Source organism: Triticum aestivum, chromosome 3B, assembly GCF_018294505.1.
Source record: "Triticum aestivum cultivar Chinese Spring chromosome 3B, IWGSC CS RefSeq v2.1, whole genome shotgun sequence".
NCBI lineage: Eukaryota > Viridiplantae > Streptophyta > Magnoliopsida > Poales > Poaceae > Triticum > Triticum aestivum.
In genome coordinates, this window is record NC_057801.1 from 501,881,788 (window position 1) to 501,953,342 (window position 71,555).

Here is a 71,555-nt window from a genome sequence, read left to right on the forward strand (position 1 = left end):
CTTGGGATTTATATATGCTGGTCACTATGAGGAACTTGAAAGACGAAAGAACTAAGATTTATCCGTCAACTACGAGGGGAGGTAAGGAACTGCCATCTAGCTCTGCACTAGATTCTCCTTCTGTTTTGAGTAAGCTTGCGACACCTAAACCTGCTTCTGCTATTAATTCTGATATGTCGCATGTTATTGATGATGCCACTTCTACTATGCATGATACTTATGATGAAAATACTTCTGTGCTTGAAACTACTGTGCCATTAGGTGAATTTCTTGATGAACAACTTGCTAGGGTTTGAGAGAATGAAATTATTGAAAATGAAATTATTGAAGATAGTGATGATGAAGGTTCTCCCCCTAAATATGAATTGCATGTTTTTCTTGATAGAGATTTTCTTGCTTGCAATGATAGATCTAATCTTAAGAAGTTATTAGCTAAACTAAAACAGAAAACTCTAAATGCTAGAATGAAATATGACTCTGCTTTTGCTACTTCACCTATCTTTGTTACTGATAAGGATTATGAATTCTCTGTTGATCCTGAGATAATTACTTTGGTTGAATCTGATCCTTTTTATGGCTATGAATCTGAAACTGTTGTGGCACATCTTACTAAATTGAATGATATAGCCACCCTGTTCACTAATAATGAGAAATCTCGCTACTATTATATCCTTAAGATATTTCCGTTCTCATTAAAGGGTGATGCTAAAACTTGGTTTAATTCTCTTGATCCTGGTTGTGTGTGTAGTCCCCAGGATATGATTTATTACTTCTCTGCTAAATATTTCCCTACTCATAAGAAACAAGCTGCCTTGAGGGAAATATATAACTTTGTGCAAATTGAAGAAGAGAGTCTCCCACAAGCTTGGGGGAGGCTTCTCCCGTTACTTAATGCTTTGCCTGATCATCCTCTTAAGAAAAATGAAATACTTGATATCTTTTATAATGGACTAACTGATGCTTCCAAGGACCACTTGGATAGTTGTGATGGTTGTGTTTTCAGGGAAAGAAGAGTCGATCAAGCTGAATTGCTATTGAATAATATGTTGACTAATGAAAATAATTGGACTCTTCCTGAGCCAACTCTTGAGCCAACTCCTGAGCCAACTCCTAAACCAACTCCGAAGAAGAGGGGCGTTCCATTTCTCAGTCCTGAAGATATGCAAGAGGCAAAGAAATCTATGAAAGAAAAAGGTATTAAAGCTGAAGATGTTAAGAATTTACCTTTTGTTGAATAAATACATGGTCTTGATATACCACCTATTGAAGAAACACATGGCCTTGATAACCCGACACATGTAGTAAAGGTAAATTCTCTCTATAGATATGATAAGGTTGAAATCCCGTCTACTAAGTTTGCTAGCCAATGTTTGGATGAATTTGATGATTTTATGGCTAGACAAGAAAATTTCAATGCTTATGTTGGTAGAGAATTAAAGAGTAATGCTTACATGATTGGGCGCTTGAGTGATTATATGGCTAGAGTTAAAGGTGAACTTAAGATCATTAGTAAATATGCTTCTATGGTTACCACTCAAGCAGAACAAGTACTTAAAGCTCAAAGTGATTTGCTCGATGAATTAAATAATAAACATGATTTTTTTGTTAGAGTGGCTACTAGAACGGGTAAAATGACTCAGGAACCTTTGTATCCTGAAGGCCACCCTAAGAGAATTGAGCAAGATTCTCAGAGAAATAATGTAGATGCACCTACTCCTTCTAAAAAGAAGAAAAAGAAAAACGATAGGACTTTGCATGCTTCTAGTGAACCTATTTTAGACACACCTGAGAATCCCAATGATATTTCTATTTCTGATGCTGAAACACAATCTGGTGATGAACATGAACCTAGTGATAATGTTAATGATAATGTTCATGTTGATGCTCAACCTAGCAATAATATTGATGTAGAGATTGAACCTGCCGTTGATCTTGATAACCCACAACCAAAGAATCAAAGTTATGATAAGAGAGACTTTGTTGCTAGGAAGAATGGTAAAGAAAGAGAACCATGGGTTCAGAAACCCATGCCTTTTCCTCCTAAGCCATCCAGGAAAAAGGATGATGAGGATTTTGAGCGCTTTGCTGAAATGATTATACCTATCTTCTTACGTATGCGCTTAACTGATATGCTTAAAGTAAATCCTTATGCTAAGTACATGAAAGATATTATTACAAATAAAAGAGAGATACCGGAAGCTGAAATTTCCACCATGCTTGCTAATTACACCTTTAAAGGTGGAATACCTAAGAAACTTGGAGATCCAGGAGTACCAACTATACCATGCTCCATTAAAAGAAACTATGTTAAAACTGCTTTATGTGATCTTGGAGCCGGTGTTAGTGTTATGCTTCTCTCTTTATATAGTAGACTTGAATTGAATAAGTTGACACCTACTGAAATGTCTTTGCAAATGGCTAATAAATCAACTGCTATACCTGTCGGTATTTGTGAGGATGTGCCTGTTGTGGTTGCAAACGTCACTATTTTAACGAACTTTGTTATTCTTGATATTCCCGAGGACGATAGTATGTCGATTATCCTTGGTGGACCCTTTTTGAATACTGTAGGGGCTGTTACTGATTGCAACAAAGGCAATGTCACTTTTCATGTTAATGGTAATGAGCATATGGTACACTTTCCGAGGAAACAACCTCAAGTTCACAGTATCAATTCTATTGGAAAAATTCCAACTATAATTATTGGAGGTTTTGAATTTCCTCTTCCTACTATCAAGAAGAAATATGATATTCTTGTTATTGGGGATGTGCATATCCCCATTGAGGTAACCTAGTGTTATTCGAAATTTCTCCAGTTTCATGTTATTCAGAATGAGTTTGTTAACAAGACTTGATCAACCTTGTTAGTGGATTCCTTTTGATGAGCATGAGATGGATGAAATTAGAAGGCACAACCTTCTGTACCCTCCTTTTACTTTCTGTTATTTAGATTAAATGAAGCAAAAATAGTATTTTATGTTTGTTTTCTGAATTATCCATGCAATAAAAAATACTCCGAAAATAAATTTCTCCAAATGCCCTGCAAATTTAATATGATTTTTTCTGGAATATTTGAGAATATCTGGCACTAAGAACACAGCAGGGGGAGCTGGCACCTGGCCACGAGGGTCCAGGGTGCGCCCAAACCTACAGAACGCACCCCCTGCCTCGTGGGCCCATGGTGGCCCCCTCCACTTATTCCTGCACCCACACACTTCATCTTCCTCCCAAAAAATCACCATCCAGCTCAAGCACGAGTTCTAGCTCACTTTGCTGCCATTTTCGATCTCCTTGCTCAAAGCTCCATTCACAAAACTGCTTTGGGGGATTGTTTCTTGGTATGTGACTCCTCCAATGGTCCAATTAGTTTTTGTTCTAGTGCTTTATTCATTGCAAATTTTTGCTGCCTAGGTGGCCCTGTTATTGAGCTTGCATGTCAAATTTATATGGTCCCAAGTAATTTTAATGCATGATATAGGCTTTAGGCACTTATGGGAGTAGTTGCTATCAATCTTGTTGAGTTTGATTCACTTTTATTTTGAGTTACTAAATATTTCAGAAATTTTTCAGAGGGAGAAATATGTCCAGGAAAATGTACCAAGCTGGTTCTTCAAGGAAGAAAGGACCCAGGCTCGCAATACGTGAGCAAGACGATGAACCACCGAGGGAAGCTGACGTGCGGCCTTGTGAATGGCCGTCAGAGGAGTTTATGGTCAATGCGAGCATCAGGGATGAATTTGATGCATATGTGCGTAATGCTGATCTTGAGGACTTCATGCAAGATAAATGTCCTCAGTACTACTATTTGACTAAATCCTTTGTGAGAAGGTTTAAATTTACATCTTCGCATAATTCTCCAACTGTCCTGTTTGATATTTATGATAAATCATATACCATGGACCTAGAAGATTTCACTACTGCTTGTAAACTCCCTCAATGGGGCAGTGTTAATGAACCTCATAAATCTGAATATAAAGATTTTCTTGCTAGTATCACTATGGGAGAATCTAGAGAAATAGCACAAGCTACCATAGGGAGCATTCACTTTCCTGCTATACATTATTTTGCTCTCTTCATTGGTAGAGGCATTAACGGTAAAGATGAAGCATGTCATATGCGTGTTCCTGATCTTTGTGTTCTCAAGAGTGATGTATTAGGTGATAAACAATACAACTTGGCAATTGTTGCACGTAGATTGCATAATAATGGTTTAGTTGGAGACTTGTTTGGAGGGATTTATGCGACCTGTGTGGCTAATTATCTTGGCATACTTGCACATGAAAATGATAGGGAGATTCCTCCCGCTTATTTAGATTATAATGCCATGGTTAATCATCATTTTCTTGATAGGAATGAACAATTCCTCCAGTATCAACTAATCTTTGACAAACGTCGCAATGTCCATATTACTCTCCCTGCTCCTGCCCTTTTTGATTATCAGTCAAAAGGAAGATATGTTATCACTAGAGAGGAGGCAAACGAGTACGAGAGGAGGACGGAGGCAGCTCGCTGCCATGCTGCAGCTCAGGAGGCAATGGCTGCTGCATCTCAGTATGACCCTAGTTACAACTTCGGATATCAGCCAGGCTACCCATGGCCATAGACCAACTTAGGCCAAAAGCCTAAGCTTGGGGGAGTACATATTTCCCATCGACATTACATTCATGTTCACACACTCATTCTAGTTGTCGGTGCTCATACTTTTTCATTGTACTATCCATGCTAATTTAATTTCTTTTTCTAGCTTTCTTCTTGTGTGTTTGTTAAACCTTAAGAAAAAAATTAGTTAGTTTACTTTTCATGCTTGTAGTAGTAATTAAAAGAAAACCCAAAAAGATTTCTTGTTCTTCTTTTGCTTGTTGGGAGCTTTCCCGTGTAAATAGTTTTATTTCTTGTCTTTCCTTTGGGGTCGAGAGGAGAAGACCATAATGAAAATGTCTAAGTGGCTCTCATATGCATGATAGTTGATTTAACTAAGAGCCCATATTATCTTGTCTTCTCCCTTGAATAGAATGCTTGCAGATTCCAGCTTAGTCCAATGCACATGCACTATTATTATTATCCACACCATTCGGTCGTGCAAGTGAAAGGCAATGATGATGATGTATGATGGACTGATTGAGATGAGAGAAGCTGGTCTGAACTCGACCTTTCTTGTTTTTGTAAATATGATTAGTTCATCATTCCTGATTCAGCCTATTATGAATAAACATGTTTGCAATGACAATTATAGATTATAGTTGCTTATGACATGCTTAATTAGCTAGGAGCTTATAATGGTTTACCTGGCGTGCCAACATGTTATTAAAATTGTTGTTATGTGGTATCATAGGGTGGTATCCTCCTTTGAATGATTCGATGACTTGACTTGGCACATGTTCACGCATGTAGTTGAAACAAAATCAACATAGCCTTCAGGATATTTATGTTCATGGTGGATTATATCCTACTCATGCTCGCACTCAATGTTGATTAATTTTAATGCATGTTCATGACTGTTGTCGCTCTCTCAGTTGGTCACTTCCCAGTCTCTTGCTAGCCTTCACCTGTACTAAGCGGGAATACTGCTTGTGCATCCAAACTCATAAACCCCAAAGTTATTCCATATGAGTCCACCATACCTTCCTATATGCGGTATTTACCTGCCGTTCCAAGTAAATTTGTATGTGCCAAACTCCAAACCTTCAAATGAGATTCTGTTTTGTATGCTCGAGTAGCTCATGTATCAACTAGGGTTGTCTGTATCTTCCATGCTAGGTGGGTTATTCACAAGAGGAGTGGACTCTGCTCCTCATTCACGAGAAAATGGCTGGTCACCGGGATGCCCAGTCCCATGCTCAAATCAAATCAAAATAATTAAACAAAACTCCCCCAGGATTGTTGCTAGTTGGAGGCACCCGTTGTTTCGGGCAAGCCATGGATTGATGCTTGTTGGTGGTGGGGGAGTATAAACTTTACCATTCTGTTTGGGAACCGCCTATAATGTGTGTAGCATGGAAGATATCGAGATCTCATAGTTGTTATGTTGACAGTGAAAGTATACCGCTCAAAATGTTATTCATCTCTATTTCAAAATCGAGCTCTGGCACCTCTACAAATCCCTGCTTCCCTCTGCGAAGGGCCTATCTATTTACTTTTATGTTGAGTCATCACCCTCTTATTAAAAAGCACCCGCTGGAGAGCACCACTGTCATTTGCATGCATTACTATTAGTTTATATTGGGTATGACTATGACTGGATCTCTTTTACCATGAATTACAATGTTTAGTCAGTCCTTGATCTTTAAAGGTGCTCTGCATTTATGTTTTGCGGTCTCAGAAAGGGCTAGCGAGATACCATCTTGTTATATCATATTATGATTGTTTTGAGAAAGTGTTGTCATCCAAGTTTTATTATTATTGCTCGTTAGTTGATTATGCCATTGATATGAGTAAACATGAGACCTAAGTGTTATTGTGAATCTGGTTAGTTCATAATCTTTGCTGAAAACTTGAATGATGGCTTTACATATTTGCAACAACAAGAGCAAACAGAGTTTGTAAAAGGTTTTCTTTATCACTTTCAGTTTGTCAACTGAATTGCTTGAGGACAAGCAAAGGTTTAAGCTTGGGGGAGTTGATACGTCTCCATCGTATCTACTTTTCCAAACACTTTTGCCCTTGTTTTGGACTCTAACTTGCATGATTTGAATGGAACTAACCCGGACTGACGTTGTTTTCAGCAGAACTGCCATGGTGTTATTTTGTGCAAAAATAAAAGTTCTCGGAATGACCTGAAAATCCACGGAGCAACTTTTCAGAATAAATAAAAAATACTGGTGAAAGAATCAGTGTCAGGGGGCCCACACCCTGTCCATGAGGGTGGGGGGCGTGCCCCCTCCCCTAGGGCGCGCCCCTTCCTCGTGGCCCCCCTGGACGTCCATCGACCTCAACTCCAACTCCATATATTTGCTTTCGCGAAGAAAAAAATCAGAGAGAAAGTTTCATCATGTTTTACGATACGGAGCCGCCATCAAGCCCTAATCTCTCTCGGGAGGGCTGATCTGGAGTCCGTTTGGGGCTCCGGAGAGTGGGATTCGTCGCCGTCGTCATCATCAACCATCCTCCATCACCAATTTAATGATGTTCACCGCCGTGCGTGAGTAATTCCATCGTAGGCTTGCTGGATGGTGATGGGTTGGACGAGATTTACCATGTACTAAAGTTAGTTTTGTTAGGGTTTGATCCCTAGTATCCATTATGTTCTAATATTGATGTTGCTATGACTTTGCTATGCTTAATGCTTGTCAGTAGGGCCCGAGTGCCATGATTTCAGATCTGAACCTATTATGTTTTCATGAATATATGTGAGTTCTTGATCCTATCTTGCAAGTCTACAGTCACCTATTATGTGTTATGATCCGACAACCCCGAAGTGACAATAATTGGGATACTTCTCGGTGATGACCATAGTTTGAGGAGTTCATGTATTCACTATGTGTTAATGCTTTGGTCCAGTACTCTATTAAAAGGAGGCATTAATATCCCTTAGTTTTCACTAGGACCCCGCTGCCACTGGAGGGTAGGACAAAAGATGTCATGCAAGTTCTTTCCCATAAGCATGTATGACTATATTCGAAATACATGCCTACATTACATTGATGAATTGGAGCTAGTTCTGTGTCACCCTATGTTATAACTATTACATGAGGAATCGCATCCGACACAATTATCCATCACTGATCCAATGCCTACGAGCTTTTCACATATTGTGCTTTGCTTATTTACTTTACTGTTGCTGCTGTTACAATTACCTCAAAATTGCTACTTTTACTTTTGCCACTATTACCGTTACTTCCATACTACTTTGCTACTAAATACTTTGCTGTAGATACTAAGTTATCCAGGGTGGTTGAATTGACAACTCAACTGCTAATACTTGAGAATATTATTTGGCTCCCCTTGTGTCGAATCAATAAATTTGGGTCGAATATTCTACCCTCGAAAACTGTTGCGATCCCCTATACTTGTGGGTTATCATGCCTATATACATGATCATGCCTAGATATTATCATAACTATGCACTTTTCTATCAATTGCTCGACAATAATTTGTTCACCCACCGTAATACTTATGCTATCTTGAGAGAAGCCACTAGTGAAACCTATGGCCCCCACGTCTATTTTCCATCATATATGTTTTCGATCTATTTTATTTCGCAATCTTTACTTTCCAATTTATATCATAAAAATACCAAAAATATTTATCTTATTATCTCTATTAGATCTCACTTCTGCAAGTGTCCGTGAAGGGATTGACAACCCCTTTATCGCGTTGGTTGCAAGGTTCTTATTTGTTTGTGCGGGTACGAGGGATTTACGTGTAGCCTCCTACTGGACTGATACCTTGGTTCTCAAAAACTAAGGGAAATACTTACGCTACTTTGTTTCATCACCCTTTCCTATTCAAGGAAAAACCAATGCATGCTCAAGAGGTAGCAAGAAGGATTTCTGGCACCGTTGTCGGGGAGTCTACGCACAAGTCAAGACATACCAAGTACCCATCACAAACTCTTATCCCTCGCATTACATTATTTGCCATTTGCCTCTCGTTTTCCTCTCCCCCACTTCACCCTTGCTGTTTTATTCGCCCTCTTTTTTTCGTTCGCCTCTTTTTCACTTGCCTCTTGTGTGCTTGTGTGTTGGATTGTTTGTCACAATGGCTCAAGATAATACTAAATTGTGTGATTTTTCCAATACCAACAACAATGATTTTCTTAGCACTCCGATTGCTCCTCTTACTGATGTTGAATCTTGTGAAATTAATGCTGCTTTGCAGAATCTTGTCATGAAAGATCAATTCTCTGGTCTTCCTAGTGAAGATGCCACTACTCATCTAAACAACTTTGTTGATTTGTGTGATATGCAAAAGAAGAAAGACGTGGATAATGATATAGTTAAATTGAAGCTATTTTCGTTTTCACTTAGAGATCGTGCTAAAACTTGGTTTTCATCTTTGCCTCAAAATAGTATTGATTCATGGAATAAGTGCAATGATGCTTTATCTCTAAGTATTTTCCTCCCGCTAAGATCATCTCTCTTAGAAACGATATTATGAATTTTAAGCAACTTGATCATGAGAATGTTGCACAATCTTGGGAGAGGATGAAATTAATGATTCGCAATTGCCCTACACATGGATTAAATTTATGGATGATCATACAAATTTTTTATGCCGGATCGAATTTTGCTTCTAGAAATCTTTTAGATTCGGCCGCGGGAGGCACTTTTATGGAAATCACTTTAGGAGAAGCTACTAAACTCCTAGATAATATTATGGTTAATTATTCTCAATGGCACACCGAAAGATCTACTAGTAAAAAGTTTCATGTGACAGAAGAGACTAATGTTTTCAGTGGAAAGATGGATGAACTTATGAAATTATTTGCTAATAAGAGTGCTCCTATTGATCCTAATGATATGCCTTTGTCTACTTTGATTGAGAATAATAATGAATCTCTGGATTTGAATTTTGTTGGTAGGAATAATTTTGGTAACAACATGTATGGAGGAAACTTTAATCCTAGGCCGTTCCCTAGAAATTCCTCTAATAATTATGGTAATTCCTACAACAACTATTATGGAAATTTTAATAATATGCCCTCTGATTTTGAGATTAGTGTTAAAGAGTTTATGATTTCTCAAAAGAATTTCAATGCTTTGCTTGAAGAAAAATTGCCTAAGATTGATGAATTGGCTAGGAACGTGGATAGAATTTCTCTTGATGTTGATTCTTTGAAACTTAGATCTATTCCACCTAAGCATGATATCAATGAGTCTCTCAAATCTATGAGAGATTCCATTGATGAGTACAAGAAAAGAACCGCTAGGATGCGTGCTAAGAAAGATTGCTTTGTAAAAGCGTGTTCTTCTAGTTTTCATGATAATAGGGATGAAGATCTAAAAGTGATTGATGTGTCTCATATTTAATCTTTGTTTTGCAATATGAATCTTGATAATGATGGGACTGGAGATGAGTCAACTTTAGTTAAGAGGCATCCCAATGATTCGGAGTTTTTTGATCTTGATGCAAAAATGGTAAAAGTGGGATTGAAGAGGTCAAAACTTTACATAGCAATGAACTCACTATTTTGGATTTCAAGGAACTTAATTATGATAATTGTTCTTTAACATATTGTATTTCCTTGTTGCAATCCGTGTTAAATTCTCCTCATGCTTATAGTCAAAATAAAGTTTTAACTAAACATATCGTTGATGCTTTAATGCAATCTTATGAAGAAAAACTTGAATTAGAACTTTCTATCCCTAGAAAACTTTATGATGAGTGGGAACCTACTATTAAAATTAAAACTAAAGATCATGAATGCTATGCTTTGTGTGATTTGGATGCTAGTGTTTCCACGATTCCAAAAACTTTGTGTGATGTGTTAGGTTTCCGTGAATTTGATGATTGCTCTTTAAACATGCACCTTGAGGATTCCACCATTAAGAAACCTATGGGAGGGATTAATGATGTTCTTATTGTTACAAATAGGAATTATGTGCCCGTAGATTTTATTGTTCTTGATATAGATTGCAATCTTTCATGTCCTGTTATTCTTGGTAGACCTTTCCTTAGAACGATTGGTGCAATTATTGATATGAAAGAAGGAAATATTAGATTCCAATTTTCATTAAGGAAAGGCATGGAACACTTTCCTAGGAAGAAAATCAAATTACCTTATGAATCTATTATGAGAGCAACCTATAAACTGAATACCGAAGATGGCAATACTTAGATCTATTCTCGCTTTTATGCCTAGCTAGGGGCGTTAAACGATAGCGCTTGTTGGGAGGCAACCCAATTTTATTTTTGTTCTTAGATTTTTGTTCCTGTTTAGTAATAAATAATTCATCTAGCCTCTGGTTAGATGTGGTTTTATGTTTTAACTAGTGTTTGTGCCAAGTAGAACCTTTGGGAAGACTTGGGTGAAGTCTTTATGATCTGGCTGTAAAAAACAGAAACTTTAGCGCTCACGATATTAGCTGCCATTTTTTACTGGAGAGTGTTTTTAGGTTGATTCTTTTTTCCGATGATTAATAGAGAAATTCCTCACGTCCAACAATTTATTTCAGAATTTGTGGAGTTCCATAAGTATTCAAAAGTTACAGATTACTACAGACTATTCTGTTTTTGACAGATTCTGTTTTTCATGTGTTGTTTGCTTATTTTGATGAATCTATGGCTAGTATCGGGGGGTATGAACCATATATAAATTGGAATAAAGTAGGTTTAACACCAATATAAATAAAGAATGAGTTCATTACAGTACCTTAAAGTGGTGGTTTGTTTTATTTTGCTAACGGAGCTCATGAGATTTTCTATTGAGTTTTGTGTTGTGAAGTTTTCAAGTTTTGGGTAAAGATTTGATGGATTATGGAATAAGGAGTGGCAAGATCCTAAGCTTGGGGATGCCCAAGGCACCCCAATGTAAAATTCAAGGACAACCAAAAGCCTAAGCTTGGGGATGCCCCGGAAGGCATCCCCTCTTTCGTCTTCATCCATCGGTAACTTTACTTGATGCTATATTTTTATTCACCATATGGTATGTGTTTTGCTTGGAGCATCTTGTATGATTTGAGTCTCTGATTTTTAGTTTACCACAATCATCCTTGCTGTACACACCTTTTGGGAGAGACACACATGAATTGGAATTTATTAGAATACTCTATGTGCTTCACTTATATCTTTTGAGCTAGATAATTTTGCTCTAGTGCTTCGCTTATATCTTTTTAGAGCATGGCGGTGGTTTTATTTTGTAGAAATTATTGATATCTCATGCTTCACTTATATTATTTTGAGAGTCTTTTATAACAGCATGTTAATTTGCTTGGGTTATAAAATTAGTCCTAATAGGATGGGCATCCAAGATGGATATAATAAAAACTTTCATATAGAGTGCAATAAATACTATGATAAATTTGATACTTGATAATTTTTTTGAGATATAAAGGTGGTAATGTTAGAGTCATGCTAGTTGGGTCATTATGAAATTGAGAAATACTTGTGTTAAAGTTGGCAAGTCCCGTAGCATGCACGTATGGTGAACGTTGTGTGACAAATTTGAAGCATGGGGTGTTCTTTTGATTATCTTCCTTGTGAGTGGAGGTCGGGATCGCGTGATGGTTAACTCCTACCAACCCTTCCCCTAGGAGCATGCGTAGTAGTACTTTGCTTCGAGGGCTAATAAACTTTTGCAATAAGTATATGAGTTCTTTATGACTAATGTGAGTCCATGGATTATACACACTCTTAACCTTCCGCAATTTGCTAGCCTCTACGGTACCGTGCATTGCCCTTTCTCACCTTGAGAGTTGGTGCAAACTTCGCCGGTGCATTCAAACCCCGTGAAACGATACGCTCTACCACACATAAACCTCCTTATATCTTCCTCAAAACAGCCACCATACCTACCTATTATGGCATTTCCATAGCCATTCCGATATATATTGCCATGCAACTTTCCACCGTTCCGTTATTATGACACGCTCCATCATTGTCATATTGCTTTTGCATGATCATGTAGTTGACATCGTATTTGTGGCAAAGCCACCTTTATAATTCTTTCATACATGTCGCTCTTGATTCATTGCATATCCCGGTACACCGCCGGAGGCATTCACATAGAAGCCCAAATAAAAAAAAGAATAAAAAATGATGAGAGAAAAAGAGAGTAGGGACAATGTTACTATCCTTTTTCCACACTTGTGCTTTAAAGTAGCACCATGATCTTCATGATAGAGAGCCTCCTATGTTGTCACTTTCATATACTAGTGGGAATTTTTCATTATAGAACTTGGCTTGTATATTCCAATGATGGGCTTCCTCAAAATGCCCTGGGTCTTCGTGAGCAAGCAAGTTGGATGCACACCCACTTAGTTTCTTTTGATGAGCTTTCATACATTTATAGCTCTAGTGCATCCGTTGCATGGCAATCCCTACTCCTTGCATTGACATCAATTGATGGGCATCTCCATAGCCTATTGATTAGCCGCGTCAATGTGAGACTTTCTCCTTTTTTGGTTTCTCACATAATCCCTATCATCATACTCTACTCCACCCATAGTGCTATGTCCACGGCTTACGCTCATGTATTGCGTGAGGGTTGAAAAGGTTGAAGCGCGTTAAAAAGTATGAACCAATTGCTTGGATGAAAACTGGGGTTGTGCATGATGGGAGCATTTTGTGTGACAAAAATGAAGCATGGCCAAACTATATGATTTTGTAGGGATAAGCTTTCTTTGGCTATGTTATTTTGATAAGACATAAATTGCTTGGTTAGCATGCTTGAAGTATTACTATTTTTATGTCAATATTAAACTTTTATCTTGAATCTTTTGGATCTGAACGTTCATGCCACAATAAAGAAAATTACATTGAGAATTATGTTAGGTAGCATCCCGCATCAAAAATTATGTTTTTATCATTTACCTACTCGAGGACGAGCAGGAATTAAGCTTGAGGATGCTTGATACGTCTCCAACGTATCTATAATTTTTTATTGTTCCATGATATTATATTATCTGTTTTGGATGTTTAATGGGCTTTACTATACACTTTTATATTATTTTTGGGACTAACCTATTAGCTGGAGGCCCAGTCCAAATTGCTGTTTTTTTGCCTATTTCGGTGTTTCACAGAAAAGGAATATCAAACGGAGTCCAAACGGAATGAAACCTTCGGGAGAGTTATTTTTGGAACAAACGCAATCCAAAAGACTTGGAGTGGACGTCAAGAAAGAAACGAGGCGGCCACGAGGCAGGAGGGTGCACCCAGGGGGGTAGGTGCGCCCCCATGCTCATGGGCCCCTCGTGACTCCCCTGACCGACTTCCTTCACCTATATATACTCATATACCCTGAAAACATCCAGGAGCACCACGAAACCCTATTTCCACTGCCACAAGCTTCTGTACACGTGAGGTCCCATCTTGGGGCGTTTTCCGGCACTCCGCCGGAGGGGGAATCGATCACGGAGGGCTTCTACATCAACACCATAGCCTCTCCGATGAAGTGTGAGTAGTTTACCACAGACCTTCAGGTCCATAGTTATTAGCTAGATGGCTTCTTCTCTCTCTTTGGATCTCAATACAAAGTTCTCCTTGATCTTCTTGGAGATCTATTTGATGTAATTATTTTTGCGGTGTGTTTGTCGAGATCCGATGAATTGTGGGTTTATGATCAAGATTATCTATGAACAATGTTTGAATCTCCTCTGAATTCTTTTATGTATGATTGGTTATCTTTGCAAGTCTCTTCGAATTATCAGTTTGGTTTGGCCTACTAGACTGATCTTTCTTGCAATGGGAGAAGTGCTTAGCTTTGGGTTCAATCTTGCGGTGTCCTTTACCAGTGACAGCAGGGGCAACAAGGCACATATTGTATTGTTGCCATCGAGGATAAAAAGATGGGGTTTATATCATATTGCTTGAGTTTATCCCTCTACATCATGTCATCTTGCCTAATGCATTACTATGTTCTTATGAACTTAATACTCTAGATGCATGCTGGATAGCGGTCGATGTGTGGAGTAATAGTAGTAGATGCAGAATCGTTTCGATCTACTTGTCACGGACGTGATGCCTATATACATGATCATGCCTAGATATTCTAATAACTATCCACTTTTCTATCAATTGCTCGACAGTAATTTGTTCACCCACTGTAATACTTATGCTATCTTGAGAGAAGCCACTAGTGAAAACTATGGCCCCCAGGTCTATTTTCCATCATATAAGTTTCTGATCTATTTTATTTCGCAATCTTTACTTTCCAAACTATATCATAAAAATACCAAAAATATTTATCTTATTATCTCTATCAGATCTCACTTTTGCAAGTGGCCATGAAGGGATTGACAACCCCTTTATCATGTTGGTTGCAAGGTTCTTATTTGTTTGTGCGGGTACGAGGGATTTGCGTGTAGCCTCCTACTGGATTGATACCTTGGTTCTCAAAAACTGAGGGAAATACTTACGCTACTTTGCTGCATCACCCTTTCCTCTTCAAGGGAAAACTAACGCATGCTCAAGAGGTAGCAAAGATCTTTTGTCATGGTAGGATCTTGACTTGGAGCTTCTCCCTTTTCTTCTACTCTTGTAGAATTTGTTGAAGTTCTTCACCATTAAGCTCAATTCTTCATTGAAGACTTGTTTTTCACTTGATGTGGCAGGAGCATCACATGAGGCTTTATAAGCACCACTAGACTTGTTGTGAAGCTCTTCTTTATCCTTGAGTGACATCTCATGAGCAACAATTCTTCCAATGACTTCCGTTGGCTTGAGATCTTTGTAATTGGGCATCATTTGGATCAATGTGCACACGGTATCATATTTTCCATCCAAGGCTCTTAGGATCTTCTTGATGATGAATCTGTCAGTCATCTCTTCACTTCCTAAGCCGGCAATCTCATTTGTGATGAGAGCAAGCCTGGAGTACATTTCAGCGACACCTTCACCATCCTTCATTTTGAACTTGTCAAGCTGACTTTGAAGCACATCCGACTTGGATTCCTTGACGGACTCGGTACCTTTGTGCATATCAATCAAAGTATCCCAAATTTCCTTTGCATTCTCAAGACGGCTGATTTTGTTCAATTCTTCGGGGCACAATCCATTGAAGAGGATATCGCAAGCTTGAGCGTTGTATTGCAGCATTTTCAACTCTTCCACAGTTGCTTCATGATTTGGTTCTCTCCCATCGAAGAATTCACCTTGCAAACCAATACACACAATAGCCCAAATGGAGGGGTTATGTCCAAGAATATGCATTTTCATCTTATGCTTCCAACTAGCAAAATTAGTACCGTCAAAGTAAGGACCTCTATGGTGGTAATTTCCCTCGCTAGACGCCATACTCTCCTAGGTTGTGAAACCAAGGCTATGATCACCAAAGCTATGGAAATCAAGGAAAATGGAGACCAAAGCTCTGATACCACTTGTAGGATCGAAAGTATGTCTAGAGGGGGGGTGATTAGACTACTTGACCAAATAAAAATCTAGCCTTTTCCCAATTTTAAGTCTTGGCAGATTTTAGCAACTTAACACAAATCAAGCAATCAACCTACACATGCAATTCTAAGAGTATAGCAGCGGAATGTTAATCATTGCATATGAAGGTAAAAGGGAGGAGTTTGGAGGGAGAAAACGCAATGTAGACACAGAGATTTTTGGCGTGGTTCTGATAGGTGGTGCTATCGTACATCCACGTTGATGGAGACTTCAACCCACGAAGGGTAATGGTTGCACGAGTCCACGGAGGGCTCCACCCACGAAGGGTCCACAAAGAAGCAACCTTGTCTATCCCACCATGGCCATCGCCCACGAAGGACTTGTCTCACTTTGGTAGATATTTACAAAGTAGGCGATCTCCTTGCCCTTACAAACTCCTTGGTTCAACTCCATAATCTTGACGGAGGCTCCCAAGTGACACCTAACAGATCTAGGAGACACCATTCTCCAAAAGATAATACATGGTGTGTTGATGATGAACTCCGTGCTCTTGTGCTTCAAATGATAGTCTCCCCAACACTCAACTCTCTCTCACAGATTTGGCTATCGTGGAAAGATGATTTGAGTGGAAAGCAACTTGGGGAAGGCTAGAGATCAAGATTCTTGTGGTTGGATTGGAATGTCTTGGTCTCAACACATGAGCAGGTGGTTCTCTTTCAGAAAATGAGTAGTGGAAGTGTAGGAACAGTCTGATGGCTCTCTCACAAATGGAGAACAGGGTGGAGGGGTATATATAGTCTCCACACGAAATCTAGTCGTTACACACATTTTACCAAACTCGGTTAGACCGAATAGAGAAACTCAGTGAGACTGATTCAGTTCAAAATGTGAACGTTAGGATTTTCGGTGGGACCGACAAGATCAACTCGGTGGGACCGATGTGCTAGGTCTAGGGCAAAACCTCATCTCGGTGACACCGGTTTCAGCAATTAATCAAACAGAGAGTTGGTCAAGCAAACTCGATGGGACCGATCGCTCATTTCGGTGAGACCAAAATATTACGAAAAGGAAACAGAGAGTTTGCAATGCGAACTCGGTGGGACCAAACGCTCATCTCGATCGAAATGTTACGAAAAGGAAACACATGGTTTCCAATGCAAACTCGGTGGGACCGATCGCTCATCTTGGTAAGACCGAAACGTTATGAAGGGAAACAGAGAGTTTGCAATCCCATCTCGGTGAGAGCGAGAGCCGTATCGGTGTGACTGAATTGATTAGGGTTTCTGACTATGGTTATGTCAAGTGAACTCGGTGGCACCGGATAGATCAAATCGGTGGGGCCGAGTTTGACTTCAGGTTTTGGACAAATGTGGAAATGAGAGAGTGGTTGAGGGTTTTGGACCAATATCAATAATAATTTTGAGCAAGCAAGCCATTAAGCAACACCTCATCCCCTTTTAATAGTATTGGCTTTCCTATGGAGTCAATGTGATCTTGGATCACTAAAATGAAAATGAAGAGTCTTGAGCCTTTGCTAGTCTTTGTCCTTAGCATTTTAAGGGGTCCACATCTCTAGTCCATGCCATGCCGAACGTTGAACTTTCTGAAACATTTAACTTGAATGGCTATTAGTTCAATGAGCTATATATTGTTATGAATTACCAAAACCACCCAGGGATTAGTTGCACTTTCAGCATGATAAGAGGATACCTACACGAGCGCTCCTCCTCCTCGCTCGCCTTGTCATGATGCGCCGCGCCGGGTTTCAGGAATGAGCCAATCCGAGGACAAAGCTATGCATGTTGTCTATATTTTTGCTACTCGGGGAAAATTAATAAGTCATTAATTAATAATTAACAGATGCGTTAATTACTTAACCGTTTCCGATTCTTTTGGATCACGACTTGGATATGGGGTTTACTCCCATGACCTACTCGGCCTGCATTATATATTAGACATCTACCCTAGCCGCCGCCACATCGTATGGTTTCACACTGTTCCAGATCATTGCGCCGCCACGCAAGTCTTATCCATCCCTCCTTCCGGCGTGCACCGCGAGAAGGGACAACGGGCCTCTGGAACCCCACCTCTCATGATCCTGTACAGGAGGGGGGCAACAAGGTTTTGGGGGATCGCACTCGAGCGACTGCTGCAGTGATGACTTTGCCAACAACGACTTCTTCCCCGACCTCGGCAACCTCTTCCTTAATGACATGGACAACAATGTCAACGCCAATGGTTCTACTCCTATTGCACCATATGTGATTTTGTCCTTCTTGTTCGAGATCATGGTAGAATTCATGTTCCTAGTCTGTACCCTAGATTTGATATGCCCATCTACTATGCTAGTCCTCATGATTAGTTCAATCTCGGTTATTGCCGTCATGATCTACTTCCTGTTTATTTGGATTAAATCTTGTAGTAATTTTCTCATATATTCAACATGTTTTAAACATATTTTAAAATGTCAAAAAATTCCAAACAAAAACTTGGTGCGTACAACTCGATATTATACAAGCTCACAAAGTCATTTCGCAAAAAACCGACAACTTATGTGTCACGTGTGAAAAATACAAAATCCGGTGTTAAAAATGCTTTTCACAAGACATACTTTTGTCTTTTTTACAAAAGCCACAAAAATGTTAGTTTTCTCTGAAACTTGACATGCACACATATAATATCGAGATGCATGCACCAAATTTTTGTTTAGAATTTTTCACACTGAATTTTTTTGCATGTAGGAGCATGTGCTCCCGGGAGCACCAATGGATTTTTGGGCCGGAGGCATAGTTTACTGCGAGGCAGTCAGCGGCATGAGAGAGCAGGACATGCGGAGATCACAATGGACAGATCAATGCAATGTAGTCTCACGCAAGAAAAGGACTGGGTTTTTTGGTTTGTGAGTGTCATGTGGAACATTTAGACTAACTCGGGAGTTATGAAAGGGGCGGAAGAGGAATCAACTTGTTAGAATAATCTGAGTCGCCTAGATCATCTATCGATGAATAAGCAATCACAGGAGGCACGACATTAAGATTTATTAACGACGTTCACCGAACTCGGCTATATCACGGGAACTGACTATAGGCACTTCTCCCTATGACACCTCTACAATACCTCATCGACCACTCAGGCGCCGGCACATGCTGCCCGCTCCCCTTGTGTGCTTGTGCTATTATGTTGGCATATGTTATATCATGTGTCCACCCCCACATTATATAAAAGACCTAGGATACAAGTGTTCTATTAGAACACTACTCCATACCTTGTTACACATAACATGACTTAGAGTTCAACTATAATGTACCTTGTACAATATATTCGACACAATTCCAACATGACCACTAGCATCGATGACCAGGGATGGGTTCGTAGTGCAGAAGAAAAATTTAATCACACAAGTGAGATTGCATGTGTGGGCCAAATGTGGCGAGGTAGCATGTGAGGGGATGTTACTCTATGTAAAATTGTTGGGCTTACCTGAAGAGGAAGGGTGAAGTAGCTAGTATAGTAGCAGATAGTATTTCTCCCAGTTAAGAACCAAGGTTTACCAAACCAGAAGGAGACGGCACACAAACAACGTGAACATGCACACATAGACACAAAGCAAATGCTTGCACCCCACGAAGGCAAGGGGGTTGTCAATCTCCTTATTCTCGTCAATTGCAAGGATAACCCACTACACGTAATGCAGTTCGCTCGTAGGCAACATGAAGTTATGCTCTACATGCCAAGCAGTTCGGATTAGACACTACCGCAGGATGGTCCAAACATGACAGTCGAATCAGAGACCCTTCAACGAAACTGTGTGCGATGCATCAATCACAAATGGTGATGTAATAAAACCGTCAAAAAAGATGCAAAACGTTTGTGATGGCGTCGACATCAAACACGGATCATATTAGATGTGCATGTGCGATGAGTGGCAAACGTTTGAAATTCATTCCCATTTCTTGCATGGGACCAAAGCATGCACCCAAGGACAAAGATTTGATTTTTCAACCAATTTATATGCACTGGAGCATGTGCATGTAGTTCAAATTTGAATTATGCACATAAAATGCCTAGAAAACCCAGTTAATGTATAAAACTGTCCAAACGAACCCCGAAAAATTCCAAAATTTAACACAACACTCTTGTTGTTCTATGTTGACACTAGAAAAAAACTGAAACAGATAAGAGGCAGCGGATATCATTTCGTCCCCAAAGGTGGGACGTTCCCTACCGAAACCATGAGGCTTGTTGTGAGAAGCTCTGGTTTATGAGAAGCTTATACCCAAACCTGCACCAAATGGGACAAAAAATTTACCATGGCATGTTGATGCCGCTCCATGATAGCATGCCAAGTTTCATGAATTTCAGATGAGTTTTGGATTTACTAGAATTAAAAAACCAAGAATCTCAATGTTTGCGACCGAGTGACGGTGGCAGGGTGTTTGACATTCATTCCTATTTCTTGCATGGGACCTACGCATGCAACCAAGGACACAAATTTGAATTTTCAACCAATTTATATGCATTAGAGCATGTGCATGTAGTTCAAATTTGAATTATGCACATAAATGCATCGAAAACTCAATTAATGCATAAAAATGTCCAAACGAACCCCGAAAAATCCCAAAAATTGACACATCACTCCTGTTGTTCTCTATTTACACTAGATTTTTTTTGAAAACAATAAGAGGCAGTGGATATCATTTCGTCCCCAAAGGTGGGACGTTCCCTACCGAAACCATCAGGCTTGTTGTGAGAAGCTTATACCCAAACCTGCCTCAAAAGGGACAAAAACTTTACCGGGGCATGTTGATGCTGCTCCATGATAGCATGCCAAGTTTCATGAATTTCAGACAAGTTTTGGATTTACTAGAATTTAAAAACCCGGAATCTCAATGTTTGTGGTCGAGTGATGGTGGCAGATTGTTTGACATTCATTCCCATTTCTTGCATTGGACCTAAGCATGCAACCAAGGACACAAATTTGAATTTTCAACCAATTTATATGCATGAGAGCATGTGCATGTAGTTCAAATTTTAATTATGCACATAAATGCATTGAAAACTCAATTAATGCATAAAAATGTCCAAACGAACCCCGAAAAATCCCAAAAATTGACACAACACTCCTGTTGTACTATGTTGACACTAGAAAATTTTTGAAAGCATTAAGAGGCAGCGGATATCATTTCATCCCCAAAGGTGGGACGTTCCCTACCGAAACCATTAGGCTTGTTGTGAGAAGCTCTGGTTTGTGAGAAGCATATCCCCAAACCTGCCCCAAATGGGACAAAAAAATTACCATGGCATGTTGATGTTGCTCGATGATAGAATGCCAAGTTTCATGAATTTCAGATGAGTTTTGGATTTACTAGAATTTAAAAACCAGGTATCTCAATGTTTGCGGTCGAGTGATGGTGGCAAGGTGTTTGACATTCATTCCCATTTCTTGCATGGGACCTAAGCATGCAACTAAGGACACCAATTTGAATTTTCAAATAATTTATATGCATTAGGGCATGTGCATGTGGTTCAAATTTGAATTATGCACATGAATTCATAGAAAACTCAGTTAATGCATAAAAATGTCCAAGCGAACCCCGAAAAATCCCAAAAATTGACACAACACTCGTGTTGTTCTATGTTGACACGAGAAACATTTTGAAAGTAAGAAGAGGCAACATATATTGTTTCGTCCCCTAAGGTGGCACGTACCCTACCAAAACCATCAGGCTAATTGTGAGAGAAGCTCTGGTTTGCGAGAAGCTTATACCCACACCTGCCCCAAATGGGGCAATATTTTTACCATGGAATGTCGCTGCCGTTCCAAGATATCATTTCAAGTTTCATGAATTTCAGACGAGTTTTCGATTTACTAGAATTTTAAAAGCATGTATCTCAATGTTAGCGGCCGAGCGACAGTGTCAAGGTGTTTGACATTCATTCTCATTTCTTGCATGTGATCTAAGTTGGCAACCAAGGACAAACATTTGATTTTGCAACCCGTTTTTATTTAGTGGAGCATGTGCTTTAATTTTGAATTGTGCACCTGAAATGGCTAGAAAACCATTTTAATGTATAAAATTTCCAAACGAACGCTGAATAATTCTATTTTTTTATGACACACATATAATTGCATGTTCACTGCAGCTAAAAGGTCTAGCAATTAAAACACCGTCCATTGCCGCTGTGACCCCATTATGTAATTCAAATCAAGATGAAAAATCAAGTAGATCTCACATAGTTTATTATCACCAACTGTGTGAGATGCAGTACAAAATATCCTGGAGCACTGTCAGTGTATAGTACGCCTATGGCTTACACGAGAAGGTGCGTCGGCTACAGTCCACAGCCGGTGTGTCAAGCACACTAGCTTGCTCCCCAAATATCATTTCACTGTTCAACCGTCGCCGGTGTAAGATGGGGACGTGGACCTGCATCATGAGGGCAACTTCGGCGGCCCACTCCAGTGAGAGCGCGGCCGCAGCCGCCATGCACGTGCTAACAAGGTGCATGAGCACAGCTGCAATCTGCGACCGGACGGCCAAGGCAGCCCAAACGGCTGCTGTTGCTTCTCAGGTGGCGGCAGCAATATCTGCCTCAGGGATAGCAACTGGCGAGAGCGGCACAGCAGTTGTCCGTTCCACAGCACCGACCTTAGCCCTGATGGAGGCCACCCACAACCATGTCGAGGCTGCCCACGCCCAGCTCATGGCGGTCACCGCACAAATCAAATGAAGCTTCTCTGACAATGGTCGGCAACCCACGGCCGAAGAGTTGGCAATCATCGAGAGCGTTCGAGCAGCCGTCCATTCCTCCGCCGCATACCTTGCAACGACGGAGCCCGTCCAAGCCCAGATCACGAATGCCCATGCCCAGCTCATGGCGGCCTTTTCCAAAGATATGGCGGACGTTGATGGCAAGATGCTTGTCGAGTATGGTGCGATGGATGCCATGGAGCCCCTTCCCCAGGAGACCGCCGGGCGTGAGCTGGATATAGAGGAGGCAGCGAAGATCGACAAGCACCAGTCGTGGTAGTACTCTTTGTTTTATTTAATTAAGGGTGTTGGTATTTAATTTGTTAGAGTAATGTTTAGGCCAGCTAGCTTTGTTTAATTGCTGAACTTTCTCGATTAAGAAGCGTGGGTGTGTTGTAGTCTCCTTTGTGTACCCAAATTATGCAATGACGTGGATGACCACTGTAACCAGGGAAATTGGAACCAAACTTTTTGACGTTCAAACTCATCACACACGGGTTAAGCTATCTGAATCGTTTGTGATATTCACATATCATACACAGTTTCGAATAAGGGACCGTGTCTGATGACACTTTGCGCGCCAGTTTTTTTGTTAAACCGATTCAAGATTTTCGGCTTCCACGAAAATATCTACCTCCCCGCCCTCCCCCTTAATAAAAGCCACATTTCCCCTATTTCCGCCTTCCTTTCCAAATTGAAACCTTCACTCCTTGCTTGCAGCGCCGCCCCCTCGCCGGCGACCCTCCTTCACGCTGCTCGGCCTCGTTTATCCAGGTAGGTAATCCACACCAGAACCCCATCCTCCTCCTCCTTCCACATCCCACATGCCCCGACCGCCGGCACGACACCTTCCACCCAAATCACCGACCCCTCCACCAAATGAGCGCCGCCCTAAGCCATGGTGCACACAATATAGCCAGGAGCTCAAGGAGCATTTGGCAGCGGAGAAGCAAATCACGGTCGCACGCGTAGATGAGGTCGCTATGGCTACCATTCGTGTCGACCCCCAGATCTTGGAGGATCACCTTGCCATTTGCTAGCTACGCCGGTTAAGCATGCTCGGTTTACCCGTTGCGTGTGCTGCTCCGGCCTTTCCTTAACAAATTCTAGCGAATTGTGCTATCTAATTTTACCATGCAATATGTTGCTCCTGTGTATATGTTCTATATGTCGTGCAGTGTGGTGCTCACTAATTAACGGTTTGGTTAATTAGTTGTCGTCTTCAGTTAACTGTTTGGTTTAATTCTGCAAATGTGATGTTCAATTCTTTAGGCTGCAATTTTGTATTATCTTCCATGTGAGAAATAAATCAAAATTATCTTTACAAAATGCATGAGAAACGAATATAATTGCTATATTTCCAAGTTGTCAAGCATGCTTGGTTTGGTTATACATTGTGCAAGGTGGTGCTTAGTTAACGTTTGGTTCATTTGTGTTGTGGTGTTTAGTTAACTATTTGGTTCAATTCTGCAATGCAATGTTCAATAGTTGTGGGTGCATTCTGTTATTGTATACCATGTGAGAAGTAAATCGAATTTGGTTGTACTAAATACATGAGAAACAAATACAATTGCTATATTTCCAAGTTGTTAAGCATGCTTGGTTTGGTTAATTGTCTGATTTTTTATTGTTCCTATTACAAAAATCAATATCTACTATCATTACTACACTTCTATCACCATCTCTTCGCCGAGCTAGTGCACTTATACAATTTACCATTGTATTTGGTGTGTTGGGAACACAAGAGACTCTTTGTTATTTGGTTGCAGGGTTGTTTGAGAGAGACCATCTTCATCCTACACCTCCCACGAATTGATAAACCTTAGGTCATCCACTTGAGGGAAAATTGCTACTGTCCTACAAAACTCTGTGCTTGGAGGACCAACACGAGTCTACAAGAATAAAGTTGCATAGTAGACATCACCGCTTCATCCCACAATACCGCAAAACCCAAATATGACAAAGGAGGTAAACAATCTAAACATCAACGCCCACAAGCAATTTGTGTTCTACTCATGCATAACATCTACGCATAGACCTAGCTCATGATGCCACTGATGGGGAATGTTGCATAGAAAACATTTTTTCCTATGAAACACCCAAGATCCATTCTATGGGGATGCTAGCAATGAGAAGGGAAGTGTCTACATACCCTTGTAGACAGAAAGCATTAACGATCTAGAGATCATCCTTGGCGTAGTCGTACTCCTTCGCGATCCAGTCCGAGCACCGAACGAATGACACCTCCGAGATGTGCACATGTACGGCTCGAGGATGTCTACATCTTCTTGATCCAGCAAGGAAGGGTGGAGAAGTAGATGGGATCTAGGCCAGCACTACGGCATGGTGGTGGTCGTGGCAGCGGAACTGCACCAGGGCTTCATCGAGCGTCTGCGCGAGGAGATGGGAGGAGTTGGGAGAGACGATGGCAAAAGGTGGAAGGGTATCTCTCTCCATGTGCCCCCCTCTGTTTATATAGGCTAGGGGCAGCGAGGGATGACCAAAAGCCTCCTAGGGCCATCCACAAGGGAGAAATCCCTTTTAATTTAGAGATAACATTGTATCTCTATATTTGACACTTCAAATTTAGAGATAAGACCTTATCTCTAGATTTAAACAACATGGGCCTTGGGGGCTGGTGCGGCAAGCCCATGTGGGCTGTAGCCCCACCCCTTGGTCCATGTGGGCCCTTCCCAGGTCGTTGGGCCCCATGGTGGAACCCTCTGAATCTTCTAGAACCTTCTCGATACTCTACCAAAGATTCTTGAACTTTTCTGGAACTCTGAATATGGCTTCCCATATATAAATCTTTACCTCTGGACCATTATGGAGTTCCTAATGATTTCCCTGATCCCATCTGTGCTTCAGAACTACTTTGTACTTCACCATATGAATATCCCAATACTACCATAGCATTACCGAACGTTAAGCGTGTGACCCTACGGGTTTGAGAATCATGCAGACATGACCGAGACACCTCTTCGACCAATAATCAATAGCGGGACCTAGATGCGCATATTGATTCCCACATATTCAACGAAGATCTTTATCGGTTGAATAACAATGTTAAGGATTCAGTTAATCCCGTGTACAATTCCCTTTGTCCGGCGATATGTTACTTGCTCGAGATTCGATCATCGGTATCGCCATACCTAGTTCAATCTCATTACTGGTAGGTCTCTTTACTCATTCCGTAATACAATATCCCCATGACCAAACTCATTACTCACATGCTCGCAAGCCATTCATGATGTTGTACTACCGAGAGGGCCCAGAGATATCTGTCTGTCACACAGAGCGGTAAATCCCAGTCTCCATCCATGCAACCCAACAAACACTTTATGAGATACATGTAGAGCACCTTTATGATCACCCAGTTACTGAGTGATGTTTAATAACCCACGAAGTATTCTTCCAGCATTTGGGAGTGGCATGATCTCATGGTCTAAGGAACAAATACTTGACATGAAGAAAGCTATAGAAAATAAACTAAGTGATACAATCTGATGCTAAGCTTATGGTTGAGTATGTCCATCACATTATTCTCCTAATGATGTGATTAATTAACAAATCATGTCTATGGTTAGGAAACCTTAACCATCTTTGATCATCGAGCTAGTCTAGTAGAGGCTCATTGGGACACGGTGTTGTTTATGCATCCATACATGTATATGAATTTCTGGTCAATGCAATTATAGCACGGAAAATAAACATTTATCATGAATAAGGAAATATAATAATAACATCTTTATTATTGCGTCTAGGGCATATTTCCAACACAGACATGGGCTCACTGGACGGAAACCATGACCGAATGAGCAATGGTGACTGCATCTCCGTGAATGTGTAGTCTGTGTTGAGGTTGACACTTTACAGTGGAAGGCTGCCAGAGGCAAAGAAGGTGGCAGAGTGTTGTGCCTTAGGCTGGTCGACACAATTGAAATCACAAGTGCTCCCTTGGTGATCTTGGTAATTAATGTCAATATATCTTTTGTTGGACTAATAGTTCTATCTAGTATATTGTAGAGAAGTTAAACAGTGGCATGGCAAGGACAAGAGGATTTGGACTCCCTTTAAAATGCTAAGGACATGGATTGGCAAAAGCTCAATACTCTACATTTTTGGTTAAGTGATCCAAGATCACAATGAGTCCATAGGAAAGACAATACTATTAAAAGGGGATGAGGTTTTGATAATGATCCGTTGCTCAAGTACATAGTGATATTGCTCCAAAACCCTTAGCCACTTTCTCTATGCAAATATGTCCAAAACCCTACATTCCAACTCCGTCCCATCGAAACATACCTATCCGGACCAACCGAGTTCATCTGGACACTTCCACAGCCAAACCCTTACAAATCGGGTCCACCGATATGGATCTCAGTCTCCTAGATGGCCTTGCCAACTCTCTATTGCCTGTTGCAATTATTTTGGTCTTACCGAGTTTTGCAATCAGTGGCACCGAGATGGCTTGCCAATCTTCTATTGCTCATTGCAATTATTTTGGTCTTACTGAGGTGATGCAATCGGTGCCACCGAAGCGAGGTTCTGCCCTACCACTACACATCAATCCATCCAGATGTTTCCAGTCGGTCCCACCGAGACCTCCAGCGTTCACATCTTTTGCACAGTCGGTTCCACCGAGAATTCTGATCGGTGCCACCAACTTGGGTCAAATGTGTGTAACGGTTGGATTTCATGTGGAGGCTATATATATACCCCTCCACCCCCTCTTACTTAGTAAGAGAGCCATCAGAACGTGCCTACACTTTCACTACTCATTTTTTGAGAGAGAGCTACCTACTCATGTCTTGAGATCAAGAGATTCCATTCCTACCATTTGAATCTTGATTTCTAGACTTCCCCAAGTTGTTTTCCACTCAAATCCTTCTTCCTTCAGAGCCAAATATGTGAGAGAGAGTTGAGTGTTGGGGAGACTATCATTTGAAGAACAAGAAAAGAGTTCATCATCGTCACACCATCTATTACCTTTTGGAGAGTGATGTCTCCTAGATTGGTTAGGTGTCGCTTGGGAGCCTCCGACATGATGTGGAGTTGAACCAAGAAGTTTGTAAGGGCAATGAGATCGCTGCTACTTGTGAGTTGTGTTGGGTTTTCCCCAAAGAGGAGGGGATGATGCAATACAGTAGAGATAAGCATTTCCCTCAGTTATGAAACCAAGGTTATCAATTCGGTAGGAGAATCACGCAACACCTCATTAACAACACTTGCACACAAAATAACAAATCCTTGCACCCAACGCTGATACGTCTCCAACGTATCTATAATTTTTTATTGTACCATGCTGTTATATTATCAATCTTGGATGTTTTATATACATTTACTAGCAACTTTATATCATTTTTTGGGACTAACCTATTAACTTAGTGCCTAGTGCCAGTTGATGTTATTTGCTTGTTTTTTACTTTGCACAATATCAATACCAAACAAAGTCCAAATGCCACGAAACTTTTTGGATATTTTTTATAGCAAGAAGAGACTCTGGAAGCTCCTAGAGGCCATGAGAGGAGTCCCACGGGGCCCACTAGGCACTAGGGTGCGCTAGCGGCCTCCGGTGCGCCCTGGTGGGTAGTGGAGCCCATGGGCACCGCCTTGACCTACCTCTGCCTCTATAAATACTCTAAAATCCCAAAAACCCTAGGGGAGTCGACGAACCACTTTTTTTGCCGATGCAAGTTCCAGAACCATGAGATCCAATCTAGAGGCCTTTCTCGGCACTCTACCGAAGGGGGCAACGAGCACGGAGGGGTTCTTCATCATCCTTGCTGCCCCTCTGATGATGCGTGAGTAGTTTACCATAGACCTATGGGTCTGTAGTTAGTATCTAGATGGCTTCTTGTCACTTTTTGATCTTCAATATAATGTTCTCCTCGATGTTATTGGAGATATATTTGATGTAACTCTTTTTTGCGGTGTGTTTGTTGGGATCCGATGAATTATGAGTTTATGATCAGATCTATCCATGAATATTATTTGAGTTTTCTCTGAATTCTTTTATGCATTATTGTTATAGCCTCATTTTTCTTCTCTGATTTATTGGTTTGGTTTGGCCAACTAGATCGATTTATCTTGCCATGGGAAGAGGTGCTTTGTGATGGGTACGATCTTGTGGTGCTCAATCTAGTGACAGAAAGATACATGACACGCATGTATCGTTGCTATTAAGGGTAACAAGATGGGTTTTATTCATACGTGAGTTTATCTTGTCTACACCATGTCATCTTTCTTAATGCATTACTCTATTTTTCCATGAACTTAATACACTAGATACATGCTGGATAGCGGTCAATGTGTGGAGTAATAGTGGTAGATGCAGAATTGTTTCAGTCTACTAATCTTGGATGTGATGCCTATATGCATGATCATTTCCTTGGATATCGTCATAATTATTTCCTTTTCTATCAATTGCCCAACAGTAATTTGTTTACCCACCGTATGCTATTTCCTCGAGAGAAGCCTCTACTGAAAACTATGGCCCCCAGGTCTATTTTCTATCATATATTAAAACCAAAAATACCTTACTGCAATTTTCTTTTATTTATTTTATTTTGTGTTTTACTTAGATCTATTTATAAAATCCTATAAAATTTAATCTATCTCAATACCGTTGAGGGATTGACAACCCCTCTACGCGTTGGGTTGTAAGTATTTGTTGTTTGTGTGTAGGTGTTGTTTACAAAGTTTTGCTTGGTCCTCCTACTGGTTTCATAACTGAGGGAAATACTTATCTCTACTGTACTGCATCATCCCCTCCTCTTCGGGGAAATCCCAACGCAGCTCACAAGTAGCAAACACGAACAAGGGGCTGTCAATCCCTCGACGGTTATTTGCAAGATTAAATTGTGTAGTGATTGATAGATAGAAGCTTGCTGCGGCGGGAAAATTATTTCGTGGACTCTGGTTTCCTGATTTTGGAGAATTTATAGAGGCAGAGTTAGGTCAAGGGAGCTACTTGGGCCCTAAAAGCCACCAGGGTGCCCCACCCCCTAGGGCGCGCCCTAGTTCCTCGTGGACCACCGCTCCATCTTCTGCTCCTCCCCCGAAGCATCCAGGGTCTCTTATGTACAGATAAAAATCTCCAAAAAGTTTTGTGGCATTTGAACTTCGTTTAGTACTGATATTCTTAAAAACCAAAAACAAGCAAAAAACAACAACTGGCACTGGGCACTAAGTTAATAGGTTAGTCCCAAAAAATGATATACAATTGCTTGTAAATGTATATAAAACATCCAAGATTTATAATATAATAGTATGGAACAATCAAAAATTATAGATAAGTTTGAGACATATCAATCGCCTACTTCGTGAAGATCTATCCGAGTGAGGCAAGTCCTTCGTGGACGATGGACATGGTGGGATAGACAATGTTGCTTCTTTGTGGACCCTTCGTGGATGGAGCCCTCCATGGGCTCGTGCAGCTGTTACCCTTTGAAGTCTCCATCAACGTGGGCGTACGATAGCACCACCTATCGGAACCACGCCAAAAATCTCCGCATCTCCATTGCGTTTGTACTTTCCAATTCCCATCTCTTTACATTCTTGCACTTGCATGCTTTACTCTTTCCGTTGCCCATACTCTTAATATGCTTGTGTAAAATGTATTGTGTGCCTATTAACATGTGATAAACTCAACCTTAACTTGAAGAATTTTAAAAACTATCACCTTTACTTGTTAAGGGTCTAATCACCCCTCTTCTCAATCTTTCGGTAATAGTACAACGGAATGAACTGGGGGAAGGGGGAGGGTTGTTTTTGCTCGAGCGATACCGACATGATGGCCCGTTATGAAGGAGGAGTTGTGTCCTGAGCGGCCACGACCGCCAACTTCTTGGTGGCCCTCTCCCTCATGCGCCACCCTTGTCGTTCTGCCGACCGAGCATTGCAGGCGGGCTTGCCCGGGTTTGGCAGGACGATGCACATCGTGAAGGGTTCTCGCGGATCCATCACGGTGGTGGCGGAACGGGCGGGACAAAGGCGATCAGGGCAAAGAGGGCGGGCTTTGGCGCGGAAGGAGTGGTAGGATTGTGAATGCCCATGATTCGAGCGGGGTTGTGGATGGGGCATGGGTGTCGGAGTTCATCACGGCTCCCCTCGATTTGGTGCCGTATATAAAAAAAGTTCATCGAATATGAAAAAAGTTCATCCCATTTGAAAAAGTTCATCGAATTTGAAAAAGTTCATCGAATATGAAAAGAATTCAGCAAATTTGGAAAAGGTTAATCGAATATGAAAAAATTTATCAAATATGAAAAGAAAAAGTTCATCGTGTTTGAAAAAAGTTCATCGAATTTAGAAAAAGTTCATCAAATTTGAAAAAATGTTCATTCCAATTTGGAAAATAGTTCATCAAAATTGAAAAGGAGTTCAGTGAATTGGAAAAAAGTTCGTCAATTTTAAAAATAACCATCGATTTGAGTTCACGCATTAAAGAAACGGGAAAATAAACACAAAAAGGGAAAAATGCTAAAAAGGACAGAAGGCATTCCTTATACATAGAAATAAGGAACGAAAGTACAGAAGCACCAACGAGCAAGTGGCCTAGTGGTTAGAGCAGAATCCATGGAGCGATGAGATCGCGAGTTTTCAATCCTTCGGAAAAGGGGAGATGGGCCGGCCCGTTTGTCGCGAATGAAGGGGGGGGGGGGGATTGGAAATCGGGCGCTAAAGACACCAAATAGGATCTGGCTATCTCCGGACGTTTTGATGATACGGTCTCAAGACGTTTGCAAGCTCTTTTGGTGATGTGCTACGGGGATGCCCAAGAGTATTTACTCAGGATTCTGTCTTTTTCTTGCTGAGCAGGGTAGGGTAAAGCATATTTGGCCAGAATTTGGCGTTCACACGCGGCGACACACCCAAGGCCACCAACCGGCAAGCCAATTAACCCAATCAATTGTGATCCACTATTTATTTATTCGCCTTGGATACCAATACCACATTGTTTTCTATATATCCCTTTTCGACCCCCTCCCTGTCGTCTGCCTTCCGTTCTAGACCCCTCCTTCTCCCCTCCCCAAACCAGACCAAGCAAGAGCAACCATGGCTCCGATTGGCGTGGGCAGCACCCTCCCCGACGGCCAGCTCGCGTGGTTCGACGAGAACGACCAGATGCAGCAGGTCTCCATCCACTCGTTGGCCGCCGGCAAGAAGGTCATCCTCTTCGGCGTCCCCGGTGCCTTCACCCCCACCTGCAGGTATCTTCCTTCACCAGTACAATCAGTCAACAGATCGAGAAAAACGAAGTGAGCGTTTGTTTGACCTCTTGTAATCGATGGATAGAGACGCTGAATTGTTAGCGGATGGATCCAAGATTGACTTTTCCTTCTCGCTTATAGCTTCTGCGAAACCAGGCCCTGTAAATCTAGATTTGCTTAGGAGCCAGGATCCCCTGTTCCTCCGGAATTGATTTACTTTGTACCGTAATAGCTGCAAGATTTGGCTTAACTGCCAGCTTTTCCTTGTCAAATTTCACATGTAGATGAGAATTTGTGAACCTGGACGCATCTAGCTAAGCTTCCATAGATTGATCTTTCTGTGAGCGAGTGCTCTAAACCGGCTGATTTGACGGGATTTTTGGTAGAGCTTGGTCTAGTACTCTAGTAGATTGATTTTGTTTCACTGTTTCAATTTATAGTTTAAGTAAGTTTGAGATATCTGAGTGGTTACTTCACTAATCACTACCCTGTGGCCAAATCGTTTTTTTTTCTTGTATTAGGTCGTTATCTGCTCCTGCCGCAAGAATATTTTGCTTATTTTTTTCTTTCAGAAAACGGGATTCTGTTGCTCCTTTTATCCTGTTTTGTTGACTTTACTTTTTCATATTGTAGAAAGAAAAACGTAAATGAATGAGATCCGGACGTCCGGACGTCAGATTTTTTACCATGTCAAATTGAATGTTTTTTATGGCAATTTTAGTTGACGCGAGGATGGCAAGTTTAGTTGGCAAGCACAGCAATTTCTGGCAAAAAACAAACTACAGGCGGATTTGCCATGCTTACCAACTAAACTTGCCATGGTCAAATCCTGAACATTCGGGACTTATTAGCGTCCAAGAAAAAACACTCATACTGTGTCTTCTCTCTTCTATGAATACAGCAATCAGCATGTACCAGGCTTCATTACTCAGGCCGAGGAGCTCAAAGCCAAGGGTGTAGATGAGATCCTGCTTGTCAGCGGTATGCTTTCTGCATTTTTTGTGTGTTCATTATCATGTTCTGAAAGCAGATATTGCTGTAATTTTTGCCGACAAATACCTTTTTACCTGAACATGGATGGCCACATGAAAGTATATATTAGATGTTTTGAGTTCTTAGTGTTCTCCGTATAATAGTAAGGTAGCTCCCTAGTACAATTGAATGACCGGTTCATATTTAGTGAATGTGTGAACGCCGAAAGGGCCTGTAGCCTAGTTGTTGCAATTGCAATGACCTTAGTATACGAATGGACAGTTGGACACACTATTCTCAGCGTTTGATCTTGATTTAAAGCAGCTAGGTCCATAATTGCACTTGATTAATTCACTATGCTATTATTTTGCAGTTAATGACCCCTTTGTCATGAAAGCATGGGCGAAGACATACCCAGATAACAAGCATGTGAAGTTCCTTGCTGATGGAGCGGCTGCATACACAAAAGCACTTGGTCTTGAGCTTGATCTTACGGAGAAAGGATTGGGTCTTCGTTCGAGGCGGTTTGCTCTCCTTGCTGACGACCTCAAGGTCACCGTCGCAAACGTCGAGGAAGGTGGCCAGTTCACAATCTCTGGTGCCGAGGAGATCCTCAAGGCACTGTAGGGGCTTCAGCGCTTCGGAATCGCAGCGATCACCCAAACCTTGTGTCATATCGATGTAGTTTGAACTTGTCTGCCAAACTGCTAGTGGGAATAAATTGTCGATGTGCATTTCTTCATGTACTTTATGTGCGGTGCAAGTGACTTAAGAGTTTTCCAGTCATTGTTGGTTGCGTTGCAAACATTCTGAGATTGTTGAAGGAAAATGGTGTGGGTGGTATTTGTGTGAATCGTCATTACCTTGTGAAATCAACAGGCAAGTGTTTTTTTCATGGTGATTGTCTTAACTGGTATGTTATGCAGACTAGAAGAACACCCGTGCGTTGCAACGGAGCCACATTAACTTTAAGAGTTCAATATTAATTATGTTAATATTACATTTAATATTCTCATACATATCAAGTGACATTGACGGCCTTTTTACCATCAAATTCTCACACACACTCTCTCCCTTCCTCCTCCTCACTCTCTCTCCCCCTCTCCCTCTCTCTCTTTCTCTCTCTAACACACACATATCCATCTTATTGGATACGGGACCATAATCCATCTATTTCACACGCACACGCGCTAGTGCATAACAATATGAATTATAAAACAGGTTCAAGGTAGTAACAAGGATTCTTCTCATGCATTAATAAACAAATGTTCTGCACTGAAGACAAGATAACCAATTCCCAAAGTGCATCAGAGCATCACAGAACATTACTGGCAAGATAAATGCACGACGATACACCCGACTCATTTAATTAATATAATTAAATTATCAGTAAATTAGTCACCAAACTGCTCGGATGAACCGGAAAAGAGCCAACATATATCATCCTAGACAAACGCAACATCAACCATTTACCTTGGTACTTTAGGGGCCAACAGGAGGATGCATGTAGAAGCGCTTCTTGCCTGCGAATCCACAGCGAGAGAGAGAAATTGGAACCCATTCCCATCACCAACTAATAAAGAAAGCATGTAAGAAAATTGATATCGGGCCAACTTGGATCTTCGGTGATTGTCCGCCGGTATGGAGAATTTAGGAGGGTGGGTGCAGGGAGTGGCCTTGTGGATGATGGATGGAGGCGCGGAGGGACGTGGTCACCGGAAGGTCGAAAGCGGAGAGGGTCGGGCACGTTAGGTGGAGCCGGTGGTGCGCGATAACCGGAGGCGGCCCAATCGTGGGCGGCGAACCGACGATAGCCTCGGCCCATCTCTCGACGCAGCGAAGATAGAGAGGGCGGCACTTTCGGTGCTCGAGGCCGCCGCTCGGCACCATCTACATCGAGGGGAAAGAGAGGCGAGAAAGCGATAGGGTGATGCGGGGCTAGGGATTGCGGAGGAGGGTTGGGGCGTGCGATTTGAATGGATGGTTCTGCCCACCTTTTTCTTGTACGTGGCGGTGGAGACGGCGGCGTCCAGCCATGCAGGCGAGGCATGGGTCGGGCCGGGCACACGGCGAGGCGCAGTAGCAGAGGCGGGGGCGATTTTTTGCTACTGAGATGGAGGGTGTGGGATTGATCGTTCATGTTCTCTTTTCCTTTTTAACGGGAGATGGATGCGATTTTTTCACAAGAGGAGAGATGCGACCACGTACAGATTTCATAATAAATTAATTAGGTCCATAACGGGATTTCTTTACAATGCGTTAAGATTTACGTGTTAGTTTTCTTAATAAAGAAATGCACTGATGTAGGGATCGATTGATTCGGGTAAGGAAAGATAGATTCGTGATCTTTTGTATGTTAGGAAATTAGTGGTTTGCAAGGAAAGAGTGGAGAGAAAAAGAATCAATGCGACCACGTATAGATTCCATAATAAATTAATTAGGTCCATAACGGGATTTGTTTGCAATGCGTTAAGATTTACGTGTTAGTTTTCTTAATAAAGAAATGCACTGATGTAGGGCGCGATTGGTTCGGGTAAGGAAAGATAGATTCGTGATCTTTTGTATGTTAGGAAATTATTGGTTTGCAAGGAAAGAGTGGAGAGAAAAAGAACCAGTACGAGGGGGTGGTGGGAGGTGGGACGAATAAAAACCGGACGAAATTGGGAGGTGGGAGGAGGCGAGTAAAAACCGACGAAAAAAACCAACGAAATTGGGAGGTGGGAGGGAGGATAAAAAAAACCAGAGGAGGTGGGAGGAGGACAAAAATAAACCGTACGAGGCTACCAACTGCTCCATTAAGAGTAGAGATTGTTTGTGAAAATAACATGCGACGACGACTTAGCGAGCGGATCCCCTTAAAAAAGACATAGCGAGCAGATTCCCTTAAAACTGGTAGAAATGGATACGATTGACGACGTTGATAAATAGTGGTGAATGTTGGCATAATTTACTATCATCATGCATGGAAACGAATCATCAAGAAAAAGAATACTTCCTATTACTACACTCATAGGAAGCTTCCTAATCTCTGCTACCAAACAGTTTCTGCCCAAACAAGGAAGGAAAGTTATGGACGTGATTCGAAAGGAAACAAACGTTATGAAGATTAATTAATTTAGATTTGATCTTTAGAGATTGATTCTTTTACATAAAGACATTACTAAATAATTTGCGTCAGTATGGAAAGTTCTGATCCGTTCAGTTTTTTTCGTTGTGTGAGAGGGTGAAGTGAAAATAAACCGATGAAGTGGGGGAGGCGACGAAAAAAATCTACGACGGTTAACCTACGAAAAAAAAACCGGACGAAAATGATGGGACGAAAATTGACCGGCGAAGACTACCAACTGCTCCATTAGGAGTAGAGATTGGTTGGTTCGATTTTTTTTGCGTGGAGGGAACTACCTGGGAGGTGGGAGGGAGTACGAAAATAAACCGTCTCGGCTGAGCGGGAGGTGGGAGCAAGTACCAAAGAAGTACCAAAAAAGACCGGATGAGGTGGGACAAAAATAAAATCCGGAACGCGACCTACCAACTGAGACATTAGGAGTAGAGATTCCTGTTTATGTGCTTTTGTGTTATTTAGATTTTGCTGCTTAAGCAACAAGCATACTATTGATGCTTTAGGGCGACAAAAGATGCTATGCTAATTTCATTGCAGCTCAGCTGAGACGAGAAGGAAATATACATCACTTCTTTCCCAATCTCACTTACTTTGAGCTATTTTACAGGCGCCTCTCTTCACCAGATGGCTCCCTGTCGAAGCAACGCAAACTGCCCGTCTCACCTACGAGAAAAGCTTCTTGATCCACAACCAACTGCCCGTCTCACCTATGAGAAAAGCTTCTTGATCCAGCGAGAGAAAAGCTTCTTGATCCACAACCAACTGCCCGTCTCACCTATGAGAAAAGCTTCTTGATCCAGCACCAACACCGCACACGTTCATCTCGACCTTGTCTACGTGCATAGATTTCCTCCTGCTGATACGGGGGATCTTCTTCAGCTTGCCACCGCGGGAATCCAGGCTCCTGTCCTCGAGCTCTTGCCAGCAAAATGAATCGCTGGCCTTGGCCGAAGTGGCCTCCGTGGCATCGACAACGAGAGACTCAGTGATGTCGTCCTCTAATCTAGGCCGCCGCCTCGATTTCGAGCGCCTCGGATCCTGAGCGACGTTGTCGGCATAGAGGACGTCCTCGATCCGTGACAGAACCGCAAACGCCAAGCTCTCGAGAGCCCTGGAGTAGCTTTCCAAGATGGCAAACCCAACATCCTGAAAGAAAAGAGCACATTGAATAGGAAACGAGTACTGCAGCACGCAGCTAAAAATTAGCACTGCAGCACGTCGGAAAGCAACTGAAACATTGTTGCTTCTCTATGTACTAAGTGGTACCTTGTTGTATTGGATCTTGCTTATGTCAAGCGATGACTGGGCAGATCCAGGGAACTTGTGCTTGAGGATGAGCAGGACGGTCTGTGCGCGCTCCTCGAATTGCTCGCGCTTCTCCAAGCTGACGCCGGGGCCCCATGACAGCTTGTTGCAGAGTTTCCTCTGCCAGATGACAACGGAGGCCTCGATTCTGTCCTTGAGATCGACGATCTTGTGTTCCGTCGATAGGTCTACGGAGTCCAGGAGTCCGTTTGGGTCAAAATAATCATCGGTTATGGTTCTGTATATGGAGTCTCCGAGACTTTCCCTCCCATTCTGCAAGAGAAGCAGCCACTCTGTTTGATTAGCCTTAGAATTTCTTTCTATCTGAAGAACTATACTGCTACATTAATACTCCCTCCGATCCAAAAGAAAGTGTCGTGGATCTAGTTCAGCTTTATTTCAAATTTGAACTAAAGCCACACTACTTTTTTGGATTGGAGGGAGTACTACATTTCGGGAAAATATATTGGATCTATTAGAATTAGGTGAACCTTGGGTAGAGCCTCGATGTATTCTTCTGGAATCTCCATCTGTGCAAGGACATTTGCATTGATGGCCATGGCTGCCTTGAGCACTTGCCCGACAAGGTCCTTCTGGTGCTGGAGCCACTTCCTCGATTGGTCGGACAGACCCTCGGGAGGGACTCTCACCGTTGGGATCCACCATTTCTCGCCGTCTCTCGGTGCATCGCCCTTCTCGCTCTCGTTGGCGTTTTTTGACACGTACCAGTACTCTTGTTCGTCCTTGAAGTTGTCAAGATACCCCTGTTCCAGATACACAAAACATCAACTTTGACTCGGGAAATTGTTGAGAAGGATCGCGGAATGAAGATCCTAAGAATTTGCGTACGAGGAGCATCGCGTCAAGTTTTCGCAAGGCGGGGATGTTCATGAGAATGTCCCTGCGTAGCTGGGTGCCCATCACCTGCATGCGTGTGATAAAAGTTGCAATATATGTGATGAGTGCTAGAAAAAGCCTATTGGTGTTAGTGGTGTGAGGCAGTGAGAGTGACCTCCATGCTGGTGCCATCCTCGGACACCTGTTGCAATGGAACGAATTCGACGATGTGATCGGTGACCGACAGAAGCCAGCCGATCTCCTTCTTCCATCGCGCTTTTCGGTCGGCCGACATGGGCTCTAGGCGGCGCTGCTCCCCGAACACGGAGGCTGCAAATCGGTTGCCAAATTTCATCATGAAGAAGAAGAAGGGAGGGAGGAATAGAAGAATGTTGCATGTACACTCGTTAACTTTACCTGCAAGGTTTGTGATGGAATTGGAGAGAGCAAGGGCGGAGGAGACACCTTTCCCGGTGCCGGACATGTCCTCCCCGAGCAACAGCTTGGCGAATCTCTCTTTCACCAAATCCATTTCTGCATCCCAATACGGCAGCCACGTCAAAACCTATGCATGCGATTACGAACAAACTGTCACCGTCAGCGCCCAGCACATGGAGACCATCGAACCTGAAGGCGGTCCGGCGTCCCGGACGACGTTCTTCGGCGGGAGTTGCCGACCCGGCGCGGCCCTGGACCCGTGGCTCCTCGACAGCACTCGCTTCTGCATCGGCGGCAGTGGCGCGACGACGGCCTCCGCCTCCTCGTCCATGCTCCGCCTGCCGCTGGTGCTGCACTGCGAGGACAACGACGACGACCGCAGCAACCGGGAGGAGGACGAAAAGGATGACGAGAGGGACGGGCTGGGCGTCATGACTCGGCAACTCGGTAGGAATCTGTCGAGGCTCTGTTCAGGGTGTGGCGAGATCGAGTCACGCAGGTATGAGGGAAGCTAGGCCGCTCGACTGGTGCACGGACGTTTGTGTTCGACCGGGGGTTTGGTTTTTGAGGAGGACGCCGGCCGCTTCGCCGGCGTGCATGCCGGGGAAGGCCTTGGAAGGATTGTGTTGCAACCTTGTGTGTGGCCTCTCCCCCGACGTACGACCGACTCAGGCGTGTGCGCGCGAGTGTGGCTGGCTGGCTGCCTTCTCGCATCGCGGTGGGGGGCGTGGTTTTGTTGGGGAGCAAAAGCCAAAGATGGCATGACACTGATGCGCCATTGTTTGGCCAGACCAAATATAAGCAACATACTATTTTTCCTCCCTTAGATGTAGGCAGTGTGCATGCCTTCTTTTGCCTTGATTGTTTTCTTTCTTTTTTTCTTCTTTTTCTAAAAAAAGGGAGGTTGAAACTGTTAGATCTAAAGTGTGATTACACTAATCATGAACATGATCTAACCATGTCTACAACACTGCTGACATAAACAGAGAGGGTTTAGTGGTGCAATATGAGTCATGGAGGTTGCTTTATTTATAAAGCGGGGCGAAAGACTTTTTCGGTACGAGTCATGGAGGTCGACATGATCGCCTGCTCGTTGCAGGCAAGGTTGAGCGCCCGTGTGTTTGACATAGTCAATCTCCTGGACGTTCTAATCACCATAGGCCGCCGCCGGCACTGTCTAGGAACGACAGCATGTAGGCTAGATTTTCCCGCCGATGCACCGCCCCCTTGGATCAGATATGGTTTTTGAGAATGTGGGGCCGTACTTGAATTGAGAATAGTGCAGGTGGTTAGCTCTCTTCCTTTATTAATTATCGTTGGTGACAGGGGACCTAAACCATTATTTGGTTTGGGTGCCCCTGACCAGGCGCATCAGTTAGGGTGGAGAGACACGTACTCCCTCCGTTTTCTTTTTAGCCTGCATATAAGATTTGGTCAAAGTCAAACTTTGTTAACTTGACTAAGTTTATAAAAAAATATATTAAGATTCATAATATGAAATCAATATTGTTAGATGCATCATGAAATTAATTTTCATACCATATAGCTTTCGTATTGTAGATCTTGGTATTTTTCATGTAAAGTTGGTCAAACTTTACAAAGTTTTTTTCGAGAAAATGCAAAGGGCTTTTGCATTTCATTGCATTGAAAAGGTAGAGTTTTGGTACATTCCTCCTAGGAGGTCAATTACAAATGGGGATCAGTAAAACTAGTGCACGTCCCAGGTGGGCGGCAGAATGAAGCGTAGGCCGTGGGCGCCCGCTCTTGCCCACTGTGCGGCTTCCTCTTTGATCTTTGAGACCATGACCTGAACCAGGGGTTGGGCGCTCTCGAAGATGCATTCGTTGCGCTATTTCTAGATCATCCATGGTGTCAACAGAGCAATGGAGGCTAGGCCCTTACGCATCAGTGTTGGCGTGTTTTGCCTTGCCTGCAGCCACCAGTCCATAAGTGAGTCTTCGTGGCTTGGCCCTGCAGTGGTCATCCGTAGCCAGGATAGGATTTCATGCCAAGTCTGCCTAGCGAAGGGGCACTCCAAGAGGAGGTGGCACATCGTCTCGGGAGCCTGGTCACAAAGTGGACATCGTGGCTGGTGCTGGAGACCGCGTCTAGCCAAGCGGTCGGCCGTCCAACACCGGTCCTGGTTAGCCAACCAGTGGAAAAACTTCACTCTTGGCGGCGCCAAATTCTTCCATGAGAAGCAAGTCATGGATCCCTGGAAGGTGGCAAGATAGCAGGAGCTAGCAGAGTATATACTAGAGACCGTCCATCTCCAAACTAGCTGATCAGGGGTGTCCGAGAGCGTGATATGCTCGATCGCCAGCCAGACTTGAAGGTACTGGCCAATCTCGTGTATGCCCAGGGTCCCGTGAATGTCCCTGGCCCAGCTATGGCCTTGCAGTCCTTTAGCGACGGTCCGGATTTTGTGCCGGTGTTTTGATATGCACATGTAGAGTGCCGGGGCGATCTCAAAAATGGACTGTCCATTTATCCAGCGGTCTTCCTAGAAATATGTCGGTGTGTCGTTTCTGAGGGTCATTGTTGTGGATGCGAAGAAGAGCGCTCACTCCTCGGCAGAGAATTGTAGGTCCAGGCCATTCTAGGCGCGCTCATGGTCAGTGCGCGAGAACCATAGCCATCGTAGCCGCAGAGCAAGGCCAGCGCGCTCCAGGTCCTGGACTCCCAGGCCTCCGTGCGATATGGGGCGGCAAACGCGGCGCCAGTTGACATGGCAGTGGCCTCCGTTGGCGGCAGCGTGGCTAGCCCGCAAGAAGCCGCGCTCAATCTTCTCAATTTGACGAAGTGTCTTCTTTGGCGGTGCGTAGGCGAGTAGTTGATGCAAAGGGATGGCAGGCAGCACGGACTTCACCAGCGCAAGCCGGCCAGGTTTGTTCATCAGGTTGGCCTTCCAAGTGGGGAGCCGACTGGCAATCCCATCAACTAAGGGTTGCAATTGGGCGGCAATCGGTCGGCCTACCGTGAGGGGGATCCTGAGGTAGGTGATCGGCAAGTCGACGATGGGGCAGCCTAGGTGCGCAAGTGCTGCTATCGCCTCACCCATGTCACAGTGCAGCAGTGAGGCGGAGCTCTTGGCATGGTTCACCATCAGGCCGAAAGCACGGCCGAAGAGCGTCAGGACCTCACGCACGGCGATGATGTTGTTGGGCGAGCAGTGGCAGAATAGTACCACGACATCCGCATACAGCGACACAGTGGGAATGGAACGCCTCGGGTGCAGCCGCGCCATGACTCCCGTGTCAATAGCGCGCTTGATGAGCCTGCTCAGGATGTCGACAGCGAGCACAAAAAGTTGTGGTGACACAGGATCACCCTGCCGGAGCCCCTTGCGGTGCCAGATAGGTGGCCCTGGATCACCGTTCATCAGTATATGTGTGCTTGCCGAAGATAGGAGGATGGCGATCCACTCCATAAATCTATTTCCGAAGCCATATTAGCGCAGGGTCTCCATGAGGAAGGGCCAAGCCAGGGAGTCGAAGGCCCATGCAAGGTCCAGGTTGAGCAAGACTCGTGGGGCACCCAACTGGTGGAGAAGCCGGGCCGATTGCTTGACTAGGATGAAGTTGTCGTGGAGGCTCCTGTCGGCGATGAACGCATTTTGGCTCCGGCTCATAAGGCTGTCCAGCTTCGGGGCTAGTCGTAGGGACAACACTTTGGCGAAGATCTTTGCCACTAGGTGAATAAGGCTTATAGGCCGATAGTCATTCAACGTGGCCGCGTCCGTGCATTTCGGCAGCATGGCCACGATTAACTTTACAAAGTTTGACTTTGACCAAATCTTATATGCAGATTAAAAAAACGGAGGGAATACATTGGTGTTGGCCCCTCCCTTGTAACGTTATTTTTTTGACTTGTTTAATCTGTTAGATCAAACCAACATACTACCCCTTGATCGTTAGGCTTAACTGCATTCGCCCATTCCACATTGAAATGATATATCAAAGTGAAATTTTCTTTAGGGTTGCCCCCCCCCCCCTCTGGTTTAGGCGTTATACAGACTCTACATGTTTCTTGTATTTCGCCTCTTTTTATTTTTGTTTTTTGTGAGAGGACCTTGTTTGGCTGTGTGCATCTTAGGTATGTAGAGGCCGAGTGTAATGCTTAAACCTTTTAAGTAATAAAGCGTCCCTTATCGAAAATCAAAGTGAAGTGTTACAACAACTCACAAAAGCACCATAGAATCTCAACACTTATATATAGAATAGAAATATATTATGAACCAATGCAATTCATAACAACTTTATTGTTGCCTCTAGGGCATATTTCCTAGGTGGTGATGCCGATGGTGATGTTGGTGTGCATGATTGGATTGTGGTTTGATGATGGCTTATGATGCGCCATGTGCTGATTTTTTTGAAATGAACTTGTTGAATTCGGTGCCTTTTGGCTAAATGTGTTTTATGTTAGTTATTTGTTGGATTGGATGAAGTATGTTGATGTTCGTAGTTCAATTATGATGTGGTGCATTTGCATTGTTTAATTTTTTGTTGAAATGTGATGCATTTGTTTGGAATGTTTGTGCAAACGTTTGAAAGAAATAGTAAAAGATTTTTTTAGAGGATTTAGTTTTGAGGGAATGACCAGGTGCACAACAGTTTAATCTTTCAAAATTTAGGGGATTAAAGGATAGAGGAGGGGGGGGGGGGGGGGTTGTAGGGGATTAAAGCATAGGACAAGGGCTAGAGATGCTCTAACTTGTCCAGGTTAAGATTGTGTTGAAATGTCTCCCGCTGTCGTGCCGCAAGTGACTCCATAAAGCCAAACAAACCACATATTTAGAAGCTTTTGTGCACCCTCTCGCAAACAAAGTGATACTCCACCTTAATATATTTTGTCCTCGCATGGAACAAGGATTAGTGGAGAGGTACATAGTTTCAATATTATCACACCCCAAACAAGCAGCTGTTGGCTACGGCACACCCAATTCACCAAGCATCTGCATTTGCAAGGTTTCATATTCAGCTTTATGTACTTGGCCGAGAACAGTAGCCTGTCATCAGGACATCCATGCATGTCGTGAGGACATCCCTCCCTAAAAAAAGGCACTGACCAAAGTAGACTCGGATCTGATACGGAGACCAAGAGAAATAGTGCCTCTTCAATACCCCTCCGTTCCAAAATATTTGTCGTGGTTTTAGTTCAAAATTTGCTACTATCAGCCACCATTTGTGGTGTTACAGATAATTAAAGCGGCCCTTTCTCAGAATTATGGTATTTCTATATATGAAGTACTTGGGAAACGAGAAATGAGTACAAAGTACTACCAGTCTAACAAAGAGGGCTGTATAGTCCATTCACCAAACCAATTGCCGTCTCTTCCTTAAAAAAAAATAAAGAATATTTCTGTAAACCCCATGGTACATTACGCAATCACGCATTTCCTGATTACAATCCACTCTAGGATGACCTGAATCATTCTACATTCACAATTTCACACCATCACCATGTACATCCACCATACAGAGAAAACTCGAGAAGAAATTAGAATAACCCGAAAATTTTCATTTTACGAGGCGGGGGAGGAGGTACCACGCATATACACCGAAATCGCCAGAAAAGTAGAAACTCGCAACAAAGATGTACAAGATTGCAAGACAGTACGCACAGGACCTCAGTGTTGCTGCAAGAACCAGACCATATCAACATGTTTCTTCCTAGGATTCAACTGAAAGTATCTCAAGCTCTGCCCACCAAAGCGGAGATAACCTCGGCGTTGCTGCCTCTGGTGAAATCGATAGCACTTCTCGCAATTTAGCGGTGACCTCTCTCATACTTGGTCTCTTTTTCGGATCACTCTGGATGCAGTCCTCGATCAACTCGCAAATGATATCTAGATCGTTTTCTTTGTGAGTCGTCAAGGTAGGGTCAAGCAAACAGGATATACTCCGGTCATCCTTAATGCACTCCATAGCCTGTGAGAAAAAAATGTGACATATATTGTTACTTCTATATGCCATTTTTGTGTATTATGTAAGTTTAAGTATTCAGTGTCTTTGTCATGCTTACTAAGTTCGCAAGAGAGCCCTCGTGTTCAGAATCTGGAGGCTTTCCTGATATGATTTCCAGCATGAGTAGACCAAAACTACATACATTCCCAGCTGGATCAGCACGTATTGGCTCATGGTGCTCACTGGCGTCGTCATTCTTGGGCATCTTTTCTTTGGAAATTACTTCTTGCCAAACACTCATGTCGGCTATCTGTGAAAAGGCTCGGTTTTAGGAGCAGAAACGAATATATATGGTGTCCTCATGCCTGGTCTTATTTAATTTGTTCAAAATTAACTCTAATACAAAGAGCGCACATGCACACCCTAGAAAAAAAATTCATATGAACTGGACGGTACTTCACCTTGTTTAGTTGCAGGGGTTTAGAACAAGTTGCATGTAATTTATGTTAGTTTGTCTTTTTTTGCATAATGTCCAGAAAAGGGGTTCAGAATGATGAAGTAACAGTTGTGTGCTTCAATTTCTTCCATTTGATATTACCAGAATTTTGTCTACAAATACAGTTCTCGTTTGGCACCCATCATTTCATTTTATTTGGCAAGTGAAATGACAGGGTTATGGATAGGAATTGACATAACATCCAATAGGCATTTGCTGGAATTCCAAATGAATGACATGTCCAATTCCATGATAGCCAAACAGGTTGGGTATGGAATCACAAATGAATTCCATGATTCCGGCTCAAAATGATGGCTACCAAACGACCTCTTACGAAATTTCCTTTGAAGATCAAATAAATAGAAGTTGTGAAATTCATAATCATGTACCTTTGCAGCTCCATCCTCGGATAATAATATGGCACTTGACTGTAGGCCAGGGTGTGTTATACAAGGGTTGAGCTCATGCATGTATTGCATGCAGTATGCTACTCCCATAATTACTCTCATCCTACCATTCCAATCAATATGATCAAATCCATCAACTGCAAAAGGCAAATCAAAACATTTTAATTTGAGCACAAAGACTAAACAGTAAGCATTCTAACAGTAGGATAGCAGTAGAAGCTCTTACCGTGGAGATGCTCATAGAGTGTCCCATTGGCTGCGTATTCTAACACCATCATCCTCATGAAAGGCTCCTCCTCCTCGCAGTATCCAAGCAAGTTGATGAAGTTCTTATGATTAATTCGTGAGAGCGAGTCTATCTATGTGTTGAAAAAAACAAGTTAGAAGAAATTATTTGTTTTAGATCCATATTGCAAATTGTAGCAACAGCATGGGCTATTCCTCTTATAAGTGACACTGAATTACCTTTTTCCGGAATCTCCCCTCGGAATGCTTTGACCAATCTTTGCTGGACGCAAGCACAGTTGATACAACTGCTATCTCAACTCCACTTGATAAGGTTCCCTTGTAGACGGTGTAGTGTGGATAGCTTGCCACAATGTTACTGAAGTCCTCACAAGCACCTTCCAGCTCTGAGCGTTGCAACTTGGGTACTCCTGCGGTACATCAGGAGAGCAAAACTTGTCACAGATGCCCAAGTAAGAGGCAAATCAAGCAGGCATTTGACAAGATAGCAAACAGAATATTTACCTGTCACAAATGCCTTCTGCAGCTGGCCACTGAGTCCAGTCTTCCATGGACCTATTGTTGCCACCGACTTATTGCGGCATAGCAAAAGCATGCATGCAATGATAATAAGCAACAGAGCAATTGATGGAATCACAATTGCATACAACCACTTCATAGATCTTGTTGACCCTGCTTCCGAAGGAGTATCAGAAGACTTGGGTGGAGTAACTGGAGGATTTACAGCAGGTGCGGGTGCTTTGGGACTAAATGCTGAAAACGATCCACTCCCCGTAGAAGGAACAGAAACTGAGGGTGGAAGAGGAGCATTTGCGAAAGGAGCCGCCGCAAGATTGCTATCCTGAAGTAGTCTGCGCCTACTAACCTGTGCAGCTGGGTTTCTTGCTGCAATTTGTGTAGGAAGACGTGCTGGGAAAAGTAAGAAGGCATATTATGGTACCAGCTGATGTATTTAAGAGCAAAACTGAACTTGCATAGCAGTACCCTAGCTTACCGGAGAGATTGCTGGTGTCTCTTTTTTTCTCCTCTGTGGAAGAACCAGACTCGAACCTACAAAGGTCCACATTCAAAAACTGCTATCATCAGCTGATAAATCCTTTTCCTAAATAGGTTATAGAAGAAAAATGATGATAACTAAATGAGAATTGATGAAAATCCTAGTTTCCTTACCCATCATCAGCTCTTTGATTCAAAATACCCCTCCCGAGATGATCATAGATGTCGAAATCAGTTTCCTGATCAAAGTTCCCATGGGAATTTTGGACCACGGGCCACTGAAATCTGTTGTTGGAAAGCAATCTGTCGAACAAGAGGCATCATATCATGAAATTTGGCTTGTCGATCAAATATTTCACAATGTTAATCAGTCAGACGACCTACAAATGCTTGAGTGATGCCATTTCTGCTATCTTCTGTGGAACTTCCCCAGTCAAGTTGTTATTGCTTAGGTCCAATATCTCCAACGTTGCGAGACCACCAATTTCCTTAGGTATCAGTCCACTAAACAAGTTGTTGGATAATATACTGCAAGAAGACACAGGAAGGAATCAAAACATTGTAATGGTTGCAGCAAATGTTATAGTCGCATGCAAAGTAAAATTAGAGTATCACAAGTTGCCAAAAGCAGTTGGTTAAGGAACAAGTGCTTGATTGATAGATGGACATCTTTTATGCTACTGAGTAAAATCGACACGACAGAGATTTCTTTGATTTTGTCTCATATTTGACCCACAGAGGTAAGCTGATATGCACACATCATTGTTCTATAAAGGATGGAACCTAACAGTTGTCGGTTGGTTAGATATATACACTTGAAATGTCCTAACTGATTGTTGGTTGACATTTTTTAAGCAAATTGACTTTGTTTAGATACTCATATCTGGCAAGAAACTTATGAAGGTAAGACAAAGCAGTAACCACTACAGAATTACCTATTTATCTCTTTACCATATTGCAAACAGATAGCTTAGCAAAAATACCAATATATTGTTGCTCATGGCAAGCAATTTATATTTGTTGCACAAGCATAAATACAAAATTGTGTACTTACAGAGCCTGCAGATGACTAAGACCTCCTAGTTCTGGACCCAGGGTACCTCTTAATGAGAGATCTTTTAGGTTCCTGCAAGAGTATAGTTCACAGTAAGTACAAACCTTAAGATGATAAATCAAGCCAGAACCCCTCAAAAATACTGAAATAGAACAAGAGTGGTAAAGTTGTGGTACACCGCAGGAATTAGAAGGTAATCTTGAATGCAAAACAGAATCATCTTGAATAACAAAAGATTCTATTAAAACATATGGAGTCACCATAAACTTTTCGACCTAAAATATAAAAACAAGTAGCGATGATGAGGTAAATGCTTGATGATTAACTGAGTAGAAAACAAACATTTTCCTTCATATGGTAAACTTCTAGATGAGGTGGCTGGCGTATGGAAGTCAACTTGGCACCAGAGCAACATATCCTGAGGGGTTCTGGACTATCATGTTTCGCTTACAAGATCTAGATGAGGTGGCACCAGAGCAACATATCCTAGAATTACTCCAAGCCAAGCACGCTTAACTTTGGAGTTCTTTCCGAATGGGCTCCCGGAAAAGAAGGAATTCCTTGTTGATATGAGTAGTCTCTCATTCCTATTAAGCCAGGCTCTCACATGCATAAACCGCCTTCATAAAATTTTCTAGTGTTCCTACTTGTTTGGGGGTTGCAATTTCTTTTCTTTTTGTTCAGCTTGGTGGTATCATCGGATAGACCTTGATTCTCTTTGTAATGAAGAGGTGTGCAAAACTTTGGAACATTCTCTGAATAATAGGAGGTAAAATCTTGAAGACGGGTCACACGCGAAAATCTATGATATAAACATAAGCTATACTGTGCCAACCAGTGATCTTATATAGGCTGAGTACAACATTCTGTTGATGATGATTCACTTGAACAAACTTGCCAAAAAAAATCTAATCAAGCTAGCTAATAAAAGGTAGCCCCCATTTTGGACCTTCAATGTTATTGTATAAGAGCATCTCCAATAGATGGTCCAAATTTTGACGGTCCAAGACCGGAGATGTAAAATTTGGACCGCCAAAAAGTGTGTTTGGGAGCTCCGAAACAAGGCCAACTCCAACAGATGGTCCAAATTCATGGTCCAAAAGAGCAACTCCAATAGATGGTCCAAATTCATGGTCCAAAACCGGCCAGCAGCCGCGGGGAATTCCGTCGAACACCTTGTGCGCGCGGTGGAAGAAGATGGCCGCCGGTTGGATTGGCTGCTGCTGATGGCTGCGGTCGGCTCCGGACGGCGGCGGTGATAAGAAATGAGCTTGGAGGCCGGCCAAGAGGAGCTCGGCGGGCGGCGAAGAATAGTTCGGCAGCCGGGCGGGGGGCTTGGTGCGGCGGTCGTGCGGCGGGCGCAACGGCCGTGGACAGGCTCACGGCTGACGGGAAGGAGGTCGGCGGCAGCCTAAGACCCGGCGGAGGCCTACCGCGGCAGCCGGACCGCCGGAGGCGCCCAATCCCGCGCCGGCTGCCTCCCGATTCGGCGACGGCCGGGCGGCTGCGAGCCGGCTACCGGCGAGGGAGGCGACGGGGGCGACGGCGGCGGAGGGCGTTGGCGCCGACGGCGAGGTTTTGGGCGGTCGCGGCGGCGGATTCCGGCCGGCTGGTCTTCGGGCGGGCGGACGGGCGCGGGCGGGAAAGGAAATGAAGTGGCGGTTGGGCGTTCGCGGGCGGCGGCTGGTTTTGGACCAGATGCACCTCGTGATGTAAATTTGCACCGCGAGGTGTTGTATTTTACATCACGAGGAGGCCGCGGTCCAATTTTTTTTGCATATGGACCGTCTGTTGGAGCAGCATTTTTTGCCCCAGGCGGTCCAAAAGTTAGGTACTTTTACATTTGGACCATCTATTGGAGATGCTCTAAGCCAACAGTCTCACTTTATAGGTCAAGAATCCCACATCACAAAATTGAGAATACCAGCAGCAGAAGAAACAAATCATAACAACTTAGCTGTAGCGACTTGTTCGTGTTGGTGGAATGAACAAGTAGTTCTAATAACCAGATTTCTGATTGTGTTAAAGCTTCATATAAGCTTGTGAAAAGGCTTCCAGCTACCAAAGAAAACATTTTCTGGGAATTTGCGAACAATGCATCCATGGTAAATTCAAGATAGGCGAGAAAAAAAAAATCCTTAAGAGTTGCTCCTTATTCAGCCCAAAGAAGTAGTAGTATATTTTAGGAGTACTAATTTTTCAAGAGTATATATTCAGTATAGTATTTACCAAAGAAACCAGAGTTGGTCATTTATGTACATAATATTTCATTTTCCTTATTCAGCCCAAAAAAGGGTACCACTCCTGAAAATGAAATATTTTAGGAGTACTAATTTTTCTAACTGCTATGTAGAAAAAAAATACGAATGCACTCCTAAAATCCTTCATAATATCTAGTCCGTTAATGGTTGAGCCTCTTTGCTTCTACCTTCTCTGAATTGCTACACAAAGCGGAGACATGCTTGTGTTGACAGTAACTCAATAGACTCAACTGATGCATTTAGTACTCAAGAAAGTCAAACCACGATAACTGTGAAGGAGAAAACTAGGAATAAAAGGGGCAGTTGCCGATGCAGCATCCATTCAACAATAAATCAACACTAAAACAACTCTTGAAGAGAGAAGGATACAGTCAAATGGAAGACCCGTTAAACAGAAGATGAACTGCATTTCCATTTTCCAAATAGACTCATGAGCCACTAGTAAACATTGAGGAGGAAGAAAACAAAGAGGAAATCATCCAACTCACAGCATCACAACCCTGTCATCGGCGCAGCGGACGCCGTTCCAACCGCAAGGGTCGGCGTCCCGCGCGCTCCAGCCTGCCATGGCGCCATGCGGATCCTCCTCCACCCTAGACTGGAACTTGAGCAGCGCTGAGCCTGCAGCACGAGCACCAAAACCCCAATCGATCAGCCACACCAGAACCCCAAGAGCTCAACCCCCAAAAGCACCAAAAAAGAAAACAACACCGGCGAGCTGTCTGCCCCCTACCTTCAAGGTTGATCGCGGAGCAGCCACAGCAGACGCACTGAAGCGCCAGCGCGACAACCGCGCAGTAGAGCAGCGCGTCCATCTCCCACATTTCCACTGGCGCGCGGCGGCTCACATGATCCTCTTGGCGAGCCTCTTGAGCAGCCTGGAGTGCATGGTCAGGCGCGAGGGACGCCCATGGCGTGGCGCGGCGCCTACTTAACCCTTATTGGCACGGCAGCAGAGCAAAGCCTGACGACACGCTCCCGCTCCTGCGGCCGCCTGCAAGAAAGACAGAGACAAAAAGAGCTCAGAAACGTGTGTGTGTGAGTGTGTGTGTGTGTGGGGGGGGGGGGGGGGGGGGGGGGGGGGGGGGAGCAGAGGAAACTTGCGTCGCTCAAAAAGCAAAGGAGCAGCTTTGGCTTTTTGCCTGGTGATTCGCCTCTGCCAATTTCGCTTACGCCGCACGCGATTCGATCCGAGGAGATGGAGAAGAGAAGCTTACACGCCGCGGCGTTGGGGAACGGAGGGGAGGAGGAAGACGGAGGAGGGGAGAGGGAAACAGCGGTCGTCCGTTCTTGGAGGAACAAGTAGTAGTAGTCGGAGAAAATCAAGAAGGACAACACAGCTAGAGAAGAAAAATACACTAGTAGTAGTATATAATATTCAGAGCAGCAGACAAGGGAAGATAGTAAATTTTTAATGGCGCTCCAATCTCCCAATGTCTAAGATTGCGTTTTCTTGGAGGAAAAATGGGGCGGAAGAATTCCACGGCCATCTGTCAGACGATTCCGCGCTGGGATACCGGGTCGGGATTAAAGAATCGGACAGGACGGTCGCTGTCGAGGGCCATGACAAAGGGCTCCGCAGCCCACGCGAGCCTCGTCGTCGCCGGCGACGGGTTCGACGCCTAGCCTTTTTAAAATTGCAGAAATCCTTTCGTGCTCATCATCACAGATGTCAATAAACTATGCTCCCATCCCATTTAACATTTTTATAAACCAATTGCAATCAGGCATCCTCAGCGACGCCAAATGCGATTGCAGCAAAAATCGCCTCCTTCTTTTCTCTTGCTGCTAAGGGTACTTGACATTAAACCAAGCAGGTCGAGAATCTCGAAGGTTGATACAGCGAAATGCTTTTAAATGGAGTAAAATTCAGAGGTAGTCAGCGGAAGCCTCCTGGCCTTACCCGTTTTTTTCTGGATTTTCGAAACGAACAGGAGGATGGTCGGCGTTCGCCGGTCGGAGGCTTCCCTCCCCTCCCGGGGAGATCCTCCAAGGGGGGGACGGTGACGGTGACGGTGGCCGGCGGCGGGCGCGAAAGAGAGAGGGGGTGGACGGAGGAGGAGACGTGCGGTGGGCCCGCGGCGGGACAGGTGGGACGCGCAAAGGAAGGAGGGCGAATTTTTTAAGTTGGAATGATTTTTGCCGATTTTATTGATGCCCGGCTCGGGCCTAGCTGTCCGCCAGTATCCTTGTTATCTTTCTTTCTTTCTTTTCTATTTCTTTGCTTCCCAGATTATTATTCACGTCCTGTCTGTTTGTTGGCTCCCACGTTGTGTGTCGTTGCCTCTTGTCGTGCGCGCCAGTCTCCAGCCTGCCTGCCTGCCTCCAACCCACTGCTATTTCGATATCTGGTGAGGGGAATGAAGGTACAGAGTATCCGGGCAGTTGTATCTTAATCTTTTTTATTAATTTTACGGGAAAAACTTTCAGTCTATTCATGTGACAGCATAGAGAACACTAGGACAAGCTGATTATGTTTCTGTTTATTGCAAGGCTCAGACATAGCCGCCGCCTCCTCTTAAAGAAAAAAACTTAGGATAATGATGGAGCCTACGTGCATAGGCTTGTGCGGTTTGTTTCTGATGGGCACACTGCTGTGGCGGTTAATGACAGATTAGTAACTTCTTCACCAACGATAGAGGCCTGCGGCGAGGGGATCACATTTCTCCCGCTTCTCTTTAACTTCGTTGCAGATAGGGATGAAAATGGAGTGAAAACTTTCCGTTTTTCCGGTTGAAATATGAAAACGAAGAGGAAATATGAAAACAAAAATTGAAATTTGCAAAATGGAAATGGAAACATAATATTTTATTGGAAATGAAAACAAAAACGGAACGGTGTTTTATGATGGAACAGGTGTGGAGACGGAACTTTCCGTTTCCGTGAATATGAAATTTTTGTTTTTTACTATAGCCATGTGGCTGCTTTGTAGCCCAACCACCAAACAATACACAATGACACAATGATTAGAATGGATCATTCAAGGCTCAACTTCTACCAACACAGACGTACTCAACTAGATTCTATACGCAATTGCCAGTACTACAATACTATGCTAAGTTCCTAACATAATCATATTATTTTATAGCCATGTCAGCAATTCATTAAATTTGTTTGTTTTGGTGTGTACTTATTTATGATTCAAGGGATTTTTAATTTTCGGTCAATGCCCACTTCTGTTTTCGTGTCCGTTTTGTATTCGCTCCATGTTCGTTTCCGCTAGTATCTGTTTCCGTATTCATTTCCGGGGTTTTTGTATTCGTTTCCTCTTTTGCAAAGAAATATGAAAACAAATGTGGTAGCACCCATTTCCGTCTGTTTTCATCCCTAGTTGCAGATGTGTTTCTTGTATTCTCTTGAGGGCCTCCGTGGCAGGCCATATTTCCCCTGTAATTTCGCACCTCATCCCGGAAGGGGTATCACACCTTCAGTATGCAGATGACACTATCATCATGGTCGAGCTCGGTGATCTTTGTCTGGCTCTGAAATTTCTTTTGCTCTGTTTTAAATCGTTCTCAGGTCTGAAAATCAATTTCTCTAAGAGTGAAGCTCTGGCCATTGGGGTGACCGAGCACGAGGCGTTAAGAGTTTCCCAACGGCTTAATTGTCAGCGTGGGTCGTTCCCTTTTAAGTATCTTGGTCTTCCTATTGCTCCTTTCAAACTACACGCTAAAGATTGTTCACCCCTTGTCGCCAAGGTTGGCAATCGGGTCATGCCCTGGCGTGGTAGGTACAACACCAGCGCGGGCAAGGTATGCCTCACCAATGCATGCCTTCCCTTCCCATGTTCACAATGGGTTTCTATCGTCTCAACGATGGGACCCATGCGGGTTTCGACAAACATAGGAGTGCCTTTTACTGGAATGCTGCTGATAACCGCCGAAAATACTGTCTGGTTAAATGGCAGCACATCTGTCGCCCCAAATCCTACAACGGTCTAGGTATTCTGAACACTTCAATCATGAACAAGTGCCTGATCATCAAGTGGTGGTGGAAGATTCGCACTACGGGCCCCGGCTCTCTGTGGTTTGCCCTGTTGAAAACAAGTACTTCCCCAATGGTAGTCCCCTCTTTGCCTTGGTCGCGGGTGGCTCATTGTCCTGGCGTGATCTGGTTAAAGTGCGAGATGATTTCAGAGCTCACATCAAGTTTTTGGTGGGGAATGGGTCCTTTGTTCGGTTCTGGCTTGATTGGTGGTGTGGGGATTTCCCCTTAGCTGTTGCCTTCCCTACCTTATTTTCGTATTGTTCATCTCCGGAGATCTCAATCTCTGAGCTCTCCCACACAGTTTGGGACCTAGGTTTTAGGAGAACCCTTTCTCCCGAAGAGTTGGGTGACTAGAAGCTTCTTGCTACCAATTTCCCTGTTTTCTCGGAGGAGAATGATTCTGTCATCTGGCCTCATACTACCTCTGGTAGATTCTCTGTCAAGTCACTCTATGGTCGTCTTATTTATAGTACGCCTACTAATAAGTTCAAGGATGTATGCAAAGCTTGGGTACCTCCCAAGACTAAATTTATTCTATGGCAGGCTATCAGAGGGCGCCTGTCGGCGACTGATCAGATCAGGAAAAGGAATGGCCCCGGGTCCGACCGTTGTGCCCTATGTAACTCTTTGGAAAACTCTGGCCATATTTTTTTCGGTTGTGCTCTTGCTAAACTAGCTTGGTCCTTTATTCGTGAGTGGATGGGAGTTCCCTGGGCTCCGTCCTCGTTCGCTGAACTAAGGCCTTTGATCTCTAGTCTGCTGGGGCAGAAGAAACGACTCTTCTGGGTTGGGTTCCCAGCGCTCTGTTGGGCACTTTGGACCACCAAAAACAAATTTACTGAGCATATTTTTTCGAACAGACTGGCTGATTGCTGGTTTAAAACGTTGATCTTTCTACAGTAGTGGAAATTATTGACTAAGGAGGATGAGCGAGTCGCTTTGGAGGAGCTGATTTCAAGAGTTCGCGGTTTTGCTTCTTCCCTCGTACAACAAACTGGCGCTACTTGAGTCTCGCCTGATGTCTTCATTCTGCTCTCTTTTGGCTTGTTAGGTTGTTGGCCTGCGTGCCGCTTGCTTTGGCCTGGTGGCCCTGTATGGATGTTTAAACCTTGCCCGTCTGAGGGTGTTGATGTTGGTTCGGTCATGTGGTTGCTACTTTGCCTGGTGGCTTTATTTATAAAGTCAGGCACATGCCCTTTTACTAGAAAAACTTAGTGTTCCGTCTCTGATGGCTCTACCCATGGAGGTGCGATGGACCCGGTATAGGAGTTTTTTTAGGTGTTTTATGAGTTTGTTTTATGGTTTGTGTCCTACTCAAGAAGAGGAGGTGGTGACGGCTACTTGAAGATGAAATAAGGTTCTCACTGTCTATTCCCTATTTGTGTGATGTGTGTAGCGTCATCGGAGGGTGTGTGGTGGTGTGTCTATGGCAGATCTCACGGGATTCAGTCAGTGAAGGTCTTCGACGGATCTTCTTGGATCCATTCTTTGTTCATCTTCGCTCGCGTGTCTACAAATTAGATCCTTTCAATCTATATTTCTCTTTGCCGATGATGGTTGTTGTTTTGATGTGTCGGTTCCATGGGGCCTTAGCACGATGACTTCCCGACTGTATACTACAACAAGTTTGGCCCGACTTCGGTGAGGGAGGGGCAATGCTAACAGCGCGCCTTCGGTTTGCTCCAGTACTTGTAGTCATCACTAGATGGTCTATGCGCATAGATGTAATGGTTTTTATTTCAGTGTTCTTTGAATAGTCGTGGCATGATGAATAAATCAAAAGTTTTTCTTGCAAAATAGAGAGAATACCACGAGTAAAACAAAAAATACAACCATATCTGTGGACCACCTAGTGACTATTACAAGCACTGAAGTGAAGGCGCGCCACCATCATCGCCCTCCCTTGCCAGAGTCAAGCAAATTTTATTGTAGTAGACAATCGAGAAGTCGTCATGCTAAGGCCCTACAGGACCAACACACTAGAACAACAATCATTGCCAATGAAGATAAGCGTAGATCGGAAGGATCTAACATGTAGACACTCGATCGAAAATGAACGAAGACTGGATCCAAACATATACACAGAAGACCAGCACCGGTCGAATCTCATGAGATCCGACGGAGACACACTACCACATGTCCTCCGGCGACGCCAGACGCACCATCGGGGCGGGGACCAGACACGGGAGGCATTATTCCTACTATGGGACATCACTATCGCCACACAGCCCCAACCAAGGTACCAACATGCTCGACAGGGGAACAACATCTTGAACTTAGGACGATCAACCGAACAAGAATGAGAGCATGATCCCTTCGGGCAGCGAGGGGTTGGGGTCCTCCACATCTCCACGGCCTAAAGGCCATTGAAGACAAAGAGAACCGGTCGCGACGCCGATGGGAGGAGGAGAAACCCTAGTCGCATTGGAGTAGCTTCTTGGGGAAGAGGCAAGGAGAAATGCGTCGCTTTTAATTATGCAAGTATTACGGACAAGATTAGTGTTTTTTTTTGAGAGAAATGTCGGTTTTATTAATTACTTAGAATAAAGGTACAAAGAGTCTCCCGGATATATTCCGGAGTAGAATGGAAAACAACAAGACTAGGTAAATACTTACAAGACTTAGCTAAAATATGAGCAGCTACATTAACTTGCCGATGAACATACTTGAACTCCACAGAGTCAAAGATCCTCGAAGCTTTACCACAGTACCAACAATGGAACGGTCAAAGGTGCTAGCATTAATCATGTTCACACGCGACTGGCAATCTGTAGCAAAAATTACATTGGAGAAGTGTTCATCGCATGTTAGTTGCACAGACCTTGATTGGGAATTATACTTGTATGTCACCACATTCATTTTTCTCGATCCCCTCCTTTCTCTCAGTTTTGATTTTTTTAATCTTTTTATCTTTGGTTATTTCATAGTTTTCCTTGAAACCGGCTTTACTATCACATCTTTTGTTAACTTGCCAAATAAAATTATGTTCCCATGGTAAGCTGGTACATGTTTACCATTTATACCTTAGAATTATTTGGGCAGACTAATCACATCCATGATTTTATTTCGTAACACTTATTTGCACAATCACATTAATCTTGGCATGCAAATCATGGGCTGATGCCCTAGAATATTTATATTCCATCGTAACACATGGGCAATTATTTTAGTTAGACGTAACTATGTATTCTTAATTATTCTAATTAGACATAGAATGGGCCAATTTATTCCTAACCTTTCATTGAAACTTTATTTCTTTGTTTTGTTCATGGGAACTCACGGTGACCAGATAAGGAAAAATAACTTAAGTTATGATGAAAGGTTAACATAGACTCACTAACACAATTACCTTTCAATTCTCATGCGTAATATCTTCTCAATTCCCACCCCTCCCAACTGAACGATACATTTAGAGTCCCGTACACTTCAGTTCTCATTTCCTAGCTAAAAGAGCATTCTCTCCCTAAGTAATTTTGGTGTTGATGACAACGTAAATTATGAACTAACCATGTGCTTAAGCTACACATGTGTATTTGAAAGTGACACAAGACGGTTAGGTTCCCTCAGAAAATAAAAGAACGAAGATGGTGTTCCCTTCGATTTTACTTCCTTACGGTCATAGGAAAATCGTACTATTAAGAGGGGGGTCGTGTTATAAGGTATGGGTAGAATCGCATCACATGCAGAAAAACACTATTTACACCCACATTACCATCCCACATTTTCGAGGAGAGCTTCAAATTCAGCCGACTACCCCGTAGTATCGCAGTTGTAGGCGGTAGTACCACAGTGGTAGGCGGTAGCACCGCTCCCCTTGTGGGAGCAATAGTTCTGCTAACTACTCCAGGCTGGTAGTACTGCGTGCTAGGCCGTTAGTACCACTCCCCTACTGGAGCGGCATTATCAGACCAAGTACTGCACCAACTACCGGAGTGGGATGATTCCCTACAGTTTCGGTAGCGGTACTAGAGTGACGGTACCACCGAAATACCGACTATTGTATTTTAGCCGGTACAACTGGTGTCCGTAGCAGTTGCGCCGCTTGGGCATATGAACTACAGCTCTATCAGTGGCCGGTGGTACCTTCCACTTGACTGGGAGTACCGCTTCCCTGTTGGAGTGAAACTACCGGGAAAAGTATCGGGCAAACTACCGTAGTGTGCTAACTCCCCATTGTTTTGCCCATGGTACAAGGGCGGTATTGCTATGACAGTACCGGCTATTTATTTTAGCTGGTACTACCGGAGTCCTGAGTAGTAGTATCGCTTAGGTCTGCGCAGTGATGTCTGAAGGGACCAGCGGTAGTATGATATGTTCATTTTGCATCATGTTTTCCTACTGTTATTTATAGTGTTTTTATGCAATATAACACTTGGTGGAGTAATTATAATGCCTTTTCTCTCATAATATGCAAGGTTTACACAAAGAGGGAGATTGCCCGCAGCTGGAATTTTGGACCTGAAAAAGCTATGTCAGAGATACCTATTCTGTACACCTCCAAATGAGCTGAAATTTTATGAAGAATTATTTTGGAATATATAAAAAATATTGGAGAAAAGAAATACCAGAGGGGGGCACGTAAGTGCCCACTAGGCACCAGGGCGCGCCTGCCCTCCCTGGTGCGCCCTGGTGGGTAGTGGGCCCCCCCTGGCCAGCCTCTGGTTCCCATCTTCTAGTATATAAGGTTATTTGCCCTAGAAAGAAAATAAGGAGAGGACTTTTGGGATGGAGCGCCGCCGTCTCGAGGCGGAACTTGGGCAGGAGCACTTTTGCTCTCCGGCAGAGCGATTCCGCCAGTGATACTTCCCTCCGAGAGGGGGAAATCAAAGCCATCGTCGTCACCAAAAACCCTCTCATCGTGGGAGGGCCAATCTTCATCAACACCATCTCATCTCAAAAACCTAGTTAATCTTTTATGTTCAATCTTTGTATCAAAACCTCAGATTAGTACCTGTGGGTGACTAGTAGTGTTGATTACATCTTGTAGTTGATGCTAGCTGGTTTATTTGGTGGAAGATTATATATACAGATCTATTATGCTATTCAATACCCCTCTGATCTTGAGCACGAATATGTTTTATGAGTAGTTACTCTTGTTCTTGAGAACATGGGAGAAGTCTTGTCATAAGTAATCATGTGAATTTGATATTCGTTCGATACTTCAATGATATGTATGTTGTGATTCCCTTAGTAGTGTTTGATACGTCTCCAACGTATCTATAATTTTTTATTGTTCCATCTTGTTATGTTATCAATCTTGGATGTTTTACATACATTTTCTAGCACCTATATCATTTTTGGGACTAACCTATTGACATAGTGCCCAATGCCAGTTGTTGTTTTTTGCTTGTTTTTTACTTTGTAGAATATCAACACCAAATGGATTCCAAATGCCATGAAACTTTTTGGAAATTTTTTCTGCCCGGAAGAGACCCAGGGAGCCCAAGAGGTAGACCAGAGGAGGCCCATGGGGCCCACAAGACACCACGGCGCGCTAGAGGCCCTAGGCACGCCCTGGTGGCTTGTGAGGCCCATGGGAACCTTCTCCACCGACCACCGACTCTATAAATACCACAATATTAAAAAAAACTAGAGGAGTCGATGAAAAATTGTTTCAGCCGTCGCAAGTTCCAGAACCACGAGATCCAATCCAGAGGACTTTTCCGGCACTCCACCGGAGGGAAACACGATCACAAAGGGGTTCATCATCCTCATTGGTGCTCCTCCGATGATGCGTGAGTAGTTTACCACAGACCTACGGGTCCGTAGTTCGTAGCTAGATGGCTTTGTCGTGGTTCTAAGCCTGACAGTAGAGTGAGGGGGTAGGTATGGAGAGGCAAGGTCCTAGCTATGGAGAGGTTGTAAACACAAGAGATGTACGAGTTCAGGCCCTTCTCGGAGGAAGTAAAAGCCCTACGTCTCGGAGCCCGGAGGCGGTCGAGTGGATTATATGTATATGAGTTACAGGGTGCCGAACCCTTCTGCCTGTGGAGGGGGGTGGCTTATATAGAGTGCGCCAGGACCCCAGCCAGCCCACGTAGGAGAGGGTTTAAGGTGAGTTAAGTCCGGGGCGTTACTGGTAACGCCCTACATAAAGTGTCTTTACTATCATAAAGTCTACTTAATTACAGGCCGTTGCAGCGCAGAGTGCCTCTTGACCTTCTGGTGGTCGAGTGAGTCTTCGTGGTCGAGTCCTTCAAGGCAGTCGAGTGTGTCTCTCGTTGGTCGACTGGAAGGTGACCTCTTCTAAGGGTGTCCTTGGGCAGGGTACTTAGATCAGGTCTGTGGCCCTACCCTAGGTACATGACCCCATCATTAGCCCCCGAATGGATTGAGGCTTCGAGTGAGGAAGGAGTTGATGTTGTTTCCGATTAACTTTTGCACACTGGTCGTGCGTTGTTCTGGACCAAAGAATCTCTTCATTGGTAGTGAGCAACTTGTCTTCAGTCGACTCGATCCATTCTCTTCTTTCGTCGATTGATCTTTCGGGCTTCGACGATTTCCGAGCGACGGATCGCAGGAAATCCCGCGTCTGACAGACCGATCTGCCGTTCGCGGATTCCGCGGGATGCGAAATTTTGGGGAAGCGCGCGAAGCGGAGCAGGCGCCTCGATCCCCGCGCCGCTTTCTTCGCCACGTATCCCGCCTGCATAACTGTTTCTGGATATGATTAGATCGACCGGGCCCACCTGTCATCCACTCGGAAGGGACCTTATAAATACGCCCGGCGAGGGTTTTTTGTACAGTGCATCAACATTCTCTTTCTCTGCTCCCTTCGTCTCCGTCCAGCGCGCTCGCTCTCGCCTCCGCACAACTTCTCCTCGCGCGTCTCACCGGCAACCATGGCCAAGGAGAAGACGGCGGTGCTGGAACGCGCGAAGAAGGCGTCGGCGACGGAGAAGGCGAAGGGGAGATCCACCAGCCGCGGCGGGTCTTCGTCTAGATCCCGCCTGCCGAAGGGCTGGGTCCAAGGAGATTGGATCCAGTCGACCATCACGGAGAAAGATCTCCTCGACATGGCCAACGAGGGCCTGATCCCTCATGGAGCTGCGAGGCTTCCGGGGAAGGAGTGGCAGCCCCAGCCAGAAGAGGGTGAGTGCGTGCTCCTGGCTACCCATGTCGACCGTGGATTTTCTTTGCCGCCGAGTATTTTCTTTCGTGGTTTCTTGAACTTCTTTGGAGCGCAACTCCATCACTTTACCCCAAATTCTATCGCCTATCTTGCCGCGTTCGTGTCCATGTGTGAGGGTTTTCTGGGCTGTCGACCGCACTGGGGCTTGTTCAAGCATATATTCACGTGTCGCTCTCAGACCGTGAAGAAAGCGAGCCCAGGCGACGAAAGGACCCGAGTTGTCCAAATGTGTGGGGGCCTGGGGATCCAGGTGAGGAATAAGAGCACCTTCCCAGCCATGACTTTTCCCGAGTCAGTCAGAGGCTGGCAGTCGACCTGGTTCTACTGCCAGGATCAGTCGACGCCGGGGCAGTCGAGTGGACTCCCTCAGTTTACCATGGACCGAGTGAACAAGCCCTCCTCTCTGAAGTTGATTCCGGAGGAGAAAGCTGACGTGAAGATGTTGATGGAGCGCGTAGTACAGTTGGTTCGGGAGGGAGTGACGGGCATGGATCTCCTGGAGGTTTTCCTTAGGCGTCGTATCCAGCCCCTTCAGTTCCGGAGCCACTGCATGTGGTTGTACTGTGGGACTGAGGACGAGACTCGGGTCCATCCAGAAGCAGTCGACGATGTCACTCTGGAAAGGTGGATGGCTGCCGTTACCGGAAACAAGGATAACCCACGCGGAGCCAGAAGGATTCCTCCACTCGACCACCACAGTGATCCAAACAAGGTATGCCTGCTCTGCTCTTCACTGTTTTCTTGTCATATTCATTTCTGTTTATTCTGCCAATCGGTCGATTGATCTTTGTCTTGATGTCTATCAGGCCCTCACCGAGCTGTACTCGATGCCCAATGGAGCACAGGCTCCGACTGAGGAGGGTGAGGCGAGTGGGGGCGAGAGCCAGGAGGAGGAGTGGGACTCGGACGTTGCTGAGGATGATGACGACGATGACGACGATGACGGTGATGAAGATGATGCTGAAGACGAGGAAGAAGAGGAGGAGGAGGTCGTACCACCGCGCTCGGAAAGGCGGTCGAAGCTTGTCCACGACCCTGCGACTGAACGTGGCAAGGGGGTTGCGACCGTTGCTCAGTCGACCAAGCGCCCTCGGACCACCTCTCCGGCGCCGACTGAAAAGGCGTCGAAGCAGCCCAGGGCGGCTTCGTCAAAGCCGACCAAGCTCCTGCCGAAGATGAAGGTGTCCATCCCCACCATATCAGGGTAATCATGCTGCTTAAGACTTCCTATTTTGTGTGAACTTTGTCTCTGGTTGGCGCTGGAGTTAGTCGACTGATTCTTTGGAGTTGCAGTGCTGCTACTTCTGAGACCTCAGCCCGGGCTGATGACCATGAGATGGAGGACGCAGCAACCTCAAAACCAGGTACTATACTCTTAACGCCGTTTTTAGTCGACTGACTCATGATCTCTAATCCTGATTCTTTTCTGTAGCTCCACCGAATGTTGTTATCACTCTCCCTGATGATGAAGATGAGGAACCGCTGAAGCACAGAAGGAGTAGGAAAGCGTCTGCCAGCAGGGTGCCCCAGGATGTGACGGTGCCTGAGACTCTGGTTGCGGAGGAGGAGAACACCACTCGACACACTGTGTCCTTCGCAGATCCACTGACGAGTGCTCAGCAGCCCTCCCTCTTCACGACGCACCATGTCCCAGAGGACCAAGCTGGCGCCGCGAAGGAGGCGATACGCCAGGCAGGGATCATGATGGAGCAGTTAAGGACCATCCGGGATGCGAGCCAGGCAGCTTACGACGCTAGTTCCGCCCTTCAAAGCAATGTTCAGGTCAGTCGACCACCGCCTGTTCTGTTAAGATATGCTATCAAAAACTTTTCTTTCCAGAATTTATAGTAGTCACCCAGTGGGTGTGTCGACTTAGACTCCGTGTTAGCGGGGGCACGCTGAGTGCACCCGCTGGGTGTAGTCCCCAAGGCTAAGGTCGACTGCTGGCAGTCGGCCTTAGGCTTTATAATTTCAGTCTTTGCGTCATTCGACTATGTCGACTGGATTTCGCAAACTGGTCGACTGGTCGACTCTGTCTTCAATAGGATTAGTGGGGGCACGCTGAGTGCACCCACTGGGTGTAGTCTCCAAGGCTAAGGTCGACTGCTGGCAGTCGGCTTTAGGTTTTATAATTTCAGTCTTTGCGTCATTCGACTATGTCGAATGGATTTCGCAAACCGGTGGGGGCACGCTGAGTGCACCCACTGGGTGTAGTCCCCGAGACTGTGGTCGACTGCTTGCAGTCGATTACAGTCTTAAAGAATACATCTCTCTCTTTTTTTTGAGGTCGACTGGTCGACTCTATCTTCGATAGGATTAGTGGGGGCACGCTGAGTGCACCCACTGGGTGTAGTCCCCGAGACTACGGTCGAATGCTTGTATTCGGCTGTAGTCTTAGAAACGTGTGATTTTTCCTTTTTCACTCGGAAGTGAATTATATTTGACATTTAGTCGATTGGTTCTTCGCAGAACTCCTGTGATCTTGTGGCTCGCTACTCTGAGCTGGAAAACAAGCACGTTCAGCTCGAGCTGAATTTGAAGCTGGTTCAGGAGAAACTGACGAAGGCAAAGGAGGAGACCGAAGGTATGTTTGGTGAGACCTTGACGACTGATTTTCCCCTTCGTTTGTTTCAAAATCTGATCTTGCTGTAACTTGCAGGTAAGGTAAGGGAGGCCCAACAGAAAAAAGACCTTGAACTAGCTGAGAAGATCAAGCTCGCTGACGAGAAGCTAGCTTCAGTCACCAAGCTTGAACAAGACAATACCAATCTGAAAGCTGCTCTTGGGATTGCCAACAAGGAAGTCAGTCGACTGAAAACTGATAAAACTGCCCTGACCGACCAAGTCAGTAAGTTGACTGGGAAGAAAAATGATCTGGAGGCCTTCCTGAGTGGTCTTGCCAAGAAGCTGTTTCTTATGCTTGAAGGTAAACCTCTATGCTCGGCAATCATTTCCAATCGTGATTTTTTCATTCGACCATCGCCTTGACTCGGTGATCGTCCTTGCAGAATTTTGTCAAAACTTTGAAGAAGAAACTAGCCGGCTGGAACCAAACCTCGACCCCGTCAATTCCCCGGTGAACGACGAAGTTGCCATGAATGTTTTCCGACTGGAGTCCCGTGTTGCAGCTGCCGTGGACTATCTTGCAAGGCTGAAGGTCGCCACATCTCGCATCGACTCGACGCTCTGGCCCGGGGAGACACTTCAAAATGACCTTGAGTCGCTGATGGCTCGCTTGAACACGATCCCTGGTCGAGTGCAGGAGTGGAAGAAGTCCTCGGCTCGGTGCGGTGCAGATGTTGCTCTGTGTCTGGCCCGAGTCCACTTCAAAGATGCGCGAGAAGAGAAGCTGGCGGCCCTCCGGGTGGCCAACACCAAGAAACACGACTTCAGGTCCTTTATGGAAACTTTCCTTGCGGCTGCCACTCGGATCGCAGATGGAATTGATCTTAATGAGTTCGTTGCACCTTCCAGCCCTCCACAGGAGGGGTAAAAAACTTCTTCTAAGCTCGACGCTTTAAATTTGCCTCGGTATGCCGAGTGGAGTTGTAACCGATAAACCCTAACGGGCTTAGCACCCGAGCACTTTCAGTTCCTTTAGATATCGATCCGAACTTGAATTTGTCGTTTGAATATGATTGCTTTTGGCTCGAAATGTCTTTTGCAGGTTCAAAGCAGGGCGCTTACTGCAATCGACTTATTCCTTAGTCCACTTAGGTGAGTGCTGGGCTGCAGCTAAGCCCCCGAGTGGAAGTCTGGCTTACCACTCGGCAGGATTTTTATAACTTAGGCGAGTACTTGGACTGCAGCTAAGCCTCCGAGTGGAAGTCTGGCTTACCACTCGGTAGGATTTTTATAACTTAGGCGAGTACTTGGACTGCAGCTAAGCCTCCGAGTGGAAGTCTGGCTTACCACTCGGTAGGATTTTTATAACTTAGGCGAGTACTTGGACTGCAGCTAAGCCTCCGAGTGGAAGTCTGGCTTACCACTCGGCAGGATTTTTATAACTTAGGCGAGTACTTGGACTGCAGCTAAGCCTCCGAGTGGAAGTCTGGCTTACCACTCGGCAGGATTTTATAACTTAGGCGAGTACTTGGACTGCAGCTAAGCCCCCGAGTGAGAGGTTTGCTCTTCACTCGGTAGGATTTTGTAACTTAGGCGAGTACTTGGACTGCAGCTAAGCCCCCGAGTGAGAGGTTTGCTCTTCACTCGGTAGGATTTTTGATTACTTAGGCGAGCACTGGGCTGCAGCTAAGTTCCCGAGTGGAAATCTGGCTTACCACTCGGCAGGATTTTTATAACTTAGGCAAGTACTTGGACTGCAGCTAAGCCTCCGAGTGAGAGGTTTGCTCTTCACTCGGTAGGATTTTTATAACTTAGGCGAGTACTTGGACTGCAGCTAAGCCTCCGAGTGAGAGGTTTGCTCTTCACTCGGTAGGATTTTTGATTACTTAGGCGAGTACTTGGACTGCAGCTAAGCCCCCGAGTGAGAGGTTTGCTCTTCACTCGGTAGGATTTTTATAACTTAGGCGAAACGGATTCGCAGCTAAGCCTCCGAGTGGGAGTCTGGCTCACCACTCGGTAGGATTTTTACAAACTTAGGCGGAACGGATTCGCGGCTAAGTCACCCACTGAGGGGAAATTTTATTAGACAAAATGAAAAGTGACAAAAATTATGGAGGAACTATGACACTATTATTTTGAGGTCCATGAATTACAGAAGTACTTTATTGCAACTCATCCGAGTGATAAAACTTAAGTGTGAAATGGGCGGAGTAGTTCCGCATTCCAAGCTCGGGGCTCGTCGATATTATGCTCGACGTTGTAAAGACGGTACGCCCCGTTGTGGAGAACCTTGGTGACGATGAAGGGACCTTCCCAAGAAGGAGCAAGCTTGTGTGGTTTGTGCTGATCCACTCGGAGAACCAAATCTCCTTCCTGGAAGGCTCGACCTCTCATATTTCTGGCGTGGAAACGACGCAAATCTTGTTGGTATATGGTCGACCGGATCAGAGCCATCTCCCTTTCTTCCTCTAAAAGGTCGATTGCGTCCTGCTGCGCTTGTTCAGCTTCTGCTTCGTTGTAGATTTCAACTCGAGGAGCATTGTGGAGAAGATCACTCGGCAAGACTGCTTCAGCTCCGTAGACCAAGAAGAAAGGAGTTCTTCCGGTCGACCGATTAGGTGTGGTCCGCAGTCCCCAAAGCACTAAGGGAAGTTCGTCGACCCAAGCTCCAGCTGCATGCTTGAGATCACGCATCAGTCGGGGTTTCAATCCCTTGAGAATCAGGCCATTGGCTCGCTCTGCTTGTCCATTCGACTGCGGATGGGCGACTGAAGCGTAGTCGACCCGTGTGCCTTGAGAGTTACAGAAATCTCTGAATTCCTCCGAGTCAAAGTTCGACCCATTATCCGTAATGATGCTGCGCGGGACTCCATATCTGAATATTAGTTCCCTGATGAAGCTAACAGCAGTACCGGCGTCAAGGTTCTTGATTGGTTTAGCCTCAATCCACTTGGTGAACTTGTCGACTGCCACCAGTACATGCGTGAAGCCACTTCGCCCTGTTCTCAAAGGACCGACCATGTCCAACCCCCATACTGCGAAAGGCCAGACGAGTGGAATGGTCTTCAGGGCTGATGCAGGCTTGTGCGACATATTCGAGTAAAACTGACATCCCTCGCACTTATCCACTATCTCCTTTGCCATCTCATTCGCCTTTGGCCAGTAAAATCCGGCTCGGTATGCTTTGGCCACGATGGTCCGAGAGGACGCGTGATGACCACAGGTCCCCGAGTGAATATCATTAAGGATGATTCGACCTTCTTCCGGCGTTATGCACTTCTGACCGACTCCAGTCGCGCTTTCTCTGTATAACTGTCCTTTGATTACGGTAAAGGCCTTAGATCGGCGGACGATCTATCGAGCCTCTTCCTCATCCTCCGGGAGCTCTTTTCTCAGGATATACGCGATATATGGAACCGTCCAATCGGGAATGACCACCAAGATCTCCATGACCAAGTCGACCACTGCTGGGACTTCAACCTCAGTCGGATCTGTGGCACTCTTGGGCTGTGGAGCTTCTTCGGTGAAAGGATCTTCTTTGACTGACGGAGTGTGTACATGCTCCAAGAACACACCACTCGGAATGGCTTCTCTCTTGGAACATATTTTTGCTAGATCATCAGCTGCTTGATTTTTCAGTCGGGGTATATGATGGAGCTCCAACCCCTCGAACTTCTTTTCCAGCTTCCTCACTGCACTGCAGTATCCAGTCATGGCTGGGCTTCTCACGTCCCACTCCTTCATCACTTGATTGACCACTAAATCCGAGTCGCCATAGACCATCAGGCGACGGACGCCGAGTGAAATGGCCATGCGCAACCCATATAAGAGGGCCTCATATTCTACCTCATTGTTGGAGGAATCAAAGTGAATCTGGAGCACATATCTGAGCTTATCTCCTCTGGGGGAAACCAGGACAACCCCAGCACCGGAACCATTCAACATCTTAGAGCCATCAAAGAACATGGTCCAATGCTCCGAGTGAACTTCAGTCGGCTGCTGCTGTTCAATCCACTCGGCGAGGAAATCTGCTATTGCCTGGGACTTAATGGCTTTCTTTGCCTCAAACTTGATATCAAGGGGAAGAAGTTCAATCGCCCATTTGGCCACTCGACCAGTTGCATCTCTGTTGTGCAAAATCTCTGATAGTGGAGCGTCGCTGACGACTGTGATGGAATGATCAGAGAAATAATGAGCAACCTTCTTTGTGGTCATGTATATTCCATACACAAGCTTCTGATAATGAGGATATCTCTGCTTGGATGGAGTCAAGACTTCAGACAAATAATACACTGGGCGCTGAACTTTGAGAGCTTTTCCTTCTTCTTCCCGCTCGACCGTTAGCACAGTACTGACGACTTGTCCTGTGGCTGCATATAGAGCAACAGAGGCTCTTTGCTGATTGGAGCAGCAAGCACCGGCTGGGTGGAGAGCAGAGCTTTTAGCTCGGCAAACGCTGCATCAGCTTCTGGAGTCCACTCGAACTTGTCTGCCTTCTTCATCAGTCGGTAAAGAGGCAATGCCTTTTCACCGAGTCGTGAGATGAATCGACTTAATGCGGCCAAGCATCCAGTAAGCTTCTGGACATCGTGCACTCGCACAGGGCGTTTCATTCGGAGAATAGTGCCGATCTTCTCTGGATTAGCGTCGATTCCTCGTTCGGAAATGAGAAAATCGAGTAACTTGCCACCAAGAACTCCAAATGTGCACTTTGATGGATTGAGCATGATATCATACCTTCTGAGGTTGGCAAATGTTTCGGCGAGATCAGCGAGCAGGTCGGAACCTTTTCGTGACTTGACAACGATATCATCCATATACGCTTCCACATTCCGACTGATTTGAGTGAGTAGACACTTCTGAATCATTCGCATAAATGTGGCTCCGGCATTCTTGAGGCCGAATGGCATGGTGATATAGCAGAAGCACCCGAATGGAGTGATGAAAGCTGTTTTTACCTCGTCGGGTCCGTACAGACGGATCTGGTGGTACCCGGAGTAGGCGTCTAGAAAAGACAGTCTCTCGCATCCCGCGGTCGAGGCAACAATTTGATCTATGCGAGGGAGAGGAAAATGATCTTTCGGGCAGGCCCGGTTGATGTGCTTGAAATCAATGCACATTCGGAGTGATTGGTCTTTCTTAGGGACCATGACGACATTAGCGAGCCACTCGGAGTGGTATATCTCTCGGATAAATCCTGCCGCCAACAGTCGAGCCACTTCCTCACCAATGGCTTTTCTCTTCTGGACGGCGGACCGCCGAAGATGCTCTTTAACTGGTTTTGCAGATGAGTCGACTCTTAGGCGATGCTCAGCCAGTCCCCTGGGAACACCTGGCATGTCAGCGGGCTTCCATGCAAAAATGTCCCAGTTCTCACGGAGGAACTGGATGAGCGCTTCTTCCTATTTTGGGTCGAGTGTTGTGGAGATGCGGGTCGGAGCTGCATCGGGGTCGGTTGGGTGAATGTGAACAGGCTTCATCTCACCGGACGACTGAAATGCAGACTCTGTGGCGGGTTTCTTGGATCGCAGCAAGTCACTCGGATCTGCGTTTTGCTTGTATTATTCGAACTCGACCGCTGTCACCTGGGAATCAGCAATCTTTGAGCCTTTCTGGAAGCACTCTTCTGCCTTTTTCCGATCACCGGTGACAGTGATCACTCCTTTGGGGCTGGGCATCTTCAATTTGAGGTACAGGTAACATGGTCGAGCCATGAACCGCGCATAAGCTGGTCTCCCCAAAATGGCATGATATGCACTCTGAAAATCCACGACCTCGAACGTCAACTTCTCTTTGCGAAAATGTTTCGAATCACCAAAAACCACGTCCAGAGCTATTTGGCCGAGTGACTCGGCTTTCTTTCCTGGTATAACTCCATGAAAGCTCATGTTACTGGTGCTCAGTCAGGACATCGGAATGCCCATTCCTTTAAGTGTGTCTGCATACAGCAAATTCAACCCACTACCACCGTCCATAAGCACTTTTGTCAGTCGAGTGCCTTCAACAACTGGATCGACCACCAAAGCTTGCCTCCCAGGGGTGGCAATATCAGTCGGGTGATCAGATTGGTTGAAGGTGATGGGTGTTTGGGACCATTTCAGATAGTTTGCTTTTGCTGGGGCAACCATGTTCACCTCACAGTTAATAACTTTCAATCGACTCTTGCTCTCCACATCTGCAAAGATCATTAGAGTAGAGTTGATATGGGGATATCCTTCCTCACTGTCCTCCTTGTCTTCGACCTTGTCCGACTCCTTCTCCTTGTTATTAGACTGTTTTCCCTGAAACTGCTGGATCAGGAGTCGACATTGGCGAGTGGTGTGCTTCGGGTAGATGATATTCCCCTCTTCGTCTTTCTTCGTGTGGATGTGACACGGCATATCCATCACATCGTTCCCTTCTTTATCCTTTACCTTCTTAGGGTTCCAGGATCCTTTTGGTTTCCCTTTAAACTTTCCCTGAGTCACGGCCAGAGCCTCTCCAGGAGCTGCCGGTTCAGCCTTCCGCTTCTGTTTCCGACTGGTGTTTCCCTTTTCCGACTGACTCGGCTTGTGCTTGCCGCTTCGGAGTCGGTCTTCTTCTTCGCCGTTGGCGTACTTGGTAGCAATCTCCATCATCCGACTCAAGGTCATGTCACCGGTTCGACCAAACTTCAAGCTCAATTCTCTGTTCTTGACGCCATCTTTAAAGGCGCAGACTGCCTGATGATCAGACACATTCTCCACAGTATGGTGCAAAGTGATCCATCTCTGAATATACTCTCTGAGAGTCTCATTGGTCTTCTGCATGCAGACTTGCAACTCCGTCAGTCCAGCCGGTCGCTTGCAAGTTCCTTCAAACGTTCTGATGAACACTCGGGACAGATCTTCCCAAGTGTAAATGCTGCTAGGAGGTAATTGAGTCAACCATGCTTTGGTAGAACCTTCCAGCATGAGGGGCAAATGCTTCATGGCCACCTCGTCGTTCCCACCACCAATCTGAACCGCCACTCGGTAGTCCTCAAGCCAAGTTTCAGGCTTAGACTCACCAGTGAACTTGCTGACTCCTGTTGCCAACCTGAAATTGGGAGGGATAACTGCGGCTCTGATAGCTCTGCTGAAACATTCAGGACCAGAAACATGCACTCGACTTCTTGTGGGCGCATCTCTGTCGAGTCCGCCTCGATGGGATCTGTTCCGGTCGACCAAACCTTGCACGATAATGGATCGCGCGTCGAAGCCTGGTTCTCTGGGGTCGACTGGAACTCTTCGCCCCGTACTGAACTGACGCCTGTCATCTTGCTGCCGAGGAGCGTAAGACCCACCCCTCGGAGGGGAATTGGGCACTCGACGCCTATCATCTCGGTCGAGTCGGTCACCATATTGGTCTCGCCGATTCTCGCGCCCTTCACGCCGCGGAGGCGATCTGGGACTGTGAGCCGACTGAACCGTATTCGCAGCGACGGATCGACTGTGAATTCTGTTGCGCGACTGCGACACGACCGAATTCTGATCTCCTGCTGCCCGGAGCAGATCCTTGATCTGCATCAAGCCTCTGCCAGCTTCCGACTGAGAGGGTTGGATGGACTCTGCTATACGGGTCGCAGCTGCTAAATTCTGGATTGGGGTTCGATATACCTGAGTCGGCGGGAAGAGTTGACGTCGACTGGTGTCGGGAATTCGTTGCCGCGCGCGCTCGTCGAGTGCTCGCTGAAGATTCTCTAGTCGAGTGCGTTCGGCCAAATTGGCCAAACGTACCTCCTCCAAGGCGCGAGCCTCGGGGGTTTCTCCTGTGATGGGAGTACGCAGAACATCCACGTTCCTGCGGCGAAGTTCCTCTCTTTGTAGAGAGTCGAGTGGCTCGGGCTGGTACCCTTCGTGGTCTCGTGCGGGGTCGCCT

At 44.6% G+C, this 71,555-nt stretch overlaps 3 protein-coding genes across 4 annotated transcripts; 1 reads left to right on the forward strand and 2 right to left on the reverse strand.

Annotated features, from left to right (window-relative positions):
- Positions 1-31,534: 31,534 nt before the first annotated feature.
- On the forward strand, positions 31,535-33,821 carry LOC123070589 (peroxiredoxin-2C). Its single transcript, XM_044493852.1, has 3 exons — positions 31,535-31,954; positions 32,856-32,935; positions 33,300-33,821. Exons 1-3 carry the CDS (start codon positions 31,800-31,802, stop codon positions 33,551-33,553), a joined length of 489 nt encoding a protein of 162 aa, XP_044349787.1. The 5' UTR covers positions 31,535-31,799; the 3' UTR covers positions 33,554-33,821.
- A 2,658-nt stretch (positions 33,822-36,479) lies between these two features.
- On the reverse strand, positions 36,480-39,332 carry LOC123065602 (rop guanine nucleotide exchange factor 9). The gene is made up of 7 exons (XM_044488850.1): positions 38,817-39,332; positions 38,607-38,723; positions 38,365-38,519; positions 38,202-38,276; positions 37,844-38,116; positions 37,314-37,625; positions 36,480-37,193 (listed from the first exon to the last, which is right to left on the reverse strand). The coding sequence occupies exons 1-7, from the start codon at positions 39,058-39,060 to the stop codon at positions 36,819-36,821; spliced, it is 1,551 nt and encodes a 516-aa protein (XP_044344785.1). The 5' UTR covers positions 39,061-39,332; the 3' UTR covers positions 36,480-36,818.
- A 4,606-nt stretch (positions 39,333-43,938) lies between these two features.
- On the reverse strand, positions 43,939-52,128 carry LOC123070590 (protein MALE DISCOVERER 1). Of its 2 annotated transcripts, none has more exons than XM_044493854.1 (13): positions 51,897-52,128; positions 50,727-50,987; positions 50,482-50,614; positions 47,733-47,804; positions 47,063-47,206; positions 46,853-46,981; positions 46,677-46,732; positions 46,187-46,591; positions 45,902-46,092; positions 45,663-45,795; positions 45,419-45,573; positions 44,652-44,843; positions 43,939-44,557 (listed from the first exon to the last, which is right to left on the reverse strand). In XM_044493854.1, exons 2-13 carry the CDS (start codon positions 50,815-50,817, stop codon positions 44,300-44,302), a joined length of 1,959 nt encoding a protein of 652 aa, XP_044349789.1. In that variant the 5' UTR covers positions 50,818-50,987; positions 51,897-52,128; the 3' UTR covers positions 43,939-44,299. The 2 variants fall into 2 exon arrangements, with proteins under 2 accessions (XP_044349789.1, XP_044349788.1); XM_044493853.1 differs by lacking the exon at positions 51,897-52,128 and adding an exon at positions 51,098-51,460.
- Between the last annotated feature and the right edge of the window lie 19,427 nt (positions 52,129-71,555).

Excerpts from the sequence above, each read along its gene's own strand:
- LOC123070590 (XM_044493854.1), bottom strand. The coding sequence starts at position 50,817 with ATGTGGGAGATGGACGCGCTGCTCTACTGCGCGGTTGTCGCGCTGGCG. Across the intron at positions 50,615-50,726 it reads CTCCGCGATCAACCTTGAAG|GCTCAGCGCTGCTCAAGTTC; the intron begins GTAGGGGGCAGA and ends CTCGTGCTGCAG. Across the intron at positions 47,207-47,732 it reads CTTAGTCATCTGCAGGCTCT|TATATTATCCAACAACTTGT; the intron begins GTAAGTACACAA and ends GTCTTCTTGCAG.
- LOC123070589 (XM_044493852.1), top strand. The coding sequence starts at position 31,800 with ATGGCTCCGATTGGCGTGGGCAGCACCCTCCCCGACGGCCAGCTCGCG. Across the intron at positions 31,955-32,855 it reads GCCTTCACCCCCACCTGCAG|CAATCAGCATGTACCAGGCT; the intron begins GTATCTTCCTTC and ends CTATGAATACAG. Across the intron at positions 32,936-33,299 it reads TGAGATCCTGCTTGTCAGCG|TTAATGACCCCTTTGTCATG; the intron begins GTATGCTTTCTG and ends ATTATTTTGCAG.
- LOC123065602 (XM_044488850.1), bottom strand. The coding sequence starts at position 39,060 with ATGACGCCCAGCCCGTCCCTCTCGTCATCCTTTTCGTCCTCCTCCCGG. Across the intron at positions 38,117-38,201 it reads AACTTGACGCGATGCTCCTC|GGGTATCTTGACAACTTCAA; the intron begins GTACGCAAATTC and ends TATCTGGAACAG. Across the intron at positions 37,626-37,843 it reads ACATCGAGGCTCTACCCAAG|AATGGGAGGGAAAGTCTCGG; the intron begins GTTCACCTAATT and ends CTTCTCTTGCAG.